At 43.3% G+C, this 58,319-nt stretch overlaps 1 protein-coding gene and 4 non-coding genes across 5 annotated transcripts; all 5 read right to left on the bottom strand.

Annotated features, from left to right (window-relative positions):
• Window positions 1–17,369: 17,369 nt before the first annotated feature.
• TRNAT-CGU (transfer RNA threonine (anticodon CGU)) lies at window positions 17,370–17,442 on the bottom strand. Its single transcript has one exon. It is a non-coding gene; the product is annotated as a tRNA-Thr (tRNA).
• Window positions 17,443–18,030: 588 nt separating this feature from the next.
• Window positions 18,031–18,103, bottom strand: TRNAT-CGU (transfer RNA threonine (anticodon CGU)). The gene has a single exon. It is a non-coding gene; the product is annotated as a tRNA-Thr (tRNA).
• Window positions 18,104–18,693: 590 nt separating this feature from the next.
• TRNAT-CGU (transfer RNA threonine (anticodon CGU)) lies at window positions 18,694–18,766 on the bottom strand. Its single transcript has one exon. It is a non-coding gene; the product is annotated as a tRNA-Thr (tRNA).
• A 595-nt stretch (window positions 18,767–19,361) lies between these two features.
• Window positions 19,362–19,434, bottom strand: TRNAT-CGU (transfer RNA threonine (anticodon CGU)). The gene has a single exon. It is a non-coding gene; the product is annotated as a tRNA-Thr (tRNA).
• Window positions 19,435–25,224: 5,790 nt separating this feature from the next.
• On the bottom strand, window positions 25,225–51,932 carry SLC7A8 (solute carrier family 7 member 8). Its single transcript, XM_072150721.1, has 12 exons — window positions 51,628–51,932; window positions 50,133–50,335; window positions 40,445–40,649; window positions 40,193–40,344; window positions 32,963–33,088; window positions 31,807–31,960; window positions 28,899–29,022; window positions 28,656–28,759; window positions 28,204–28,300; window positions 27,963–28,112; window positions 26,549–26,726; window positions 25,225–26,426 (listed from the first exon to the last, which is right to left on the bottom strand). The coding sequence occupies exons 2-12, from the start codon at window positions 50,275–50,277 to the stop codon at window positions 26,275–26,277; spliced, it is 1,587 nt and encodes a 528-aa protein (XP_072006822.1). The 5' UTR covers window positions 50,278–50,335; window positions 51,628–51,932; the 3' UTR covers window positions 25,225–26,274.
• Window positions 51,933–58,319: the final 6,387 nt, after the last annotated feature.

Here is a 58,319-nt window from a genome sequence, read left to right as displayed (position 1 = left end):
TGATAAGAGTCCATTGTGACACTTCCTCAGGACAAAGATAAAGTTGAACAAAATTGTGGAGCAGGAAGCCGTCATCACCCTGCTACATCATTTCGCCTCTGCTGCTGCTGTGTGTGGTGCCAAGACCAGGTGTGATTATACAATAGTGTCATCACCCCTTCCAGCTTCAGAGCTGCAGACAGCAGTGATTCAGCAACCGTGTTGGCTAAAGAGAGAGGGCCATATATGAGAGATTGCTACAGTAAGGGGACACTATAGATTAAAGACTGTAGTAAAGCACAAATTATAAGTACATAAAAAGGATGTTTTAAATGGAAAAACAACAGAAAAGTGGCATTGTAAGAAGGAGAACATGTGGGGGGTAGAACAGGGAGACATTATGGATGGGGATTACTGATAGGGGGAGAATTATAAGAAGGGCTGCAGAAAAGGGGACATTGGAAGTGGGGGGATCCTGCATAATAGATACAGATACCATTGACTGGAAGAGCGATGCTGCATTTGTCCTTTCTATGAAACAAGTGGTGCAATTACACCATCTTGCTGCCTGTGTCCTTCTACAGAAGCCATGGCAAAAGAGCCAGACCCAAGAAGCAGCTGTCAGTGTGTGGGATCGCTGGCAGGTAAGTCACTTGGCACAATATGCAAAATATACACAATATAAAATTCTTACTCCTAGAGGAATTGGGGAGATACATGAGGACTTGTATGGCAGTTTTTTGTTTAACAAGCCTTAAAGTAATTGAAATGCCTTGTGAACCACCAGGCATTACGATTATTATCCCATTTATGCCAGCACCAAACTAAGAAGGCACGGAAAGGCATGAAGGGGGGGCTAAATCCACCATCGCCGGTTAATAGTGCACATCTACACTAGGCGGCCAGATACATCAGGGAGAATGTGAGCTATTCAAAAAGCACTGGCATATAATAAATGTTCCCCTTGATACATGTTTGACTGCAGGAAGAGGTAGAGCATGTGGAAAGGGGAGGATTATCTTTAGAGCTCCTCTAGGCCCCACATTTGTTCCTGGACCATGGGGAGATGCTACAACATTAGTCCAAATTCTTCTTTCAACTGTTTTTTTTGTCCTCAAGAGACTGATATAATTGAAAGTTGTGGTGGAACAGGTAGCAATAAATTATTACTTAAATTGCTGTGTTGGCACTAAATAAGTGTGTTTCAGTTGTGGTTTTACTAGTGTATTACTAGTGTATTACTACCTGCCTAAATGTGCACAAAAAATGTGCTGAAAAACACAAACTCGGCTTATACTCGAGTCAAACAAAAATCTACACAAAAAAAAAGAAAAAAAATCAAAACTCACCTCTCCAGCGGCCCCCTTCGGGTCTTCTGTGTGATCCGGCAGTCAGTGGCAGGGCCATGCGATGTCACAGGCACCGACATCAGCCGCCGCCACTGCAATAGTATTCTGTATGCCGGCAGCCGGCACACACTGTGATGTCAGCGGCTGCGGCTGATGTCAGCGCTGTGCAGACCTGCCGCTGAAAAAAAAAGAATAAATCAAAACTCACCTCTCTGGCGGCCCCCTCGGGTCTTCTGTGTGATCCGGCAGTCAGCGGTAGGTCTGTGAGATGTCACAGGCACTGACATCAGCCGCCGTCGCTGTAATAGTATTGTGTGTGCCGGCAGCACTGTGATGTGACTGCCAGATCACGCAGAAGACCCGAGGGGGCCACCGGAAAGGTGAGTTTTGATTATTTTTTTTTTTTACATCAACAGGGGCTGGCAGGCTACAGAGCGGGGCACAGGGGCCGCCAGGCTATAGACTGGGACACAGGGGCTGGCAGGCTATATACCGGGGCATAGGGGCTGGCAGGCTATTGACCGGGGCACAGGGGCTGGCAGGATATATACTGGGGCACAGGGGCTGGCAGGCTATTGACTGGGGCACAGGGGCTGGCTGGCTACTGACCAGGGCACAGGGGCTGGCAGGCTATTGACCGGGGCACAGGGGCTGGCTGGCTATTGACCGGGGCACAGGGGCTGGCAGGCTGTATACTGAGGCACAGGGGCTGGCAAGCTATATACTGGGGCACAGGGGCTGGCAAGTTATATACTGCGGCACAGGGGCTGGCAGGCTACATACTGGGGCACAGAGGCTGGTTGGCTATGTACTGGGGCAGGGGCTGACAGGGTATATATTGGGGGGCAGGGGCTGGCTGGCTATATACTGGGGACTGCTGGCTATATACTGGGGGGCTGCTGGCTATATACTTCTGGGGACTTGCTGGCTATATACTTGGGGGAAGGGGCTGTGACCAATGCATTTCCAACCTTCGGCTTATACGCGAGTCAATAGGTTTTACCAGGTTTTTGTGGTAAAATTAAGGGTAACTGCTTCTGTTATCCTCTTCATAATACTACTATTTATACCATATTTATATGGGAACAGCCCAGTACTTCCTCTCCTATTCTATCCTATATATGGTTTATAGTATATACTATACTACACTTAGCTTGCATTTATGGGCAGTGCATACTTTACCAATGCTACTCTTATACTATTTATATATGAATAGAGTATTCTACAATAATACAGAGCATTATACACGGACCATTGTGAAAATATATGGTATCATGTATGTTCTGTTACCTGAAAACTATTAGAACATGAAGATTAGTCAATAAACAAAAATTCTATACATAGAAGCACTTTCCAAGTGTCCTGTAAAATATCTTGTGATTGACACAGTCCATCTTCCATGAAGAGGAACTAATATAGTTTCTTATGTCTGCATAATTGTTTTCCAACTCATTTCACTTCTCTGTTCTTTAACCTTTAAATACTGAGAATGGTGTAATAGGCATATCATTATTTTACTGATGAGGTCTAAATTTAAAAAAAAGCCACAGAAGCCCTGAGAAGCCCTGAAATGATCGCAAATGCCAATGCAACACTCCTGCCAACGTATATGCAAGGGGGTAGTTGCGAATAAGGCCCTCTACCTGTCAGGATGCATCTGGCTAGCTTGATCAACTCACCCAAGGGATTGTTAATGATCTATTCCTCTACAGAGGCCATTTTGGACCAAGAGAACCAAACAGCGGCCATTTTGGAGATCAAGCCACCATTTTAGTATTAGCCGGGGGTCATGCGGACCACTGTCCAGCTAATATCATGATTCAGCCATTTTTGTGTAACCTGCCTGTAAAGGTTTCTCCTTGACATGTGTTATAGATGATTGTCCTTCAGCATGTTCTTTTCCTTATCATGTTTTGATTAGCAAGAATCTTCTGGAGTCATTCTCAGTAAATTCTGTAGCTGGGATAATATAAAATGTCTGTGAACCTTTTCAGAGAATGTTCTGATAAAATTCATTATGGCCAATAGCATTGCAGTAGTCTATCTTCTGTTCACGCCCCTTTGATGCTCATTTTTCTGTCTTTGATATATGCAGCTGAGGCTAATAAACTGGGGAAGATTTCTACATATACTAAGAGACTGATGTGTCTTGGTTTTTATTCTCATCCAGGTACCGGACAGCCATGAAAGGGTTAATTTGAAAGTCACCTTTACAACTGAAGTGAGGACTGTTTTGAGTCCTAGTTAAAATCTAAAAATCAGGATAATGCAGGGAGATATCAGGTAATCTGAGGCTGTAGCCTCTGTCTGGAAAGGCAATAGTTAACTGGGTGTAAGATATTATCCACTGTGTAGCTGTATTGTAAATTGAAGTGTGATTGGAGAGGTGCTACCACCTGACCAGGGAGAGTATAAATCCACTGTGCAGTGGGAGCAAATGGTCCAGACCTCATGCTCCTTCTCAGGAGTCTGTACTCTTTACCACAAAGCCTCTTAGCACATGGACAGAGTGAAGAGAGAGTCAGTCTTTAGTACACCTTCAGTGCTGACACTGAAGTCAGGAGACTCTAATCCACAGCTGCAGCTTCCACATTTTTGACCCAGCTCCATCTCACTGATCCCAGCTTGCATCTACTACCAGGCTGGTGCACTATTCCTGAAGACCACTCTCCAGTACCAGAATCTGCTGTTCGACCATTTAGGCCCGTTGTCTGCTATCTGTTGTTCAATAAACAACCGTGAGTTGATTTGCACAATGTTGCCTCTGTCTGTTCCCTGGATACGGCTGTGTACCACCACAGGCTTGCCCATCCATTACCCAGGGATCTACCTTACAGACACTCTGGGTCCTGGCTACCTGGGCCACAGGATAGGGCCTAACTTGCTGATCACTGAATCACTAAGTGCAGTGCTCGGCAATTTCCGTCAGCTCCATAAAGATTAATAGAGCAGAACGGTCATGCACGGCCGTCTGCTCCATTAATCTGGCATAGTGACGAGGGGTTGGTCGGACACCTCGATCTCGCAATCTGTGGGGGGTGTGGAAGATTTGGCCCGGTAGAGACCGTGGTAGCGGGGTGCTGTGATGCAGTTCAAGACAGTGACACCAAGGTACAGTCCAAACAGGTCTCGCCTGCGTTTATTGCAGCAAAAATAAACCAGCCTTTACATTCAGGTATTTGAATAAACAAAAAAAACCTACCCGTCAGGGTGCTAACTATACAAATAGTCCACTAACTCACAATATACAAAGATCACGTGGCTGCTCCAGGCACAGAGGTCAGGGCTGTGTCCTCTCAGCCTCCTTCCACAGAGAGACAACACACTCAACTCTGCTGAGTGATTTTATGCAGGCTCATTAGTCTGCACCCATCACCTGTGTCCAAGGTGCTGGACAAACCCACCTCAGCACTAAGGCCTTGCATAGAAGCAAAACCTAGGGGAAACATACCGCCCATCCACAGTTAACCCCTTCAGTGTCTCACATACCCTCCCCCTCTGTTTGACCCTGTGGGGACGAACACTTTTGGCCATCAGACAGTGGGTACGGGATAGGGCATCGGCATTCCCATGCAGCTTTCCTGCTCGATGTTCCACCGTGAATTTAAAATTCTGGAGCATTAGGAACCACCTTGTGACCCTGGCGTTCCTCTCTTTGGCCTGACTCATCCAGGTTAGGGGAGAGTGATCAGTCACTAGTGTAAACTGCCGCCCTACCAAATAATACCTCAGGGATTCCAGAGCCCACTTTATCGCCAAGCACTCCCTCTCAACTATACTATAGTTCTTTTCAGGAGGTGTGAGCTTGCGGCTCAGGAATGTTACAGGATGTTCCTCACCCTCCACCACTTGGGACAGGACAGCCCCCAAGCCCACGTCAGAAGCGTCAGTCTGCACAATAAAGGTCTTGGTGAAGTTAGGGGTGATCAGTACCGGTCCCTCGCACAAAACCGTCTTAAGTCGCTGAAACGCCCCCTCAGCCTCTTTACTCCACTTTACCATCACCGCCCTGCTACCTTTGGTCAGGTCAGTCAGGGGTGCCGCTATTGTCGCAAAATCGGGGATAAATCGGCGATAATAGCCCACTATGCCCAGAAAAGCCCTCACTTGCTTCTTGCTCAAAGGTCGTGGCCACTGCTGGATCGCCTCTACTTTATTTACTTGGGGTTTGATGACCCCTCGCCCAATACGGTACCCCAGGTAACGGGCCTCTTCCAGACCCAGTGCACATTTTTGGGGGTTCGCTGTCAGCCCTGCCGCCCTCAGGGAGTCTACCACTGCTTGTACTTTGGCTAGATGACTCTCCCAGTCGTTACTATAGACTATGATGTCATCCAAGTAGGCCGAGGCATAACTCCGGTGAGGTTTTAGCACGAGATCCATTAACCTCTGGAATGTGGCGGGAGCCCCATGTAGCCCAAAGGGGAGTACCACGTACTGAAAAAGCCCATCAGGGGTAACAAAAGCGGTCTTCTCTTTAGCCCTGTCAGTCAGGGGTACCTGCCAATACCCTTTCGTCAGGTCAAGGGTGGAGAAGAACCTAGCCTGTCCAAGTCGTTCTATCAACTCGTCAACCCTGGGCATGGGATAGGAATCAAATTTGGACACCTCGTTCAACTTCCTAAAATCATTGCAGAACCGTAGGGAACCATCAGGTTTGGGAATCAACACAATAGGACTCGACCAGTCACTTTTAGATTCCTCGATAACCCCCAGGTCTAACATCTGCCTGACTTCTTCGGATATGGCAAGCCGGCGCGCTTCAGGGACCCGGTAGGGTTTTTGGTGTACCCGGATGTGGGGTTCAGTTATGATGTCATGCTTGATGACTGAAGTACGTCCCGGTAACTTAGAGAACACATCCATATTTCGGAGCACAAACTCCTTCGCTTCCTGAATCTGGGCCCTGGAGAGGGACTCCGAGATCCGTACTTCAGGCACCTTGGCATCGGGCTCACCTACCTCCGGTGTCCCCTTCTTGGGGACAGACGCCTTCTCTACTCCCATGGCCATCAGGGACTCTCTTTCCCTCCATGGCTTTAGGAGGTTCACGTGGTATATCTGTTCGGGTTTCCTCCTCCCCGGCTGAGATACCCTGTAGGTTACCTTCCCCACTCTCTCCATGACCTCATATGGTCCTTGCCATTTTGCCAAGAACTTGCTCTCCACGGTGGGCACCAGAACTAGCACTCTGTCGCCTGGGTTAAAGGTCCTGAGTCTGGCTGACCTGTTGTAGACCCTAGACTGGGCCTCCTGTGCCCTTGTCATGTGCTCCTTTACAAGGGGCATTACCGCCGCTATGCGGTCCTGCATAAGGGAGACGTGTTCTATCACACTACGGTGGGGGGTCCTCTCCTGTTCCCAGGTCTCCTTGGCTATATCCAAAAGCCCACGTGGGGAACGGCCATATAACAGCTCAAAGGGTGAGAAACCCGTGGAGGACTGGGGCACTTCACGTATGGCAAACATCAAATAGGGCAACAAACAATCCCAGTCCTTCCCATCCTTGCTGACCACCCTCTTAAGCATCCCCTTCAAGGTCTTATTAAACCTCTCGACCAGGCCATCTGTCTGAGGATGATACACAGAGGTGCGGAGCTGTTTTACCTGTAGTAACTTACACATCTCCTTCATTACCCTAGACATGAATGGGGTACCCTGGTCAGTCAAGATTTCCTTGGGGAGGCCTGTGCGTGAGAACACCTGGAACAGCTCCCTAGCAATATTTTTGGAGGAGGTGTTCCTTAATGGAATCGCCTCGGGATACCGCGTAGCGTAGTCCAGGATAACTAGGATGTATTGGTGCCCCCTGGAGGATTTGACTATGGGGCCAACCAGATCCATTGCAATCCGTTCAAAGGGCACTTCTATGATTGGTAGCGGGACCAAAGGACTCCTGAAGTGGGAGAGCGGGGCAGTAAGTTGACACTCAGGGCAGGAGCTACAATACCGGTTTACCTCCTCCCACACCCCGGGCCAGAAAAATCGCTGCAGGATCCTCTCTCGGATCTTCTCAGCACCTAAGTGCCCTCCCAGCACATGTTTGTGTGCCAACTCTAGCACCAGCCTACGGTGAGATTGGGGTACTACAAGTTGCTCAACCTCCTCACCCCGTATCTGGTCGACCCTGTACAACAGTTCCCCAATAATCACCATTCGGGGGTATATTTTATCAGCCCCTGGTATTTGGAGTACCCCATTTATCACCTTAACATTCTCCCGTGCTTTAACCAAGGTAGGGTCCTGTAGCTGTGCAGCCCCAAAATTTTCACGGGAAATCTCAAGGTCCAGCACGTCGGCCACCTCCTCGTGGCCCTCGACCTCACCAGCTAGGACCTCTAGGGGAGAGAATTCATCACATGGGGTCACCCCTACTGCTGGTGTGTGTACATCGGCCTCAAAGGGTTCAGGGGCCAAGGCCGGACATACCTGATGTCTAATATCTGCAACAGCACCTGAGGTGGGTCTTCGTCTCCAGAGGTCCCAAAACACCGGTAAGTCTCTGCCGATAATAGCCTCATGAAAAAGGGTCCCCACCACCCCCACTTCATGGGTAACAGTACCACAAGGGGTATGTAGGTTGATGACAGCAGTGGGATATTCGCGAGTGTCCCCATGTATACACAACACTCCCACTCTCCGCCCACTATATAGTCCAGGATCAACCAAAGTTCCCCGCACCAGGGTGACCAGACTCCCTGAGTCTAGCAAGGCTTCCACTGTGTGACCACCAATTGTGACCATGCATACTTGGGGTTCTGCATCCGTGACTGACTCAGCTGCCAGAACTGGCCGGGCAAACAGTGACACTCGCCGGGTCTGGTTGCAGTCCATTGGCTCCACTGACAGTGGACAGTTGGCAGCAATATGACCCATTTCATGGCACCGCCAACACTGGATACGGCCATAACCTCTGTCACGAGCCTCACTGGGTTTCTGGGTATCCACGCCCCCCAATGAACCCCCTCCCAACCTGACATGTCTCCCCTTTTCCGCAGTAGCAGTCTTACCAGCTGGTTTGGTGCCCCTGTCACTGGCACTGCTTCGTGTCGGAGAGGTAAGTAGAAGGTCCTCCGTAGCCCGATACCTCTCTACTAGGGACACAAGCTCCTCAGCTTTTGTGGGACCGGCCTGTCCAACCCACCGCTGGAGCCGAGAGGGCAGAGAACGGGTGAATTTGTCGAGGACCACTCTCTATACCATCTGTGCGGGGGTGCAATCCTCTGGTTGTAGCCACTTCCGGACAAGATGGATCAGGTCATGCATTTGGGAGCGTGGGGGTAATTTTTCTGAGTAAGCCCACTGGTGGACCCGGCTGGAGCGAACTTGAACGGTGACCCCAAGACGAGCAAGAATCTCCGCCTTTAGCTGGGGGTACTTACGGGCCTCCGTTTCACTCAGGTCGTAGTAAGCCTTCTGCGACTCGCCGGTCAGGAACGGTGCCAGGACATCTGCCCGCATCCTCCACCATATGTGGAAGATTTGGCCCGGTAGAGACCGTGGTAGCGGGGTGCTGTGATGCAGTTCAAGACAGTGACACCAAGGTACAGTCCAAACAGGTCTCGCCTGCGTTTATTGCAGCAAAAATAAACCAGCCTTTACATTCAGGTATTTGAATAAACAAAAAAAAAACTACCCGTCAGGTGCTAACTATACAAATAGTCCACTAACTCACACTATACAAAGATCACGTGGCTGCTCCAGGCACAGAGGTCAGGGCTGTGTCCTCTCAGCCTCCTTCCACAGAGAGACAACACACTCAACTCTGCTGAGTGATTTTATGCAGGCTCATTAGTCTGCACCCATCACCTGTGTCCAAGGTGCTGGACAAACCCACCTCAGCACTAAGGCCTTGCATAGAAGCAAAACCTAGGGAAAACATACCGCCCATCCACAGTTAACCCCTTCAGTGTCTCACAGGGTTCTCAGCACCGAGACCCCCATGATCAGCAAGTTAGGCCCTATCCCGTGGATAGGGCCTAAGTTTGCTTCGGGGGAAAACCTCTTTAAACTTATCAATCTCAAAATCTTGCCAACTTTAAAGAACTGAATACCGTATGGTAGATGATTACTACTCACTCCCTGTCCCCGCCCATGTTTCACTAATCATAAAGTTTTCAGTTAACTAGAGTCGCCGATGTATTGTTCAGAGATCCAGTGATGCAAATCTTGCGCATCCCCGTAGGGCAGCGCTGGTTGTGACCTTCACCGGCTCTCTGAACACTAGGTAAGTCGGGGCTGGAGCATGACTAAAATACATAATCTACAAAATTAGTCCTAGATTTCTACTAAATTCAGCTGTTCAAAGTTATACTGAAAGAAGTTTGGTGCAATGGGGTACGGGATGGCGAAGTGAGTAGCAATCGTCTACCACCAGGTAATCTGATGGTAGATGTCCTTTAATCATAACTGATGACAATAACCTATTGACTGAATGACACTATATCACTGACACAACAAATGCCAAGGCTGAAGTGAGATTTACAGATTGTTGCCTTTGAGGTACTATCTAATAAATAAAATTAGGTTGTGACCCTCAATTATTTAATATACAGTTCTCTATTATTTGATCTATTGTGCCCCCCACAGTACATTTATCCCACCCATCCCAGCCAATACATGCATAACCTCCCCAGTGAATTTATACAGAATTTCCATTCTCCCTGTACATTTATTTACAGTGTCTGCTCCCCTTTACATTTATACATAGTGCTCACTACCCCTGTACAGTGATACATGGAGCCCGCTCCACCTGTACATTTGCAACACCCCTGTGAATGCATAGGCTAGGTGGTTGTTGCAAATACAAATAACAAAGGATAGGAACAGGCTAAGTAGGGGAGAAAGGGGTAACAGATAGATGACAAATCAGGAGATATATCATCCAGTTCTTATTACATCCAAAATATATTTACCCTTCACTTCCAGGTCCAGACTGATTGCCTTTCCTCTGTGTACCACGAATACCTGTACTTTCAACATTATTCTTGTCAATTTTTTGTATTTTAATGTTGCCATTAATGTTGTCACCTATGGATTCGAATATACACCTCAGGGGTTGCCCTAGGAAGAAACCTCCTTCATCAGCCTCTCCCTCCACTTTTCTTGCACACACCATCTGCTGGAGACCTGCCAGGCTGTACGGCCATCCTCCGGTCCCAATACCAAACACCATAGCCATGGCGTGCCCAAGGCCACATAAGCCAGCCACTCCGGTATTCTGGAGACAAGGCCCCGATGGGCGTCACAAACAGGATTATTAACTTCTGTGCCTTATGCTGGCATTTTGAAGTGTCATTTTATCTAACAGTGCTGCATAACCCTGCTGCCATACGGGTTAAGGCCCTACTATGATTGAACTTTGCAAAACAGACTGTGTTTGAGTGCTGATTTGTACTGTTGAGTGCTGCTCCAGCACCTAGGATAACACCTGCAAAGAAGTATGTCTGCTCTGCTACATCTGCTGCAAGAATGCTGAAACCCACAGTCTGCATGGACCAAGTTCCGGCCATGCGCGAATGGAGCAAATGCTGCCTCACAGCTCTGTGGCGCAAAAGCTAAGGACAGGAAGGACTTAAGACCCGCCCTCTGGCACAAAAGTTTCCCTCTCCACCTCAGTGCAGGAAGCAAACCATTGTCATTAGGTGACAACGCAACAGCCATCGTAGCGGGACCGAGGCATTTACCTCTCAATGAGGAACCGGAGTTCCTTGAGGCTTTTGAAACTCTGACCATCATGTGCACCCCATCTGTAGGCCATCCACTGCCTCCGGCCTGTGACTGAGCGTGGCTCTCCACCTGCACTGAATTCCTCATCTGTGCACCATCCTCCACGGCCATCTACTCCGGTTCCACCTCTGCATAGGACCCCCTCCATTATTGGGCTTCCCCTGGGCTCCTTCCCCTGGGCTCCTTCCATCTTAAAGGAGCCCAACACTCCATCAGCCATCGCTGAAAAGCCTGTGGAGTATGCAGGACCAAATGCCAATCGGCCCAGGCTGGCCAGTGAGCATGCACTGACAAGTACAGAGGTCGACACCACAAACAGCGCCCCCAATAACTGCAGGTCAGCCCGGGAATAACACTCCCCCATCTGTCAACAATGGAAAAGAATCTAAAGCTCCTGCGGTCATCATCAGGTGCTCTTAAGTGCCCAAGCTACTGAAGGTCAGGCAGAGAAGTGCCTGCCTCCCTTCTGAGATGCCTACTGCCGCAGATGACCTCCCCGCTATTCCAGCTACAGCTCCTGCTTCTGGGTGTCCCACATCAGCAGACCCAGAGCCCACCAGTGTTCCGGAGGTCCTGTTGAGTCGACCCTCCCGCGGAGGATCTCCAGGCATGAGAACTTCTGTTTCACAGGTATTATTATTATTATCCTCCAGCAGGATTAGAACGTTGTTACAACATCATCTGTTCCTGCTATAGCACATGGTCCTGATACAGCCACAGCTGTGCCAGATGACATCCCGGCTGCTTCTTTATCTACCTCTGCAGCTCCAGTATCCACCACTGGGTGCCCCTATCCAACTGCAGCTCTGCCAAGGGACCCGGATGATATTCCACAAGACAGAGAATAATTGTGCCCCGGCTGTCTACAGCCACTGAGAAAATCACTTTAAGTTCCCAATGCAACATCCCCCACCAGGAGCAAACTTTTTCTTAGTGGCCTGGAGGCAGCCGGGGCCCAGAATACCAGAGTGGCTGGCTAGTGTTGCCTTGGGCACATGTTTATTCTATGTATACATTAAAGTATATATTTAAATGAATCAGCGGTATCTGTATATACACTTATTCATTTAGTGTTTAAATATACACTCTGTATATCACACTGTATTTTATACATTTTTTATGAGGATTTGCAACAACCCTGCCAATACAATGGCAGGGGAGTAGTTGCGAACAGGTGCCCTCTCCAGGTTAGGAGATGACAGAGGGAGTCGCGAACCCTCCAGGAAGGCACCAGACCCTGGACATTAGGTATTAGCAGCGGTAGATTCTGCCTTATCAGGCAAGGGTTAATTATATGTGAATTGTATTCCAAATGTATTCCCCTATGTAAGCTGGAGTGTGATTGGAGAGCTAGCCACCACCTGACCAGGTTAACAAAACCCCTGGACAGGGAGGGACTAGGCCTCTTGAAGCCAGCTCTCACTAGAGAGCAGATCCTGTCACAGAGAGATACAGTGTATGTGCACCATCAGCACTGACACAGAGCTAAACCCAGGACACAAGCTGCAGCTTCCACAATTGGACACAGCTCCATCCCAGCCTGCATCTTCTACCAGGCTAGTGAACCAATTCCTGAGGATCACTCTCCATGACCACTCCAGTAATCCGGAATCTGTTCCAAAATCGTTTAGGCCATTGCCTGCAGTTGTTCTAATAAAGAACTGAGATTTATTTTGCACAACGTTGCCTCCGTCTGTTCCCTGGATACGGCTGTACCACCAAGGGCTCCCCATCCATTACCCAGGTAGAAGCAGTACATCAGCCTCTCCCTCCATATTTCTTGCACACACCTGCTGGAGACCTGCCAGGCTCTAGGACAGCCCTCTGGTCCCCATACCAAGCACCGTAACATCAGTGTGCCTTGGCTGTAACAGCCCGCCAAAATCCTCACTGGCGGGAAATCCAGGTGACTCATCAAGCTCCGCCCCCTGCGTGTGTAGCGCAAAGTACCGTGGAGGAGGAGCCGGAGTGATCGCGGCCCAGCAATGAAGAGTGTTAATTGGCCATCTTGGATTTCAGTGCAACCCGCACCTGAGCCTGTCGACCGCGTGCACATCATCGGTAGTTCCAACGCACGTGTCCTGCCACCGGAGGAGAGTACCACTGATCATTGCTGAGCACCTTCTGCCTGCCGGACATCGAGAAAGGAGATCATTGTGCACTGCAGCTGTCCCATCATTGTTGGAGTTAAAGGGGGGTAGAGATTGTTTCCAACGCTAGGTATAATTGGCTCACCTCCCAGGAAATAGTGACTGTGCCTTAAAGGGACCACATCCCCATTTCCAGCCATCGCCCATAGCAACGGCCATTGCTTAGCCCCTCAGACTCAGCCCAATCATGTCAGCCCAAGATGAGGACACTGAACAGGAGCAACTCTTGTCATCCAGGTCCTTCTCAGGGTGTCGGAGCTTGCCAACCACTTCCGAGAGCCCATCTGGTTCCACCGCAGCCAGCGCCACCACAGTTATGCCCCTCACTATGCCCTACTATTTCGGGGTTCCTTAGTTACCCCACTATGAAGGAAACTTGCACACTCTGTCCAAATTTAGAGCCAAGATGCTAGCTTCTTCACTCTGTATCCGATCAGAGAAAGTGAGCATCCTAACCGGGCAGTTAAAGGGACCCGCTCTCAGGGAAGTCAAGTCTTGGCCCCGAGCGGAACGCCAGAATGTGTCCCAAATCCTTAATAGGCTGCGCACCACCTTTGAAAAATGTACTGCCTCTGAGCTGAAACAGACAGAAGCCCTAAGAATCCCTCAGAGACTTTGCCCTTTCCCAACTGGAGACATGGAAGGCTATCATTCGCCTCAACCCTAAAGAGACTGAAAATTCCGACCAAACCTGCGGGAACAGTGTATTAATGGGCTTTTAGATAAGTTAAAAATGCTGTCTCTTCAACACGCTCAGGTTTCTTTTCTTGAGTTCAAGGAGATTGCCATTGACATCCTGGGAGAACGCCTGCCTGCTGAACCACAGGAGGAGTCTGCAGCTGTGGATCCGGAAGATGCTGCTCTAGCCTTTCCTCCAGCGCAACTAGCAACACCTCCTCCACTGTCTGCAGAAGTTGCTGTCCTAACAGAGCAAGTCACCACCCTTGCAGACACCATGAGCAAAATGCTCAAGAGACTGGCGCAGTTAGAAGTAGCTGCTCCCTCCAAGAGTAGTTCCTTACAGCCAGCCGCTCCCCGTGACTCCCAGGCCAAACAGCGTCCAACTACAGCAAAATTTCTGAACACCTGGAATCATGAAGAACCAAGACTACGATGCAGCTATGGCCATATATACGGACATGAAGAAAATGAATGTCGTCGGTTAAATGACAAACCCTTGAAGCTACTGGACGACCTCCAAGGAAAGAACTTCTAAGTCTCCAAGATTCCACCTGGATGCCAAGGTTTGTGGGTACACGCCCCATGGTTCATGTGACCATAAATGGAGTAACCCTACCGGCTTTAATTGATACTGCCTCTTAAGTGACCACCATCCGCAGTGCTACCTTTGAGAAATTCCAAAGAGGAGCATCCCTGTCACAGCCTCCAAAGGCTTATCTGAACATTATTGCTACTAATTGAAAAACTGTACCCATCCACGGCTACTGGAAACCAACATTAACCATCGGAGACACAGAGTAAGTGGTAACACAAGTGCCTGAAGACGGCAACTTCTCCCTGGTGTTGGGTACCAATGTCCTCCGCAACTGCTATCCTGAAGTGCTGAAGGCTCTCCAAAACTTCCTACCAACGATGCCCAGTGATTCAAGAGATTATGCGGCACAACAGAAGTTTGCTGGCCCCAAAGGGTAATTTGCAGAGTCTGGATCAAAGATCCTCAACCTGTCCGCCTTCAACCTGGGACTGAGGCGTTAGTATGGTGCCGAACCTGTGTGGGCGTTCAAGGTCAAGATTACCTTGCCGTGGTAGAACCTCTACACGCTGACGAAGACCTACCCATTTTGGCAGCCAGGAGCCTAGTCACAGTATCACGAGGACAAGTACCCATCAGACTGCTAAATGTGGGAGACTCCCCAGTGGCTCTGAGAAGATACCAAGCCGTAGCCACTCTCTTCAGCGTCCACCCCAAAGATCTAGTGGAAATCTCTCTTTCTGCCTCCCAAAAGTGGGAAAAGAGGCGAAACAAAGTGCTGAAGGTGAGCCATGCCGAGCAATCCTGGTGGCTTGAGCTCAATATTGGGGATGACGATATCATTCCTGCTGACCAAGTACTAGGTGTCCTGGACGCCGTCATGAAGCACCATCAGGCCTTCAGCAAACACCAGCTGGACTTCAGGCAGCCTACCCTGATCTTTTGCAAGCTGAAGCTTTTGCAAGAGATGAAGACAGCCAATGTTATCCGGGCGAGCCAAACCCCTTGGCTGCCCCACTGGTCCTTGTGAAGAAGAAGGATGGAACCCTTCTCTTCTGTGTTGACTATATCAACAATATCACCCACAAGGATGTCTATCCGCTGCCTCAAATTGAGGAATCCCTCGTAGCCCTAGGGTCGGCTGCCTGTATCTAACCAGTGGCTACTGGCAGGTGGCCATGGCACCTGAAGATAGGGAGAAGAAGGCCTTCACCACCCCAGTGGGCCTGTTCGAGTTCAAAAACATTCCCTTCGGCCTATGCAATGCCCCGGGCATGTTCCAGGGGTTAATGGAGAGACATTGAAACTTCGAGACCATCCTACTATATCTGGACGATATCATCAACTACTCCAAGACCACCTCCAACATCTGACTGAAGTCTTCCAAATCCTGACCAAGCATGGGTTGACGGTCAAGCCGTCAAAGTGCCATCTGCTACAGCCTAGCGTAAAATACCTGGGACATGTGGTGAGCACTGATGGAATCGAGCCAGACCCGAAAAGGTTGCAGCTGTACATGACCGACCTACCCAGTCTACCATCTGGAACATCCAAAGCTTCCTGGAATCTGCCATTTTCTACCGGCGGTTTATCCTGGGATTACCTAAAGACGGCCAATGGTCCCGAGCGCCAATGGAATGGACAGCAGAACAGGAAGCTGACTGAGCCTCTGGTGTTAGGATATCCAAACTATAATCTGCCCTTTATACTCTACACCGATGCCAGCAAGCAGGGCCTCGGGGCTGTACTATCCCAGCTACAGAATAGAACTGAAAGGGTCATAGCCTATGCCAGCCGTTCCCTCCGAGAACTGGAATAGAACGAGCAGAATTACAGCTCCTTCTAGTTCCTGGCGTTAGACTGGGCTGTTACCGACTAGACTATCAAAGACTATCTGCCTGCTTCCTTCTTCACTGTCTTCACAGACAATAACCCCTTGGCGCATCTGAACACTGCCCGGCTTGAACAGAGGTGGACTCCAGACTAGCCAACTTCAACTTTACCATCAAGTACGGGTCCGGCAAGACCAATGACAATGCTGATGCTCTGTCCCGTCTCCCTTACCAGTGGTAGGGACCGTCCACGGATGCTCAGTGGGAAGATGTTGAGATGCCGGCATTCTATGCCCGTTTTGTGCGTCAAGATGCCCAAAGAGTTTATTCCCTGCCATCAGAAGCAGTGCCTGCTACACAACAAGAAGAGTCTGTGCCACCTGCAGAAAAAGACATCTGGATAAGTCTTCAGACTGATAGAAGAAATAATGGACTATCTGTCTAGTGGGCAAGTGCCTGAAAGAATCCGTCTTTGCTGTCTGTTGCTGACTCTGACCCTTTGTCTGCACTTTAACCACATCACTTCTACTGGGTGAACATGAAGCCTGACACCGAGGGCTGGTGCCGGGAGTGCCCAGCCTGCACCATCGCTCAGGGAGAGCAACACAATCAAAGGGACCCTCTAGATCCCATTGTGAGCCAACATCCTCTGGAGATCCTGGCGCTGGACCATGTGAAGTTGGAGCCCAGCAGGTCCGGTCACACCTACGCCATGACGATAATAGACCACTATACTTGGTTCATGGTCACAGTACCAGTCAGAGACTTGTCCGCCAGGACCACCGCAGTGGCCCTGTAGAAAAGCTTCATCCTCCCCTATGGCTGTCCGAAAAAAAACCTCACAGACCAGGGACAGCATTTAAGTCTCAAGTGTTCCAAGAGCTGTGTACCCTCTATGGCTATAAAAAGTTGATGACCACGGCATACCACCCGCAGGGTAATGGACTCTGCGAAAAAATTAACCAGTTTTTTTCATTCTTTGAAAGTCCAATAACTTTTCGGAGGACAACACTTTAATTCTGCAACAATTGTTGCTCCCCAATATTTTACACAAAGTTACCCAGTATTATTGTTTATGTATAAAGTAATAAGATCAGAATTGGGTGAGATAACACAAAGGCTTCAGCGAGATTCGAACTCACGACCCCTGGTTTACGAGACCAGTGCTCTAACCTCTGAGCTATGAAGCCAGGAATACTGTACACCATGTGTACCGTTACCGCGCCCTAGGAACCACCATTTGTCCAGCAATAAACTATTCGTCTTCTTGTAGCAAAATTATGAATTAATGGATATTAGAAAATACAAGTTAAGCATCTACTAAAACAAAAGAATAGTCTTCCTATTTTAATGAAGTTGACATTGCCCAAAATGATCTTTTAACCACGTAATGCCACAGCACTTTTCCACTTTTTGCCTTTTGTCTTTTTACTTGCTGCATATAAAAAGCAAAACATTTTCCTTTTTTCTGGTTTCAGAGATGTGTGAGAGCTTGTTTTCTGTGAGATTATCTGTACTTCCTACTGTCACCACTTTTATTTTCTCACAAGCCAAAAATAAAAGTCCAAATGCTGTGAAATTGACAAAAGATTTAGCACCATTTGGTTGCAGGTTTTTTTATTGCCAGGTTTTTTCATTCTTTGAAAGATCAATAACTTTTCGGAGGACAACACTTTAATTCTGCAACAATTGTTGCTCCCCAATATTTTACACAAAGTTACCCAGTATTATTGTTTATGTATAAAGTAATAAGATCAGAATTGGGTGAGATAACACAAAGGCTTCAGCGAGATTCGAACTCACGACCCCTGGTTTACGAGACCAGTGCTCTAACCTCTGAGCTATGAAGCCAGGAATACTGTACACCATGTGTACCTTTACCGCGTCCTAGGAACCACCATTTGTCCAGCAATAAATATTAGTCTTCTTGTAGCATAATTGTGAATTAATGGATAATATTAGAAAGAACAAGTTAAGCATCTACTAAAACAAAAGAATAGTCTTCCTATTTTAATGAAGTTGACATTGCCCAAAATGATCTTTTAACCACGTAATTCCACAGCACTTTTCCACTTTTTGCCTTTTTACTTGCTGCATATAAAAAGCAAAACATTTTTCTTTTTTCTGGTTTCAGAGATGTGTGAGAGCTTGTTTTCTGTGAGATTATCTGTACTTCCTACTGTCACCACTTTTATTTTCTCACAAGCCAAAAATAAAAGTCCAAATGCTGTGAAATTGACAAAAGATTTAGCGTTTAGCACCATTTGGTTGCAGGTTTTTTTATTGCCAGTTTTTTTCATTCTTTGAAAGTCCAATAACTTTTCGGAGGACACCACTTTAATTCTGCAACAATTGTTGCTCCCCAATATTTTACACAAGGTTACCCAGTATTATTGTTTATGTATAAAGTAATAAGATCAGAATTGGGGGAGGTAACATAAAGGCTTCAGCGAGATTCGAACTCGCGACCCCTGGTTTACGAGACCAGTGCTCTAACCTCTGAGCTATGAAGCCAGGAATACTGTCCATCATGTGTACCTTTCCCGCGTCCTAGGAACCACCATTTGTCCAGCAATAAACTATTCGTCTTCTTGTAGCAAAATTATGAATTAATGGATATTAGAAAATACAAGTTAAGCATCTACTAAAACAAAAGAATAGTCTTCCTATTTTAATGAAGTTGACATTGCCCAAAATGATCTTTTAGCCACGTAATTCCACAGCACTTTTCCACTTTTTGCCTTTTGTCTTTTTACTTGCTGCATATAAAAAGCAAAACATTTTTCTTTTTTCTGGTTTCAGAGATGTGTGAGAGCTTGTTTTCTGTGAGATTATCTGTACTTCCTACTGTCACCACTTTTATTTTCTCACAAGCCAAAAATAAAAGTCCAAATGCTGTGAAATTGACAAAAGATTTAGCGTTTAGCACCATTTGGTTGCAGGTTTTTTTATTGCCAGTCTTTTTCATTCTTTGAAAGTCCAATAACTTTTCGGAGGACACCACTTTAATTCTGCAACAATTGTTGCTCCCCAATATTTTACACAAGGTTACCCAGTATTATTGTTTATGTATAAAGTAATAAGATCAGAATTTGGGGAGGTAACATAAAGGCTTCAGCGAGATTCGAACTCGCGACCCCTGGTTTACGAGACCAGTGCTCTAACCTCTGAGCTATGAAGCCAGGAATGGTGTCAATCATGTGTGCCTTTCCCGCGTCCTAGGAACCACCATTTGTCCAGCAATAAACTATTCGTCTTCTTGTAGCAAAATTATGAATTAATGGATATTAGAAAATACAAGTTAAGCATCTACTAAAACAAAAGAATAGTCTTCCTATTTTAATGAAGTTGACATTGCCCAAAATGATCTTTTAACCACGTAATTCCACAGCACTTTTCCACTTTTTGCCTTTTGTCTTTTTACTTGCTGCATATAAAAAGCAAAACATTTTTCTTTTTTCTGGTTTCAGAGATGTGTGAGAGCTTGTTTTCTGTGAGATTATCTGTACTTCCTACTGTCACCACTTTTATTTTCTCACAAGCCAAAAATAAAAGTCCAAATGCTGTGAAATTGACAAAAGATTTAGCATTTAGCACCATTTGGTTGCAGTTTTAATTTATGGTTAGTTTTTTGCATAGTCTTATTGACAAAGAAAGACCGATTTGATAACTTAAAAGTGTCTGCATTTTATTGTTTTGCTGCCAGACACCCTGCTTCTAAATTAGTAGACAGTAAGAATCTAACTAGAGCCCCCTAATTTAAGATACCAGTGCCCTAAGCTCTGTGCTATGAAGCAGGCTCATTCTTTGAAAGTCCAATAACTTTTCGGAGGACACCACTTTAATTCTGCAACAATTGTTGCTGCCTAATATTTTACACAAAATTACCCAGTATTATTGTTTATGTATAAAGTAATAAGATCAGAATTGGGTGAGGTAACACAAAGGCTTCAGCGAGATTCAAACTCGCGACCCCTGGTTTACGAGACAAGTGCTCTAACCCAGTGATTTTCAACCTTTTTTGAGCCACGGCACACTTTTTATACTTAGAAAATCCTGGGGCACACCACCAACCAAAATAGCACAAAATGACACTAAAACAGTCATAAAAGGCCTCCCTTTACTAATAAAAAACCCCTAGTGCCCTCCCTTTACTAATAAAAACCTCTAGCGGCCTCCCTTTATTAATCAAAAGCACCTAGCGGACTCCCTTTACTAATTAAGAGCCCCTAGCGGCCTCCCTTTAATAATTAAGAGCCCCTAGCGCCCTCCCTTACTAATTAAGAGCCCCTAGCGGCCTCCCTTTACTAATTAAAAGACCCTAGCGGCCTCCCTTTACTAATCAAGAGCCCCTAGCGGCCTCCCTTTACTAATTAAGAGCCCCTAGCGGCCTCCCTTTACTAATCAAAAGGCCCTAGAGGCCCCCTTTTACTAATTAAAAGGCCCTAGCGGCCCCCCTTTATTAATTAAAATGCCCTAGAGGCCCCCCTTTACTAATTAAAAGGCCCAAGAGGCCCCCCTTTACTAATTAAAAGGCCCTAGAGGCCCCCCCTTTACTAATAAAAAGCCCCAGCCTCCCTTTACTAATAAAAAAAGACCCTAGCTTCCTTCCTTATACAAATAATAACCTTATATACTTACCCTTGATGTCTTCTTCCGCGTAACTTCTCTCCTAATGGCGATCCGCCCATCTTCTGTAGCTCCTGCACCGCACGGCCCATGTCACGTGACTTACGCGACCTGGCGGCACACAGGTTGAAAATCACTGCTCTAACCTCTGAGCAATGAAGCCAAGAACACATGAAAAAGAAGTTTACCTGCCCCACGCCGTAGGAATAACCATTTGTCCAGAAATAAATACTAGTCCCTGACCCCTGCGAAAAGGGCTGACTGGCCGAAGCTTCTACCGGATACACTCCCAAATACCTAATGTTCGGGAGACATGGCCATCTCCCCGCCGATATGGCATTGGACATGGAAGCCGCTGAGTCTTTGCTGTCTGTTGCTGACTCTGACCCTTTGTCTGCACTTTTCCCACATCAAAGGCTGTACCCTAAACATGGACTCTTCTACTAGAGTCTTCTGAGAGACTCTTAGCCATATACAAAAAGGAAAAAGTTGCAATTTTTTCATGTTTTGCAGTATATATGCCTTTTCTTTTCAGGAAGATGGACATTACTCATCCTGCTACCATGAGTAGCCATTCCTTTGTAACGTTAAAGGGGTATTCCCATCTAATCATTTAGCATATGTAAACATTTCTTCAATTGGATGTTATTAAAAAAAAAATGTTCCTGTTGGAACTCAGCTCTTACTAGAGAGCAGATCCTGTCACAGAGAGAGACAGTGTATATGCACCATCAGCACTGACACAGAGCTAAACCAGGACACAAGCTGCAGCTTCCACAATTGGACACAGCTCCATCCCAGCCTGCATCTACTACCAGGCTCGTGAACCAATTCCTGAGGATCACTCTCCGGCCAAAATGGATTGCCGCAATCAGTCTTGTGGTTCAAAAGTTATCAACAGAGATTCTCATATGGTTTCATATAATTGCATCCACCTTCAGCTCTGCGTTGAAAACCACAGACAACACAATGAACGTCACTATGCAATATATCGATTTTCAGCAGACATGTTCCAAACATATAAGGTGGGCCCCCATACCCAATTCAGATTTGTCATTATCACTTAAAGCAGTTTTCACACAAAACAACTTAGGACCTATCCACAGGATCGTTGGGGGTCTGAGTGATGTACCCCCGTCTGACCCCTCGTCACTCCCCGAGATGAGCGAAGCAGCTGGTTGAGCTGTCCCTGGTCTCGGCAATCTCCATCAGCTCCATAGAGATGATTGGGGCAGCCCAGCCACGCACGACGGTCGTACAATGGACTTGTTATCTGTGGGGGTCTCATCACTGATGAGCAAGTTAGGTCCTATCATGGGGGCAAAAAACCTTTAAGACTCTGAAATAAACAGGAATCCTCAGGTTTTTGACTCAGTGTCCCACATTGAAGCACATTGGGATATAGTTGTCATCCAGTAAGTAACTGTACTGCCTCAGGGTGCTGTATTGCATTCTATCTTTTGCTAATATGCCAGCTGTAGTTACAGGCACTATGTAATGGCACAATGTATAAAAAGTAAAATAGTTCTGGCTATACCATTCACATATACCTGTTACTCACCTTTATTGAAGAGCATCAGAAATATTTTAACATTGTTTTGTATCTTGAAAAAATTTCCCATCCTTCCTTCTAAAGTTGCATAGCGCAATGCTGAGAATTAACATTTTTTTTGTCTTCTTTAAAGGAAATCTGTCACTATCATCTTTACAATTAAAATCTCTAATCTTATCTCAATTATACACTATGTGGGCACAATGTAACCTGACCACCTTCCTGGACCATTCACACAGTTATAACTAGGAGTGCCCCTTAAATGACTTGGATGCATTCATATTTGGCTTTCCTTTAGGGACCATACTTTAGATAAGGGAGGAGGAACTAGGAACAACATTCTCGCTGAAGGAGTGGCTCACAGGCTCTGTATTCACCAATAAAATCTATGCCTCGGCTCAATTGCAGGAGACAAATTTCAAAGTTCTCTCCAGATGGTACAGAACCCCAGGCAAGCTCCACAGGATGTTTCCCTCTGTCCCAATGTATGTTGGAGTTGCGGTGGAGCTGAGGAAACCATGCTACGCATTTGGTGGACTTGCTCGGTGGTTCAGGAAGTGTGGAGGGCTGTTTATGATTTATATAATAAATTGTATTCTGCATCTATCTCACCTTTCCATGTTCCCTGACTCAATCTCCTCAATCAAAAAGGCTTTCTTGCGTCACTCTATTCTTGTGGCGACTGCACAGTAGATGTGGAGACCGCAAGTTAATCCTCATGCACATACAGATGATGACACTTTGCATTTATATTAAACAATAAACATACAATAAACCCACTCACATCATTCCATACCTCATCTTTTCTTCCTGGTGGTTTTCTATATAACATATTTTTTGGACTGTAGGACACACTTTTTAGCAAGAAAAAGTCTTGCTAAAAAGCGTCAGCTTTTTATAGTCCAAAGTCAGGAGGATCCAGAACTGCCAGACCCTCCTCACCAATGTGATCTCAGAATCATGTGACTGATCAAATGCTTAATCACTGTAATCTTCTTTTCATGCTGCAGGTCGAGACAGATCCAGGGGTAAGGGAGGAAAAGTTACTGCCCTAGTGACTAGGTTTGTAAAGGTGAATGTAGCAGTGCTGTGTTTGAGTAAATGGGTAGAGGGCAACACGGTGGCTCAGTGGTCAGCACTGCAGTGCCTGGTTTCCAGGTTCAAGGACGAACAGAACGCTGACATGTTGGCATCCTATTTAAGTACACTAAATAAAACTTGGATTTTATTGATCAGTGCCACAACTTAATCTCTATTTACTTTGTTGTATCGGCATACTTCATGGAGCACAACTGTCTGACAAGCTAAGCCCTAGCCCGATATGTGGGTTTACCACGCTGGAGTCCTGGTTTCAAGTACCATCCAGATCAACATCTGCAAAGACTTTGCATGTTCTCTCTGTGGTTGTGTCGGTTTCCTCCCACACTCCAAAACATACTGCCAGATTGATTAGATTGTGAGCTCCATGGGGACAGGGATTGTGTAGTGCTGTGTAATCTGTGTGCGCTATATAAAATTATTATCATGTAAGAGAGCTGTATGTGAGTGAATTGGTCAAAGTAGCAGAGCCATGTGTGAGTGAATGGGTAGATGTAGCAGAGCTGGACTTTTTAATTGGTCTCATTACAAGATTCTAAGGTACCTCTTATACTATTACCAGGTACTGGATTAGTTCGTTAAGATGGCTCTGTATATTTGGTTAGTATACATCCCAATTCACTTTATATGTGCTCATGCACAAGACTGTGGATTCCACAGCATCGTACATGAGCAAACTGCCCATGCTGCAAAAGATAGGGTCGTGGAGTCAATGAGAAACGTGGAGCAGTATTTTTTTCACGTTCCCATAGAATTCTATAGTAGGGCAGAGCTGCCAACATAGCCAAGAATAGGAACCACCCTGAATATTTTTTTTTCCTCAGTGGCACTAGGTTCATGAGCTGTGATATCCTCAGCTGTGTGTATGAGCCCACAGAAAGACATAAGGACATGAGCAAGCCACAAAAACCACGGCTTGCTCACATGAACAAAATATGTTTGTGTGTATGAGGGCTAACAGGCGAGATTTCACATTACAGAGGGAATTCCAAAAAGGACATTTAATACCCTACATGATGGGGCTAGTAGTTAATAGGGTAAAAGCTGGTGACAGGTTCCCTATAAGGGTAATCACAACACAGTGTGGATTACCTGAAGATTTACAGTACAGAATTTCTATGCGCCAAATCCACAGCATTATACAGTAGCAGTGTAATGTATAGGAATGATGGCAATCCCATACACACAATGCAGAAAATAATCTGCTGCGCAAATGCCCTTCCACTGCAGATTTTTCATCAGTGTCATATGATTTATTTCTGCAGATCTAAATCTTTGAAATACAAAGATTGCACTCCACCCACCAGCCGCAGCAGAAACAAGCAAATTCTGCTAATGTGTGCAGGTACCCTAAAGTATTGCTGCTGTTGGACATGGTGGTGTATTAGTCACAATGTTAAGACTCCATGAAAAACTGAATAATATGATTTATGGCAACTCCAGATTCTGCCATAGGTTACCGTCCACATATTTCCCAATCGATACCGGAAATATATCCAAAGAAAATGATATTACCATTACATTGCCGTACTTGTGTAGTAAGGTGTCACACTTAATATTTAATGATTCCTGAGCAGAACAGTTTTTACACGATCAGGACAGGAATGAACATTTGTAGCAATACCCACATGTATCCTTGTGTTTAATAACATTTGCCAATGTGAACGCACATTACTTAATACATATAGGCAAATCACCAAAAGGCACAAGATCCATTTTATTACATTCAGAGACAATAGGTCCTAAATAAAAAAAATATATATAAAACATGTAGAGTATTCTGGAGAATTAAAACACCTGGCAAATAATTACCCAGAGCTCCCGGAGTGTACATAGGACATATGGGTAGAAGGAGACTGGAGTGCTCTCAAGGGGTTATGGGTAACCGCAGCTTTGTATTGACATAAGGACCGCTGTGTCTTAGGACAGTCAGGGAAAGAAGAACCTGAGACTGCACATAGAACGCCGACTTTCAATATAGCACGTTGCATGGGCTATGAAGTCCACATGTGGGATGCAGAAAGTTCAAGTAGTCATTTCTGAGCATGTCTCATGATTGTCAGGTGTAAACCTTTTAGCACTGAATATTGTTTTGGTGATGCTATATGAAATGTTCAGTTCCAAGGAGCAGAGACATGGAAAGAGTGTGCAGGTGGTTGGTTGGTCAACAAGCTTTTGAGGTTCCTCAATATGGCAATGCGTAAAGTCCTTTTCAGGCCATCATGAGGAGCAACCTATCACATTAAGCTATAGAAGCAGCTTCACATGGGATGATGACAGACATAGACACTTGGGAGGTCAGATTTCTTCTCAGGTAATATGCATAGACATGAGGTCACCAGACAGAGCAGTGTTGAATTGCCTTCAGCTGCCCATCAGCAAGCTGGTATAGCAATTTGGGGCACTGTGGCTAGTGGTGATAGAGAACGGTTCCACAGTACAGAAGAGATAGAGCTACATAGAAACAATGCACAAATGCATGTGTAACAAGAACAGACTATTACGTAGCACTAACTTCAGACCGAGTGATTTTTACCCTGGGACACCACTATTACCTGAGGGCAACAGAGACAGGAAATATAATAACCAGCATAGTCTATGTGCACACGGAGGCGCACGCACACATACACAAATACACACATGTTCCATTTATCTCTGCAGGGCTGTACAGTAAGATCCTGACAGCATGGGGTTTTAGGGGCAGTGGGTTTGGAGTGAATCCTCAGTAGAAGAGTAAAGATTCTCAGGCGTGAGCACCATCTCCATCGCCATCTTCAGACCCTGGTTTATATATTGGTGCTCTCTGCTCTTTTGTCTCTTCGCTGACATCTTCATCCTTGTCCATCTGAGGATAAACTACTACACATAGCTTCTGGCCTGCACGTGTCATTGCATCTGGAAAGAGGGAGGAAAAACAAGACCACATTAACTGTGCTTTCATTGTAAATAATAGCTATGGTACAATAGCACTATGAGGCCAAGGATATTTTAATACAGAGGACTGATGTGGCACTTACCAACAAAGTTATTGAAGCACTGCGGCTTGTTTTGCCAATGGACCCCAAGGAAGTACACAGGGACCCCGGTAAGCATGATGGCCAGACCTATTCCACACACAACTGGTTCAGACCACAAGCTGAAGACCAGCAGAAAAGCCCAAAAGAGGAGGTAGATCACTGGAAATATGAGGTTAACCTGCGGTAAAATGAGAGGGTATTACTACAAATCAAACCACTGCTTCTCTTCCCTTTCTTTCTGCTTCTCTAAATGTCTCCACCAATTCTCACGACATTTTTACCATTGCTTCTCATTTTTTAATACAGAACTTTTTCATGATTTCTCAGTCTCAAGCATACATTGGCTGGACTTTGTTACTGCCACCTTCTGCCTGGTTACACTAACACAAAACCTTCAATATGTAAATGATACCGGTTCCTATGAAAAGTATATTACTAAAAAACATATTCAAGTCAAACGCATTAAATATCTTTATTCATATTTCAATTACAGTTCATACTGAAACCCACAGAAAAGGATAAGCAACCCTAAAATAAATCACACCCTAAAATAAAACATCTTAAGATATGATATTGCTTAATACATAAAATTCCCCCTGGTGTTGAAACACGTGTTTGGGTTTTGCTTTCCCCCCCCCCCCCTGGCCTGTATAATATCTTATTACTATCCTGTGGATTTAAAATGTATTTTTATGTATTAGACAATATCATTATCTTATACTGGATAGATATATCTAACTTTTTTGGGATACATTAAGCGTATATGCCAGGAAAGCAGTAGGTACACATGATCAAGGACATATTTTCCTACAAGGTGGTGTATCTGAATATGTGTCTCTATGGCCTCCATTTGGGAGAAACAGGTTCTTCATCAGCACATGAACTGATATTAACAACAGAATGAAAGATCTCCTAGCACCCCACAATTATCCAGGGCGGACCACAATATTGAAGATTGCGTATCACAGTTTTAATGGGAAAATTTAAGACACAGTAGTAGAGGAAAGGATGGGAGTATAAATTAATACAAAAATGTGACACATCACAAAGTGGTCTTAATATCCATGCCAGCTTCAAGACCTCCTATCTCTTACCTGGAGGCCTCAAATAGATAAGCGCCAGCACTCTTTTGTCATGCCTCACAGATTTTTAGTCTGTTTATTACATCTAGTTATAAATAAAATGCCGGTGTATAAAGCATTCTGTTGTTTCGAGGTGTTTCAACACCAGGGGGAATTTTATGTATTGAGGTTGAATATCCTTTTCTGCTGGATTTTCATATGTACTATAACTAATATATGAATACATTTTTTCACTTGACTACCATGCTTTATTTGCACTATGGCTTCCAAGAACGCCAATGAGAAGAATCTCTCTAAAGAACGTTTCTATTTTCTTTATCATTCTCACTAACCTTAATAGGTCGAGCGATGTCTGGCTTCTTCCATCTCAAGACAATCTGTCCAGCCACAGTCACACCATAGAACAGGTAGTTGATGAAGCCAACATAATTAATCAGGGTATACATATCACTAGTTACCAACATGAGTAGAGTGGAGAGGCACTGTTGGGAGGTAAATATGTGATAAATAAATAAAAAAAAAAAAAAGGACACGTTGTGGAAAATGAAAAAGCACAGTGAAAGTCGGCAGTACCGTGAAAAGAAGTGCAGGGATTGGAGTGCATCGTTTGATGTGGATCATAGCCAAGACACTTGGTAGATGACCCTCTCTTGCCCCAGCAAAGAACAACCTGTGAAAAGGAGGAAACTCTATAAGGGGTCTGACCATAATACACTCCAGACTACATATACTCATAATTTTTTGGATACAACCATGGGGGAGATGTTTTAATGTGTTGCTCTTTAAAGCAGTGCAGAGTAGAACTAGACGCTGCACCAGTTAATCACAGTGTCTGATGCCGGATGAGTAATCTGGTGCAGTATAACACTGGTAAATTGTACTTTGCACCTCCAATTAGTTGGTCTAGTTTAGTTGGTCAGAAAATGTGGTGCTTGGCTTTTCAGTTGCAAATTACTATACTTTTCTGGCAAAGACAGATTGATAAATCTCCTCCAATATGTTTGGTAATATATAATAACTCTTACCGGGAAGAGGTGAAAAGAGATCCATTGACTCCTCCGAATGTAGAGAGAGCGACAGATATTGGCATTATCCAGGCCATGACACCTAGCAATTTTTCACCGAATGTCTAAGCAGAAACATTTTTTAAGTTATTGGAAAGATATATGTCATAAGATTAACCTGATAAGACGAAACACATATGTAACACAACACCACATGAACATATTCAGTTTTTGACAAAAGGTAACTGATGTAGCAATACTCACCACAGCCACGGCATTGGAAGCCAGTAGCTCTTGAGGGGACATGGCTGTCACATAGGCAATGTTTGCAAAAACATAAACAAAGGTGACAAGTGGAATAGAGATGAAGATGGCACGTGGGAGATTCCTGGTGAAAGATATAATAATTAGCTAGGTCTTGCCACTAGAGGGAGACCTACACACGTTAATATTTCATGACTGTGACCAGTTTCAAAATGTTCATGTATCTGTGTGTTACAGCAATGCTAAAGATGGTGGTATGAACAGGTTACTCTCACAATAGAGAATGTGGAATAGTGACAGGAAACTACTCCAGCATAGTGACCTGTGTCACACATGTCACATGCTTTCTAAATCACATGTACATGTGGACAGTAGAAAAGATAATGAAATGTGCTTCCACATAATATTGTAACTGAGATGAACCAGATGCATAAAAGCTAAGGAAGAAAGAACCACAGAAAGTACATTTTTCTCATGTAAAAGAAAAACCTTTTTAATTTTGTATTACATTTAATTCAGAAAGACAATATTTTTGTTAACGTCCTGCTAGGGCCAGGGCAACATTCACACGAACGTATGCCCTCGCCATGATGGAGAGGAGGAGTGGTGACCCCTCCACTCTGCATAGCGACATATAGCACAAGGGAACACATGTCCTATCTTTTCCCAGTGTACGGAACGTTATGGTGCCGCACGTGTGGCCATTGCCATCTATGGGGGAATTATGTACCGCTGCAAGCTTGTGGCCATACATACGCCCCTCCCGACGGTAGTGTGTATGGGGCCTAAAAGTTTCCCATCTTGTTTTAGACTACATCTATTTTGCATGACCTGCTCTCACATCACTGCAAAAATGGTGTCAAAGTATCGTTGCTGCAGCTTTTATTTAGCCAAATCACTGGCTGCTGGCAGCATGCAGCCCAGATCCTTGTTTCTGCCGGGAAATAAACTGCAATCTTTTACTATTTTGTCAGTTTGCGTTATAGAAGAGGCATAAGACATTTGGCCAGTAGGTGGCAGCATGACGCATAACCACATATGCAGAAGACTAGAGAAGACTAGTCCACAGCAAGGGAAAGCATGTAGATATGGGGCAATGACTACACTCATTATGGAGGCATATAAGGGGGGGGGGGGTCTGCACTCTCAATTGAGGATATAAAAGCTTATAAGCTGCAGTACTGCATCTGTCTGTTTTTAATATCACCTATTTAATGTAATTTGCAGGACTCACGTTAAGTGACCGAAAGCACATTATGGAAATCTACCATCCATCAAAATCCAGCATAGATAAACAAGTGGCACTTACTCATAGATCCAGCCACCATCACTTTGGTAATCTTCTTATATTTCTTATCCATGACCTCCTTTCTAAAATCAACTTTTAAAATAATCCTAATGAGCCTGAGGGGCTCTGGTGGGTGTTACCAGAGCCCCTCAGTGCTGGATCTTCTCAGACTGTTACAATGAGCAGAGCAGGTCATCTCTCACCAAGCACTTCCTGCTTATGATAGATTACACAGGCAGAGGGAGGAGGGAGAGAGCTGGGGGTTGGGACATGTCCTGCTATTGTAACAACCTGTTAATTTTAGAAAGAAGAAGGCCATAAATATAAGAAGATTACCATAGTCACAGTCCATGGAACTATGAAAAAGTGTCTCTTGTTCATCATGCTTGATTTTGACGTTTAATTTATTTAAAGGACATCTACCACCAGGATGAAGGGTTGTAAACCAAGGACACTGACATACGGGTGTGTGCCCCTTCTGCCCACTCTTCTTGCAGCTTCTTATGCCCTTGTTTTTAAGAAAAAAGGGCTTTAGAAATTATGCAAATGAGCCTTAGGGGCCCCTGGCTCCATTAACACCTATGGATCACAGAGCCCTTCAGGTTTGTGTGCATCATTTTTAAATCCTTTAAAAAAACAGTGCATAAGAAGCAAAAAAAAAAAAGAGCAGATCCTGCCAGAGGGGGCATACACCTGTAAGTAAGTGTGCTTGAGTTAGAATCCTTCATCCTGGTGGTAGATGTCCTCACAACCTGGTGACTTGACCTTTTCTATATTACTATCTACATATGCATATACTGCTGGAACCGTACATTGCTTAAGTGACTAAATACTGTATGTTGGGCACTGTATTTGGAAAGGCCGGTGTTACAACCCAGGACATAAGCCAGCACAGTGTAGTAATAAAAGGTCAGTGTTTCTGGATCACAAATTTTTTGGTAATTTACACTGGGATGCAAGATTGTGGCCCCGGGGGTTAATGAAACATTCCAAACTGTCTCTACATTCATGAAGGTGAAATAGAACTTTGCAGACCAGCTTTTAGCTTGTCTGTTTGTGCGCCAAAAATTGTGTAAAATAAATTGTGTCAAAAAAGTACAGGAAAAGTGTTGCGATTAAGCTGTGCCCAAATTGTGTGCCCCCCTAAAAAAGGTGAGAATTTTGGAAAAGGAGCTATATTGTGGTGTCAACACTTCATAAATATGGCGCAGCAAGGGGAAAAGAAAATTTACCAAAAAACTGGTGAATACCCCCGTTGTTTTAAAATATATATGGAGATTTATTAATTTATTCACCAAGTTTATACAAATCTTTTAATAAGCTCTCAGAATGGCATGGTTAGAAGTTTAGTCACCAATTAAAATCCAGTAGACACATGACCTTTGGCCTCACAAAGAAATATGTACTTTATTTATACATATGTATATATATGTATAAATCTACATATGTGCCTTCAGAATTTATTTTAGCTAGTAAAGTTGTTTACGGAAACCATTTGTCATTCGAAAGAAATACTTATAGGATATGGTTCATACCATTTCAGTAACAAATCTTTCAAATGTTACTATATTAATTTCCACCACTGTAAGGCCAATGGTTGGCACCGCCTGTGACTCTTACTTGTAGGGGTTCACCAGCTCCTCTGTTACATAGTTAAGGAAATTCCAGCCACCGTAAGCAAAGGACCCTTGAAGGAATGCCAGTGCAATGAGACCAATATCTGGTTCCTGGAAGTTCTCAAAAGCATTCTTTGGTTCCAGCCAGAAATATTCTCCTGAAGTAAAACAGGCATCATGGTAAGCATACACACAAACAGAGACAAGAAAATAGTTCCACTACAACATTGGGGGAGATTTAATAATCTGGCTATGACATAATTCGGTTGTAGTTTGCACTAAAAAAGAAAAAAAAAAAACCCTGTCTTCACCACATTTAGAAAGTTTTTTGGCTCTCCTACATCTAGCTCGACAAAGGGGTGTGGCCTGTGAAAAGGGGTTGTGGACCCTCACCAAAAAGGTCAGGGCGCCAGAAACACTCCCGACCTGACAGAAATGTATCCTAATTTTGTGGAGTAAAGTAAGCCAACTAATAGGAGATGCAGAGTACGACTAGACAGTCTTATACTAGGATAGATTTATCACCCATCTCCAGACACTTAAATGAATCTGGTGCAGAATAAGGCTGTCTAGCCGTACTCTTCACTGTCTAATCTTAGAAAATAATGGGGCACATTTATAAAAATTTCCTAAATTACATGGCCACAGGTTTGTCTAAATAATAACCAATATTCCTTTCCTCCCTCCATCTTTACCCTTCATTTTGTGTGCGAATCTACATACTGAACTGACTGCAATGCTCTACGCACTTGGCAGGGCCATCAAGGCATTTTCTTTGTGTCACCATATGGTGCCTTCATACGAAACCATTTTACTAGGATATTCTTCCATAGAAGAAACAGTTCCAAAAAGAATAATGACATATGGCATCAGATGGTGGAGACTTATCAGGAGCATCGCACTGGATATACTAATATATTCTGCCTCGAGAAGAAATACCCAATAACATGCGTCTGGAAATGGGGATGCTATAGCTAATGCGTGGGATGCCCCGGCTCCACTTAACTCCTCCTGGCATGGAGCTGTTGTAAGGAGATGGAAAGTCATAATTCCTGGCTTTGCGCTAGGTAGTGCGACCTTTTCAAGGCTTGCTTTTAATATAATGAGCACAAAATTTTATCACCACATCCATACTATAAATGTATCTCACTGTATCTCACCTTTGCAGATTTGGACAATTCCCATAATTATAATAAGGCCCAATGCAAGCAGCTTCCCTGCTGTGAATATGTCTTGAACCCGTGTGGCCCATCGTACACTGGCACAGTTCACCCAGGTGAGCAGCACTTTAAGAAAAACAGACAAATGGTTGTAAATTACTTCTTGCACATCTGTTAGTTGCTGACAAACGGTTTGCATCTAAGCTAAAAGTAGCCTTTATTTACTTAGATAAGCTTGAAGCGAGGCCAGGCATGCAATGAGTTACTCTGACTTAACTGTGCATTTCACACCTAAATGCAATATTTGTAAATGAGCCATGAGGAATATCTGTAGTGCCTGTCACCTGCAGCCAAAGGAAGCAATGTTACCCTGATGAGGGTGCTGCCATACGTCACGTTCTAGGTCCGTTTTAAGCTCATGCATTTTCAGTCCTTCCACAAACGGTCTAAGAATGCGACGTGTGCAAGCACCCTCAGGCCCTGTATCTCACTTTATTGCAGACAGAGGAGATGCAATAGCTTTCCAGTAACAGAAAAGAAAGTTGTTGATTACAAAAATATATAATTTATGATGTTACTATGTAGATATATTTTTAAAACAAAAAAGCAAGGACTTGTGAAAGCTTCTAGACCCACAGGAGCCAAAATCTTGTGATGGTTATATGGGCAGCACAGTGGCTCAGTGGGTAGCACTACAGCCTTGCAGCACTGGGGTCCTGGCTTCAAGTCCCTCCCAGGTCAACATCTGAAAAGAGTTTGTATGTTCTCTCCGTGTTTGCAGTGGTTTCCTCCTAAGCTCTAGAAAAAAAAACTGGTTGGTTGATTAGATTTTGAGCCCCATGGGGACAGGGACTGATTTGGCAGCTTTGTGCAGCGCTGCGTGATCTGTGTGCGCTATATAAATAAAGAATTATTTTTTTGGCCTGTAAATAATCCAGTACATATAGAGTGCTGCCATTTTTTTTGCTTTATATCTGGAGGGATACTGTCCACATCTTAAACTTTGCTTCTGAGTACCTGTTTTGCATTGTGCCGCTTTTCTTTTTGATTTTTATTTATATACTTATTTATATTAAAGGCTCTTTTCTCAATTAAAATGGCTTACCATATATTTGTTAAGGCAAAAGCAATGTTACCCCCTGGCTTTGTAACTGTACTGCGGCAAAGCACAGAATGAGATTACATACTACTTGGCTGCATAAAGAGAATATACTGCATAGCCTCAGTGGAATTGGATCAGATACATATATTGATCTGAATACATCATTCAGCACGACATATTAAGAGCTTAGCTTGGACACATTATGCAGCGACACATCAAGGTCTGCTTATACAATCCTAAATCTTTCTCATCAGCTGCAAAGAAGTGGTGGCATCTCGCCATCTTACTAATAAGCTATGGCTGCTATCCAGTGCCCGTGTTGAGGCAGGTCAGACACGCCACAAATGACGCATTGGGGAATTCTGAAGATGAACAAGGACATTTGCTAGGTATCAAGTCTCTGTATAATGTAGAAGGGCAAACAGGATAAAAGACCCATATGGAAGCTAAAAACTGTTTCTTTACATGCTTACACCCAACAATGTGTTCCTGTAACAGTGAGATAATGGAGGGTGAAGTATGGCAAAAAGCACAGATAGTGAGAATTATATGAATTGGAAGAACTTGGTTACTATGCGATAACATATATGAAGGGTGTGTATAGAATACTATGTGCCCTGACTGATAAACAGAGGATGGGGGTGGTTACAGCACAACCCTTCCCCCATCTCACTCATATCCTTTGTGAGATACAGGAATAGTCATCCTGTTATTTACTGTCTAAACACACAGGACTTCTTTATGGGAACATTATCCCTTCTACCAACCTACTCCAAGCACACTCACTACACACTGCCTGAAGACCTAATATCCATGCGCTTTGTATTTTAATTCTAGCCTGTGTTTGCTCAAGATTTGTTAAACATATTTATAGTATATAAGTGCACAACCTAAGGTAAGGAATAAGTGAGTATGCAGCACTATAGAGGAAGGACATTCTACATAAGATAGTATGTGCTAGACATCTGCTACCTATTATTTGTGACTAAATTCTAAAGCTAAAAGCACATGACCCAATCAAGTTTAACACAACTATCATCCAAATATTCCAAATAACTCCATAAAATATAAACTTACATCAAAAAGAACATTATTATGTATCTGCAGTGTATGCATATGTCTAATCCTGCAAACCAAAATAATATTTATGCGTAGTGTGTATAAGATACAATAAGAACTAATTTACATGAGTACAGCTCTGGATCAATAATACAATGGCTCTTCAGTCTGATCTGATTGTTAACATTCTAGAGGTCTCATGTGCTCTCAGCCCGTCTTATATGAAAAACTTCCAGCTTTTCTATGTGTTATTCCTTTTTCATATAAATTCATTTTATATCATCACTACCGTTATTTTTTACCTTCCAAGTTATCCAAAGATAACAATCTAGAATACAAAATGTTGACCATTACCTAACAAATGAAGTGAGTGATCAGTTTTGACAGGACTGATCCCCATTTTAATGGTTTTCATTGATCTTGAGGGTTTGTATCTGCACCATGGTTGCTATGACATGGTTCTGACGTCCCAGTGACTCCGTGGTGGTTAAAAAAGGTTGCTGGTTAATGATTCTTTATTTATACAGATTACGCAGCGCTGCACAGAGCTTACCAAATTGGTCCCTGTCCCCATGGGGCTCACAATCTAAACAACCTACTAGTATGTTTGGAGTGTGGGAGGAAACCTGAGGAGCTGGAGGAAACCCATGCAAACACGGTGAGAACCTACATGGTTATTAAACTGATGCCTATTCTCCTGCTTTATACAAATTGCCAAAATAGGAACAGTGACCACATAAATATCCTAAAGAGGGTTTCCACCACAGTATAATTGAAACTAAATTGAACTTTGCAAATTTACATGCATATACATACAAATGTGCAAAATAGGGCACTCCTAATACACTTTTACATTTGTCCATGCATTGAGGATTTTGATTATAACCCAAGGCTATACATGTTCTTATACACCTTTTTAAGAAATACTTCTTCTGGGGACCTGTAATATGCCAGATACATTTTAAGAATTATTTTACAATGGGCAAACATATAAAATGAACATTAACCTAATTAAGACATGATCAGTTAACCGTCTCATAATGGAGCATAATGTTCCCACACGCCCTCATTGTACATGTTGGGAAAAGGGACAAGAGGTTAAAGAATGTACTGGGTAATGTTGTGATGGGCAACCTCTGCTAAAACCATGTTATAGTTTTTTCAGAAGTGATAAAGGAAGCAGTACACTTCTGAACAGTGTTGTCCAATTAAAAAAGATACTGCTTAAACCATAATTTTTTGCTTAGTCCTTTAATTCTACATTTCCCCTCCTGACTTGTTCATTTACACTTAGCCTACCGGACCGAGTCAAGCAAGGGTCCTCAGGAGACACAGCAGGTCCTCCACTTAAAATGTAGTATTTCCAATAATTTCTCACTCAACTTCCAAATCTACTACTCTATGTGTACGCCATATGTACCTTTTTACATGTTGGGAAAAGATGGCCTGTTGTCTGGTATGATCTTATCCCCCTTATTTTCTGCACATGAGGCAGAGGTGACAAGAAAGGTGAAAAGGAATGTCAGTGTTCAGCTGATGGCCACTGCACCTATCATGTACCACCAATTATGTGATCAAGTGAAATGATGATTGCCTAATGTGAATAAACTGGTTAATCATTGAGAATAATCCTTGTTATCAACACACTTATATGACCCATCTACAAAAGCTATTGCAATGGAAATTATTAGGTGATAATGATGGCCTCTTTTGGCAGGATTATAATGATGAAAATGTCCTCTTGCTTTACCGGCCAGGCATGGTGAGATGCCTCCTACGCAGAGATTTAACATCCATCTTACCCTACTCCCCCATTAATATACTACATTTTGTAATGGGAAATAAGCAACTATCAAATGGCCTCCTTAGAGACATCTCAGAATCATAAGAATCTGATACTTTTGTTCTGATCTGTTCTAGACACTGGTCAGAACAGTCTCATGTTCTTACAGAAGAAGCCTGTGTATAAGGTATGAGAGAATAATGTCAAGGACTGCATGATATTCATTACTGTTCATCGCATGTTGTGAAGCGTAGCCTTGTAAACAGCCTTCTGTTCAATAGATGTATTGATGTTATTTAGGAGAGAATACTAATAAGTAACATTACCTCTTGTGTACAATCAAAATAACCTCATAGGGTAACATTTATTACATAATGTTCCCTTCCGAGGATTGTTCTCACAAGTATCGTTTTGTGTCCTCAAGAAGAGATTTGTTTATCCTGCTAGGGTTTAAGAACATGTTGATACACAGAGTTCTGGCTAAGGACCTTCAGCAGGCATAGCTGCAGGCTGGATGTGATATCAATGGCTCGAATGGTGTTAGTTTGTCCCATCATTGCACCAATACTTGGAAATCGCTCATCTACGTATCAGGGCATTCAGCCAGACCAGAAGACTTGTTTTCAAGCTCAAGAAGAAATTGCAAGACAGATGGGAGGGAAGAGAATATTAACCGGAAATAACCTGTGGGTGGGAAGGGGGAGGAGGCAGCAGAAACTAGTACAAAACACACACTAGAAAATAACAAAGCAGATCAGTGAAAAGGGCAAAGGAGGAGACGACTTTGTACTATACACTACATATAAATGAACTGACACAATGGTAACTAATCATATCCCACCAGGCATATGAGCTAGGTGATTTAACATGCACATAAACACAGTATTCTAGCTATATACTTCATTGGAGGTCTTAAACTTCTATTACAAATCACATATAAGATAGGTATGCTTACTGCTTATCAGAAAAGCCATAACGATTTATATAATATTCCATGTGAATTTGTATGAGGACAATGAGGTGGATACAACACTATAAGCTTTGGTGAATGAATGTATTTGAACCCCATTAAATGTGATGTACATAAGGTATATATAGGTATATGTAAGGTAAATAGGTATAAATATAGGCAAATAAGAGGTATCTTGTGCATGATATTGCATAGTATCCAAAACCTCTTTCCTCATGCAGTTATGTCCCTTAAACTACACAAAAATCCCTAAAATCACACAAAGAATCTGAGAATTGCAGAATGTCTTTCATAAAGTGTCAAGGCCCAGATATTCTTGGACTGTTTGATTATGTGCGTCATTATTATTATCAGTGACCCTGAGGTGCAAGGAGAGCTGGAGGACATCAAGAAGCCACATCTGCCAGGAGAAGCAAACACATAAGAACAGCACTCATCCATCGACCTGCTATTACATCGACAAAGTCTGAGCTAGGGTCTGCACAAACACGGGCGACTTTCATGTGAAAGCCATAGACAGTTTTTTTTAACCCCGCACAAGCACATTAATCTCTCTATTACAAACAGTGGATTTGTCCTATCACTTCCCCTCACTCTACCTTCTGCTGACTCAGCCCTGAGTAATCAGCCTGTCTGAATAATGACATTTGAGGCCCAGCTGTGCTTGCATAATCCACACCCCCCTTCTCTATGTTTTGAGCTTCCAGGGAACCAGTTTAAGCAGGATCCTCTCTTCTCGGCAGACAGGCACCATGTCTAGAGCACAGTCCAAAACAACCCAACCCCCATATCATCTGAGACAAGGACTGCGGCCAGAACCAAGGTCCAATAGCTGCTCAGGAACGGCTTTGATAAGGATATTCTCACATGAGATTGTACATGTAGTGATTTCCATTATAGTGGTTTCCTGATTATTTATACTCTGTACCTTCTACTACATCTCAGTGTCATTACTCTCTCCTATTTGGTATATGGTAATACACACACATATATAATAAGTCTATCTATTCACTTCTGTTCTACGAGATAATAAAAAGATGATATATACATGGACATTCACTCCACAATTTCATAATGTATTGATGGTATATATGGTACCATCACATTTCCTTACTGATCTGCTATTAACCCAACATAAAAGTTGGGACCAACAAGCATTCAGCTGAAGAATGGCCAGTTGGATGAGGCTAATATGTGTAACTCATTAGTCTCTACTGATGTCTGTTACATTTTATCAGAAAGTCAAAGTGGATATAGACGTATTTTGTTTCGCTAGAATGCGGGTCAGCAGAGGGATTTTCTATAAATGGGCCTTATGTGACTCAGCCTGAAGATGTCAGACCCTCAACAATAAGCTTGTTATGCCCTATTGTGTAGATAGAGGATAATTTTTGAACTTGGTGCAACTTTTATTTTAAAAGTAAATGTAGCAAAGTTGCATTGGCTAATATTGCTGCTCCTAAGACATTGGATTCCAGGTAGATGGACCCATGTAAACTAAGAAAAGGTAGGTAATTAAAGGACACCTGTCATCAGGTCTGTGTCACTTGTCCTGTCACTACTACCTGTTGGAGCAGCTCACAAGGATCCCATCCCAGCCTTTATCTAGTTATTTCATACATTAATCATTGTAAAATCATCTATTCTTTATTATGTAAATGAGACTGCTCACATGGTCAGAGGCAGTGATGTCACCCCTGTTACCCCTCCCCTCTCCTCCCCCTGCTCATGTCTGTGTGTAATGTATAGTAAAGCATGGCTAGTGTGTGTGTGCATCTGCTGACATCCTCCTAATACACAGACATCAGCTACACATGAATCTGACATGTTCTGCTGTAACATGGCTGCCTGGAGCTGCTGTATCTCTCCTAAACACACACACATGCACACACAGGCTGCAGGGGGCATGGCCACCAGCACCAGGATGCACATCATTATACAGCCTCACATCATTATACAGGCTGTCAGTCATGCACTGGGGGTGTGGCTGTGCCTCCCACTCATGAATAGAGTGGACAGCTTGAATATGCTAATGCTTCATTGGACATTTCACAGGTCATTTGCATACAGCTTTAGGACCTCATTGCTTAGGTTTACAGGCATGTAGAGGCACAATGAAGGGATAGAGGCAATGCTCTCTAATGGCAGTTTATGAAAATATATTTAGTTTAGGGGGGTTATTTTGCATGACGGGTTCTCTTTAAGATATGCCCCATTTCTAACTGCATTGCTAGAAAAAAAAAAAAAAAAAGATGCCGGTGTAATCTACAGGTAAACAAGTTGATATTATCATTATGAAGGGAGTGTAATACTCACATAGACAGACAGCGGCCAGTAGACGAAGTCCAGACTCCGGTGCAAAGCATGTTGGGAAGAGAGGTTGTAGTACATAGTTTGAAAAAGTCAATGCAATGACTGCCTGGTTTGTAGGATAGATCACCAGAACTGCAATCCAGAGCCGGAGGAAGCTGCAAAAAGAAAAGAAATAGCAATTAAAAATCTGGTTCAACAGAGTGAACTAAAAATCAAAGTAATGCCATTAAGTCATTTTTGAAAAACAACTCTTACCCCGCTAGTCCACCAAAGATGTCCTTTACATATGAGTAGTCTCCACCAGACTTGGGTATGGTGACACCAAGTTCTGCATAACATAAGGCACCCACTGCTGTAATGACTCCAGTGACAATCCACACGATAAGGGCCATACCCACTGAGCCGGCATTTTCAAGTACTCCCTTTGGAGATACAAATATCCCAGAGCCGATAATATTTCCTACAAGACAGGAATGCGTTTTACATTATTGTGGTCAACGTGCAAGACAATACCGTTCATAGAAATGGGAGAAATTGAATGCCAAGACATTGGAAGTCTTAGTATGAATAGTCTATATATGTTCTTTATTACCTAAGCTGTGCTGTAATCCTTTGCTAAATTTCTTCTTGCTAGTGGTTTTCAGTTTTTTACTTATAGGATAAGACATGTTTTTGAAGATTTGCACATTTCAGTTTGTCGTTTCATTATTTCAGGTTAATTGCTTTCTTATACCAATTTGTGGCTTGCAGACTTACATCTTCCAAAATTTTACATCAGCAGTACCGTAACTTGTCATGGAAAAGTTCAAGAATAACTGAAAGGATTTCTCACTCCTTCCAAGAGCACAGAATCCTATTACAGGTTCAGCATGTTATAAGATCTAAACCCTGACAGTCTTGTGATAAGAATTAACTGCCTACAGCTTGGGATATCATGGGACTGAATTTACCTACCTCAGGATAATCCTAAATGCTTCAAGACCCTCTACAAAAAATTAAAAAAAAAATTGTACAATATAGTACATATATTTGCCTTTGGAAGAATTAATTACATACATACATACACATATATATTATATATATATACACACACATATATTTAATATTTTCTAATATATTTTTTTATGGATCCTTTGGCTGTGTGACCTAGTTGAGACTGTAACCTCTGTTCTCACTTTATTTATGCAGCTATATGTAAATTAGTATTACAAAGCCCTATCTATTCTTTCCTCCAAGAATGCATGAAGCTCTACTCCTGTCCCCAGAGATAACCAGAGCAAGACACTACAGTAGAAGCAGCCACTACTGACTTCATACCCAGAAAAGAGTTTCAGGACACTAATGTTCCCAACACAAATGTTTAAAACAAGACTCCAGGGGGCCTCTCCTGTTACCAGAATCTTGTACAGAAACATGACCTTTGCATATAATTTGGGAGAGAAAGATAATTCTATTGACCAAAGAAAGAAATAGAATAGAATACTACTCTCCCTGATGCTGGGAAGCTAAACACAGTTTTCTTTGTAAGCATTCACAAAACTGTACTCTACCATACGTAGTAGCATAAATCGGAGGCGAGAAACACATGTTATTCTTGTGAAAAGAGACCATTACCGATCCAATGTTACTTTTACCTACTTAATTTTTTTTTTAATTAACCTTAAATGACAGTTACAGGGTTACATTTTGCATGTCATCACTGAAAGTCAATCCTAGAATTCATGTTTAGCCCATTCCTTTAAGGGGCTTACCCACGGTCTCCGTCATCTCCATAGAGATTATTGGAGCAGAACGGTCATGCGTGTCTACCTGCCTCATTAATCTGACAAGAGCGACGAGGGATCCGACAGACCTCTCGTTCATGTGATCTTTGGGGTTCTCAGCGTTGATCAGCAATTTAGGCACTATCCCGTGGATAGGCCCTAACTTTAGTTTGTGGGAAAACCCCATTTAAAACAAAAAAATGTAATTGTTCAGTTCCTATAATCTAAGCCAGCGGTTCTCAACCTGTGGGTCGGGACCCCAGCAGGGGTCGAACGACCGAAACCGGGGGTCGCCTAAAGCCATAGTAGCCGCAATTTTATTGTGTTTTTACTGCAAATTTCATGGTTTGGGGTCACCACAACATGGGGAGCTCTATTGCGGGGTCACATCATTAGAAAGGTTGAGAACCACTGATCTAAGCAGTGTTTGTTTACAGCGCTCCACTCTACTCTGGTCCCCAGCTTAGTGCAAGGTGCGAATGTTGGATTTCTCTGCCCACCCAGCTTCTTACATTAGATGAAATGTACCTGTCATTAGATGAGATGTACCTGTTTATTCACAGAAAGCCCCCTTGCTCAAAGATAAACGGTCACTGAAATTAACCTACCCAAACTAAATGCTTCCTTAAAAACCATGATTAAAAACATTGCCCTTATCCCTAAATGGTTCCTTTTCATGGCTGCAATGTTAAAAAAAAAAAATCAGTATGTAAATTCAGTGCTATGATATGCTGCTGTATGGAACATTGAGAGAGAGCTCTGTTACATCATTGGGCACTTAAAGTCATGTGGCCAGGGTGATGTTATTTAACTTCCTGTTACATCTGCAACATCTACCCCATGTATTTATCTGATCACATGAAATCACAGCATGCCTCTATGGATTTCTACTCCTCCCCAAGACTAAATGGACTTCTACATCTCCCCATCCTGCATGGAGGCATGCTATGATTTCACATGGTTGGTCATTTACTCTGCAGGAAGAGATGGGTCTGTCAGTCATACGACTGGGAAGGCCAATGGGGATAATCAGTGGCCCACTGGTGACATCGGTTAATCAGCCCCAATGTACTAATAATTCTATTGTCCTAAGCACTTGTAACTAGAACTAAGAGAAGAGGACACCAGCACAGGAGACTACACACAACACAGTGCCAACCCAGTGTCATTTTAAATTCCTAATTTGCTTATGAAGATCTTGCATCTGAACAAAGATTTTGTAGAAAGTATGCATAAGACAACTAAATTGAACCATATACCGTAATTTGCAGCTACGTTCACAGAGACTCACTACTACAAAACAAGTTGGATTTGTAGGAATACATGTTAACAACAGCCATTGGGTGTAACATCCAATAATAAATCTATCATCATGTATAAAAAGATGATAACAGGGGACTAAAGGTACATTGCCCAGTCCTCTCCCCTTTGAGACCGGCTTTGATTACTATAAAATGCAATAACACATCTATGATCAGAGGCAGAAATCAGCACAACTGATAAGAGTTTAATAAAATGTGCTAGTCTGCAACACGAAAGATAGCTCTTACATTAATGAACACAAATCACATCGTCTGATGCAACTGGAATGTTAAGCATTTATCAAACTTTATTAACAGTGTTAGAACAAAGTCCATCAAATCTATAAACACCCAAGTTTGATCTCAAACAAAGATAACAGCTACCATTTCCAAAATGAGCCCCAAAATGGAGTTACAGAGACGGCATTGTTGATAGACCAGCACTGCTCCTATGATTTCTTACTGTTGAAGGGTACAGGGGGGGGGGGGGGGCAGGGCTGGGACTTTCTCAGGAGTTGGACCTCTACCTACTCATATGAGATTGACAAACTACCTTTAGGACAGATCTTTCATCTGGAAAATATGTAATAATTTGTCCACCTAGAATTAGAAAAATGTATTCCAATTGTGGTTGAAATCTTGTAACTTCAATCAGTATTAACTTGCATATTTCCACCCTTTAAAGGCCTCATGCGTAGGACACGGGCCGGGTGTCAACTTGTGTGTCATATTCAAATATCTAAAAGTTTTCTACAATCAGTTCTTGCAGTTTGTAAATTTTGCATGTTTAAGTGCCAAGATATTAGGGTTATCAATTTGATTAACATAGCAAAACCTTTTTTGGGGCATCCTGGGCTTTCCTTTCCTACCATTAGATTTACTGATGGTAGACCACTTATTCTTCTCTTCACTGAAACTGTCCTTCTTATATGCTTGGATTGTTGTATGCCTCGACTGCGACATAAGCCAGCTCTATGTAAATCTTATACATAGGCGTTTCCATATTCCTTGCTCTTGCAAATAGGGCGGAGATAGGCTGGCACAGAGGAGAGTGGAGTTCGGATGAAGCTCCAATTCCCCCTCAAGTTTAGTTGAATATTTTTAAAAGCTTCTTTTTAGAGAAACACAAATATTCAAGGATATAAGAAGGATGATTTCAAAGAGGAGAGAGCTGAGAGCATTGGAGAGGGGGGTGACATCATTTTCACCCCTCTGCAATGCTCTCAGCATGGGAGAGGGAGGTATGAGGTATGTCAAAAAATACAGAACAAGTATAATGAGCTCCATACTGTGCAACACACCCAAGACTAAAAGGGTTAAGAGTTACAACCAGCGACTTTGCCCCTCAGTATTGAAACGTTGTACTTTAAATTTGCTTGATACTGCTTTTTGGTAACCTTTGTTCTGTTCTATCTCAAATATATAATCCTCTTGGAAAACAGAGAAGAATGAGGCAGCTACACCTGCCAGGTGATCATGCACCCTGCAAGCCACTATTATGGACTTTATACCTTGGAGTTACCAAGGAAGTTCACTAGAGTCCAAATGCTGAGGAGAACATTTACAACAAAAAGCAGGACATTGGTCACAGCATTTCTGATGTGATACAATGTAATGTATGCAATAAAGCAGCACTAAATGTACACTAGATCTTATCTGCATTGAATGTACATTTAGGTGCAATCTACCATGTTATCAACCATCCATCGTTAGCTATATGGTTCCTCAAAGTTACTAATGGCAGAAGTCACAGTGAATGATGTTATAACTACAAATATCAGTGTAGAAGAAATTCTTTATAATGCATGGTAAGTGTCTGCTACTTACAATTGTTGTATGCTATTAGTTTTGTATAATACCAGAAAATGTCCATGGAAATCATCCTCTCTAGTACTAGCAGCTAATACAAAAGCAATAAAGCGGAGGGGCAGCTCACACCATAAGACACAATAGTGTACCCCCCAAGGGGGATTGCCAAGGTTTTCTAGAGGACGGAATGAGGAGCCGGATACTGTTACTCATTTAATAATACATCCTTCATTCTCCTCACTGCCAAATGATATAAATATGCTGCTAAGGAGCCTGGAAAAGCTGGGTGACACCTCTTGTCATAATGGCATATGGCACATATAGGTTCCTATATAGTGTTCCTTCACAAATTACACGCTGCTACAACACATTCATAATATTGCCAGAGCTCTGTATCAGCAGACAATACTCGTACGTCTTTGACACCATCAGTGATGTATAGAGAACCTCATCTGCTGGCGTCACTGGTCTCTATAAATAGCCATCACATGACCAACACATCCATTATTCAGAGTAAAAAGAGGAGAGTAGGGCAGAAAAGATACTGCAATCTGTGGGAGATATAGGGGAAGGGGACATGGGAATGCAGAGTAGGGGGAAGGGATGGAGATAATGAAAAATGCTAAAAACTAGCTGCCATGCTCACTGAGGACGAAGGCAAACACAAAGAAGGCGATACCACGAGTGGGAGAGGAAAACAACTGCAGGGGTCCAACAATGTATGGAAACAAAAGATGTAGGTCTTTGTATAAGGCTATACAGCATGTCGACTGTTCAAAAATAATTATGTCTTACGATTTCTATAGCACCAACATGTTACATAGTGCTGTAATAAAACTGTACTCTGCTCTTGAGGAACTGTATAGATATAGAAAACAAAGTAAATCTCTTAGTGTATGTTCACAAGCAGAAGAAATTTCTCAATTGAAGAAATCCATGCAAAAATGGAAATACAATGTGTAAAGTGTAAAGTGTAAATGTATCCATATTCAGATTTAAGGCCTCTGGCACACATGCTTTTCAAGGGCCCCTGGTCCTTTGTATGTAGCACGTGTGTCATAGGCATGTAAAGTACACTCACACACCGATGACAGCAGAAAGACTGGCATTTCTGAGAGCCCATAGATATACATGGGGACTGGGCTAGCGTCAGCACTGGGCATACCTGGGCAAGTGCCAGGACCCAGAGCTTCTGGGGGGGGCCCACATAAGGCTGTACATAAGGAATCCATGGCGGTGAGAGGGGCTGTATCTAATGAATTCATAGGTGGTGAGGGAGCTTATATACAATTACCTAAAAACAACAGCTGAGTACATGGGACTACGGAAGGGATTGCTCAGTAGAGCATTTAGTAACAATCCTGCTGCGTGCGAACATAGCCAGTTTAAAGTACAGGCTGATAGAATTCACAACCATGGAAGCCATGTTTTAGGACTGCCTGTGCCTCCTGCTTCTGACAAAACTGTCATAAATGTCTGTATTTGGATTCTGACTCTGTAGGGAAATCATAATTCTGTGCAGTCCTGTAGCTACTGACCCCCCTCCCCATTCCCTAAGCCAGCTATGTAATCATCACATGATCGCCTGCTTTTGATAAAAGTGTTGTGCGACTGTAATGAAGACTAATGGCATGTTTCTATAAGGTCACTTCTATTTGTGGATTCATATATTTATATAGCGCTTTAGTAATGACACCATACAATGCTTTCTCACAAGTTATTGCAGCAAATCAATGGTTAAATGAGCATAAAGCATAACAAGCTGTCAATATCTGAAGTCTGTTATCTACAATGCATTACATGAAGCTGTTTTCTGCTGCATCACAAATGTTCTGTGACATCCAGCCTGTTTATGGTGACACATTAGTCCTGACACAGTCCCTGCCCCAGGACACTGGGCTGCTATCTTTATAACACTGTATCCGATGCAGACGTGTGTCACAGACCCGGGTCAATGAGAATACACAGCTCTGTCTGATGACATAAAAACATGACTAAAAAAAGGACATCGGGAAGCCAAGAAGAAAACAGCAGGAACACAACGGTAGAGAAAGGTCAGACCAGGGATCATGTTCAGTCAACCATTTTGTGAGTAGTAAAAATACATATTCATGAGAGGATCAGCTTCCTGGGAGCCAATAAGATCAGTGCGGTCCGAATTCAGTCTGTACACTAAGATACGTGGCTTTTTTTAAATTGTTGCAAGATAATAGATACAAGATGTTTTATAGGGTAATAAAACACCATATTATCACACATATATAAATTATGTCACCATATTCTGGGTCATCTTTCACTGCTCTATGACCCCATGTAAAAATAAAACATGTAATTTTAATGTATGTTATATTTTTCCATAATCTCCTTATATACATATGTACATAAAGATTACTAATAACGGGTTAAGTATTTTACATCCCCCTTATTGTACAAAGGTTCAATGACATTGATGACGAAATGCCCTTTGTACAGCACTTCAGCGCTCTACTACACTTTGTGCAGCACACGTGGCAGGGTAACTTCTTGCCTGCTCAGTCATTCACTAAGTCAGCAATATTAGCCATTTCCTAAAATGTGGCGTCACGTGATCAGTAACACGCCATTTCCTTCCCCAATCTACTACGTCTGTACCCATTGATAAGGAGGAAAGGAGATTGGGGTAGGGGTGAACATATATATACTCAGCAGAAATGAAATTACCGTTAATCCTAGTAGTCTGGGTATATATGCAGATGTATTTAGTAATCTAAATTTCAATAGCACCCTATTTCCATAATGATTATAGATAAAGGACCAGTCACAGTATCAGAATAGGAGATAACAGACTATTGTATGCACATTTTATCAATGCTAGGGCTCAAGGACCTTGGGATAGTGACTAGTAGGAAACAATGGCTTACACACATCTCTGTTTCCACTCATGCCTTTTATCTCTAGATTTGCTGGAGAGTTAAAATAAACTAATCTTTTTTGGCCCCAAGAGTAAACAGTAAAGATAGCTAAAACTATGACACTTCATCCCTCAATCAGATGAGCAGCTAAACTATGTCCTTCTTAAGGTGACCATACACAATACATTGAGGTAAGCTGCCCACGAACCAAGTAGAATTCAGATGTTTTTGATCAGAGAAACTTTTATGATTTTGGTCCGATTTCAGTCCTATCCATCTTTGTAGTCCTAGTTTCATCCAAATTGTGTACGACTTTCACAGGTCTGATCTATTACCTGTTTTTTTCAGCATACGAACATATGTGATGGATAACTGACCACACTAGGATGAAAATGTTTCATGCATCACCCGATTCAGAACATTTGACAAAAGTCTATCCAATGTATCTGAGTTTTTATTCGATCTAGACTCGGACAGCACTCAATGCAATGGCCCTAGAACAGTGATGGCAAACCTTTTAGAGACCGAGTGCCCAAACTACAACCAAAATCCACTTATTTACCGTGAAGTGCCAACGTCGCATTTTAAGCAGTAACTTACAGCTACCTGTTCTTCCACTTCTTAAAATTGTATTGGCCGCCTGAGGCCACCAATACAGTTGAAAGAAGATGGGCAAATTCAAATTATCATTATATCTTCTCACCAGGGTATCTCTGTACAGGACAAATGGTGGGTCCAGCAGGAAGACCTCCAAAGATAATGCACTTCTTTCAACACCTTCTCACTTTTCAAGCAGTTCCAGACAATAAAGTGTCTGTAAAATACCGCTGACAGCAGCATGTCTTAAGTTGCCTGGGACTGCAGGAAGATTTGATGGATTTGATCCTGTTTGGTTAACTCTGTTCTGGGGCCGATGGCCTGAGTGCCCACAGAAAGGGCTCCGAGTGCCACCTCTGGCACCCGTGCCATAGGTTCGCCACCACTGCCCTAGAACAGTGGTGGCGAACCTATGGCACGGGTGTCAGAGGTGGCACTCAGAGCCCTTTCTGTGGGCACTCAGGCCATTGCACCAATTTCACCAAACAGGACAAAATCCACCAAATCTTCCTGCAGTCCCAAGCAACTTATGGAATGCTGCGGGAATTCATTGGCTGTTTGAAACTGCGGGAAAAGTGAGAAGGTGTTGACAGAACTGCATTGTCTTTGGATGTCATCCTGCTGGACCCACCATTCTTCCTGGAGAGAAGCTACAATGATGGTCTGAACTTATTTGCCCACCTTCAACTATTGGTGGCCTTAGGAGAGCCAATACAATTTAATGATGTTGAAGAACAGGTAGCAATAAATTAGTGCTTGAAATGCCATGTTGGCACTTCATGGTAAATAAGTGGATTTTGGTTGTAGTTTGGGCACTCGGTCTCTGAAAAATTCGCCATCATTGCCCTAGAAGTTGCTGACCACGGCTGTCTCCCCTACTCAAATCAACTAAGAAGAAAGCTATAAATGCCTTACCACTGTAATCTCCAAGTTGTTTCCAAAGACCCATGGATGTGAACCCATGGATTGTTTCTGAGATTACAAGAGAGCCAACAACTCAAACTCTAAAAATCTTCTGGGACCTTTTTGAGATTTTACACGCAGCTCACTTAATTGTTTAACAGGAGCAAGTAAATTTGGCCATCAAGAGGGTTACTGTTGCTCTAGCTAACTGGATTTGTGAAAGCCTCATTTAGCTGAATAAGACATAAGGACCAAATCTGCCACATGTGAATAGGCCCTAAAGAGTATGACCTCTCCTAGACTTTTTATAAGCTATAAAAGCATTATCCTGCATGAGTAATTGCACCCAAGTAACTCCTTCCTGTGCCCCTACCCTGAGCACAATTCCAACAGAAGAATACAAATGAAAGGAATATTTCAAATTTTGAGTAATCAATAATAAAGTTTTACTGATTATCATACTTTGGCATTTCCACATGTTGTTTAGAGACTTAAGCAATATTGGTAAAGCTGCAGGAGCTGGGTTACCGATTAATGTCTTGACCAAATGGGATGAACGGAGGACCACATGCATGGCCCTATGAGCACTTATACTTATGGAAACATATGGCACATGTGAGAGCAAAAGTAATAACAATCTATACAATCCCAAAATATATATAAAAAAAACAAGACTCACCTACTATAATGCCACAGGCACTTACTAGTCCAATCTCCTTCTTCAGAGCTACCCCACCTCCTCCACTTGAACCTGAGCCAGAATCCTGTGCCTGTTCTTCAGGGATCTTCTCAGCACTAGTTCGTAGTCTGGCACCTTCTGCCATCTTTTTTGGCAAATTGACAAGGATATATCAGAATTGGACAGTTCTTTACCTATAAGACCTGCACATTAGAAAAAAATGGCCCATTAGACAGCAATATAGGATATCCAATAGGCTTACTGTTCAATACTTCTAGATATGAAATACATAGCTATGGGACCCCAATAAAGTTATGAGGGGACACAATTAATAGCTTTGTTCCATATGGCAATGTATGGAATCTGCCATATTGTAGTCAATTGTATTGGGGTCCTGTGGATGACAACTTACAGCCAACATGTAGGATGCAGGGCAGCAAGGAATTGCATGGGTTGTATTATGGCCAAATCTACACAAGACAAAACAGCAATTCTGTGATACTGGGTTCACATCTACATTGGGTGTTCAGTTTGTTCTGTTTCATCATAGGAATGGAAAAGGCTGGCTGCGAGGAACAAATCCATAACATGACAAACACAAAAAGTGTGCAATAGACCCCATTGATTAAAAAAGGGTTCATCAAGTTTCTGTCATGTTATTTTATAAGACAACAGCCTAGCTCAGCCTATGGCCCTAGCCTAGCTCAGCCTATGGCCCTAGCCTAGCTCAGCCTATGGCCCTAGCCTAGCTCAGCCTATGGCCCTAGCCTAGCTCAGCCTATGGCCCTAGCCTAGCTCAGCCTATGGCCCTAGCCTAGCTCAGCCTATGGCCCTAGCCTAGCTCAGACTATGGCCCTAGCCTAGCTCAGACTATGGCCCTAGAACATTGGTGGTGAACCTATGGCATTGAGCATTTTTAGGGAATCTGTAACATTAGATTGTAATGGAACCTTCAACATAGATTGAACCTGTTGGGGTCCTGCTTGTTTAGTGCCATGGTCTGTGACTAACTACAGATAAAAGTCTATTGTTTTACAACACATTATTAACCCGATGGTGATAAAGTCAACAGGTACAAACATGGCATATGTAGCATACTGTACAATAGCTGATAATGTAGCATGAGGATGCTCCCAACTCCATCCATAGCTGCACATACAGATAATATAACAGTCTTCAACACATTCATACATGTTACACGCCATTGTGTAGAACATCACTTATAAATCATGTATAATTCTGCGTCCCATCAGGCACCAGATGCCACTGTCACCTCTACAGATACAGCCTGCTCGGTTTTTACAAGGCATCGTAGTGAAGGCATCGTAGTGAACAAATGATGGATTAAAATCTCCAAAATATAAAACGTATCCACTGTCTCCGCCATCCATATAGTGGCAGATCCCTTTACATCTAGTGACCACTGAATGTATAAGTAGCCCCCTATATGGCGCAGGCATCCTCCAGGAGCCCCGTGTTGCCCCCTGCTCCTCACCAGCTCTTGGTCGCCTCCCTCAGGGTGTCCTCGGCATATCGCCGCTTGATCAGGTGTGTGTGGAAAGTGGGTCAGAGCAGTGTCATCCTATCTGCCGCCGGAGCTCCGTCACCATGTATGTGGGGTGATGAGGGTGGCTTTGTGTGCGGAGTCCTCCTCCTCCCTTTCTCCTTCCACCTGCAGCTTGTGCTGTCCTCAGCGCCCTGCCAGCTTTATATAGTCCCCGGCCGGCTCCACCTCCTGGCTCGGCATACAGCTCAATCCTGCCGGATAAACACCCAGATGTTGGGAGACATCCATGCCCTGCTTCCCTGTACAGACACTTGTGCTATCTCCCTTTACACTGATCTTGAATGTTCCGGTTTTACATCCCTCGGGACAGAATCGTCACGGAACCAGTCGGCAGCTGATCCCAACCTTCCAGACAGCAGCCACAGTGGCTTGTTTAGCTTCAATCATTGAGAAATGCAACAATTCCTATGATAGATCCACATGGGACATAGGGGCAGTGGCTTAGTTACTGGTAGAGTGCATTGTACCCTATAGCAACATAAAGGGTGAGATTGTATCCAAACTCATCCACACACTGACACTAAAACCATGGTGACACAAGATATACAACTGACAAGATAAAAATAATTAGACACGACACAAGTAATGTTTTTGTAATAAATTCAACGTTTATTAAAAGGTAACCATAAAATATTTTATTCAGTAAATAAATCCCTAAATAATTAAAAACAATTCATTACTTTAATAAACTAAACAAAGTCTCCCCAGCAATGGCTGGGAGACATAACTCCCACTAATAAACACCGTGACGATAGAAGCATACAATAATATATAGGGCAAGCAGGGTGGGGCACTTCAGACAGTCTCTTCTTGAAGACTGGCCAAGATCACCGGCGACTGCTTCTTTTAAAGGTGAGTCTCCAAAACTAGTGACCAATTACAATAACGCCTACTAAAACTAGTACAGCAACAGCCATTTCATTGCTCCAACCCATAACCAATCAAAGCTGATCTTACCTCAGGCCCTCAGAACCTGAATAACAGTATCCAGGCACAAAACACAACTGCCAAGAGAAGGAAATATAGACTTCCCAATTAATCATTTATGTACCAACAGTATAAAAAGGCACAAAATGAAACACAGGTAACCCAGGAATAAAAAGAGGGATAGGGGGGCTATGTCACCATGCATCCCCTCCACAATTGTTCCAGGGGGCCCTAAACAATAGCACAATATGCCCTCCTAAGTTCGTTTCTGTGCTGAAAGCTACATCAGGTCCAGAAACATTTAATGGGGCACATATATCACAATGCTGGTATTAAGTGCACCAGCGTATGATGGTGCCCCCGTCACTTGCCCCCGATCTCCTGATGCGCCTGGTCAGTAGGTAACGTCTATACCAGGTCTGAACAGGCACAGGCTATAAGCAATGCACAGGCCAGGAACACCCTACGTTTGCCCACTGCATGACCTCCCTGCCCCATGAAATAAATTATGGAATAGGCCTCCTTTCTTCTAAATTCAACTTTTATAATTATGCTAATGAGTCTGAAGGGCTCTAAGGGTTATCAGAGCCACTCTGTGTTTTGGCTTCACAGGCTATTACGCAGTGCACGAGCACTTCCCCATCTCACTAGTGATAGAAATTCAAGTTCATCTTAGCGAGCTGGCTCATTAGGCTCCGCTCACTAAGGAGAGACGGCTCATTACCCATTAAATATATAATAGGGAGCTGCAGGCCAATCACCCCACACCACTTCACTTTTAACCTAATTGTATCGGAAAGGAGGCAAGGTGAGCCAGTAAGGGGCGGGGTTGAGTGAGCCATCGGCTTACTGATGGGAGCCGCCTCGTTTGCGTAGGACACATCACTACATCCCACTGTGTGCTGAAACTTCAACATTGAGATTAAATCGTGCAGAAGAAGGTGGGATGTAGTAAGAAAACAGGGGAGAGGGTGAGACAGTGAAAAAGCCTGTGAAGAAACAGGGATCTAGCAACATTTCCCCACAAAGCCCATCTTGCTAATAAGCATAATTTTAAAAGTTGATTTTAGAAGAATGGAGGCCGTGCATATCAACGAGAATTTCCTCTTTAATAATAATTATAATAATCATAATTCCTTTATTTATATAGCGCACACAGATTATGCAGCGCTACACAGAGCTTGCCAAATTGATCTCTTTCATATGAAAATAGGATTATGTTTCTAGGTGCCAGGGATCTGGAGGTATTTAAATTTAAAGTGACAATTTCGGGTGTGATTTTTATATATATATATATATATATATATATATATATATATATATATATATATATATATAAAATACTCCAGACTGTACTTTAACCTGTTCGCGACCGCCCGCCGTGTATTCACGGCGGCGGTCGCATTCCGATGCATGGAGAGGACTCGCGGGCCGAGCCCTCTCCATAGCCGGTAAGTCTCTGCTGCATATTGCAGCAAAGGCTTACCGGTAACACCCGCGATCGGTGCCGGCACTGATCGCGGGTGTTTTCTTGCTGATCGCCGCCGGCAAAGCTGCCGGCGGCTTCAAACAGATGGCGGTGCATGGGCGCCGCCATCTTTCCGATGATCGTCGCTCCCCGTGTCGGCATCGGGGAGCGGCGATCCGTCACCATGGTAGCTTCGGGTCTTCGGGTCTACTTCGGGTTAACCCATTCATTACAATGTGCTGTCAGCACATTGTAATGTATGAGGAGTAAAATCCCCATATACTGCCATACTGTAGTATGGCAGTATATGGTAGGATCGATCAGACAACCTAGGGTTAAAGTACCCTTGGGAGTCTGAAAAATAGTAAAAATAAAAATAAAAAAAAAAATTATAATAAAAAAACCTAAAAATTCAAATCACCCCCCTTTCCCTAAAACTGATATAAATATAAATAAACAGTAAAAATCATAAACACATTAGGTATCGCCGCGTCCGAAAATGCCCGATCTATCAAAATATGATAACGTTTTTTCACTGCGTTTAACCCCGTTACGGAAAATCGCGTCCAAATTCAAAACTGGCACTTTTTTGCCATTTAAAAAAAAATAAAAAATTCTATAAAAAGTGATCAAAAGGTCGTACAGTCCTAAAAATAATATAACTGAAAACATCATCAAAAGTCGCAAAAGATGACACCACCCTCAACTCCATACAACAAAGTATGAAAAAGTTATAAGCACATGAAGACGGCAAAATTAAAAAAAAAATTTGTACATGAGGTTTTAATTTTTGTAAATGTATGAAAACATTATAAAACCTATACAAATTTGGTATCCCTGTAATCGTATTGACCCAAAGAATAAATTGCGTCATTTGTGGCGTGAAGTGAAAGCCGTAATATCGAAGCCCACAAGAATACGACACAAATGCGTTTTTTCACCATTTTCACTGCATTTGGAATTTTTTTCCCGCTTCCCAGTACATGGCATGGAATATTGAATGCAATCACTATGAAGTGCAATTTGTTATGCAAAAAATAAGCTGTCACATAGCTTTTTACGTGTAAAAATAAAAAAGTTATAGATTTTTGAAGGTGGGGAGTGAAAAATGGAAATGAAAAAACGGGAAAGGGCCCGGTCCTTAACCGGTTAATAGCACTTGTGTTTTTCACAAAGTTGCACGATGACGGTACAAGCTGTCAACTGTTAATCAAGACATATGCAATTGCTTTCAAAAATATATATAGGTTTTAAGTGTGACTTTATTTTTTAATCTGCATTACATTTACAATCATCAAATTTTGCACAGCTGCTCCCTGTGACTCAGGGAATGTCATAGACTACGTTATCGTCGAAAATTTCACCTTGCTGTTTCCAAAATACACTTATTAAAGGGGTTGTCCGAGTTGTGAAAAAAAAACTAAGGGTGGCCGGGAGGGCGCTGCTTAAAAAAATAAAGTCCTACTTACCTTCTGGTGCCCTCCGGTATCCAGCGCTGCTGTGGCTCCGGTCCTGGCGCCATGTAAAAAAACATAGCAGCGCTAGATTCAGCTTCCGGCCGGCCGCGGCTGTGCACGCCTACCCCTCACTATTCACAGCATTGTGAATGCGGGCCGGAAGGTTGTCGGGTCCGGCCGGAAGCTGAGTCCTGCTGAGGGCACCAGAAGGTAAGTAGGACTTTATTTTTTTAAGCAGCGCCACCCTTAGTTTTTTTTCAGAACTCGGACAACCCCTTTAACCACCATCTACATCTGTCCGCTGGCTGCTGTGGCAGTAAGCAACTAATCACAGTTCAGCTTCTAGCAACCAATGACAGCTCAGCTTCTAGCAAACAATGCTCCAGAGTAGCACTGCCCTCTTGCTCTGACTCCTCTGCTGTGCTCCATTATGTGCCTGTGGTAAGGAACCGTTCCTGCCCAGTCCTCCTTTCTCCTGAGGCTTCTGAAGCTGAGCTCTCTTGACCCCTAGCCCCCTCCCCCCTGAACTCTAGGTAATATCTATGAGGAGGGTTCTGCCTATATATACTATATGTGGTGGGGTCCTATCTGTATATACTATCTATGAGGAGGGTGTCTGTCTGAATGGACTATCTATGGTGGAGATCCTGCCTGTTTATATTATCTGTGAGGGGGTCTTCCTGTATATACTATCTATGGGGGGTCTTGCCTGTATGTACTATATGTGGTAGGGTCCTGCCATTATATACTATCTATGGGGAGGGGGTCTGCCTGTATATACTAGCTATATTTTAATTAGGGAAGTCTGGAATATATAATAAATTGTTGGTGCTGTACATACTTAAATTTATATAGCGGACTATGTATAAGATGTTTTATTTGTGTTGTCAGTTGTGTTGTTGGGGGTATACATTATCCGGGTGACATTATACTGTAATTGACTGTGGTAGACTTGGGTGCACATTGTGGAGATGTGCTGCATGGAACTGAAGACAACTGGCGGTGAATTCAGCAGTGATAAACCATAGCAGGGAGAAATTGTAATGAATTGTAATGATAGAGCAGATCTTATCCTGTAAGGTACTAGATGCCACTGATGTCTGTGTCACTGATTTTGGTGACTTAAGTCTAGGAGCGAGTTAAGGGGTCCGCTTTGGATGGGAGGGGCATTTCCATCTTCGCTTCAGGAAGCAAAAAGGCCAGAATAAGCCTGTATGTGAGGTAATATGAGATAATATGTTCTCAATTACAATGTTTATATCATCTGTGATACTCCAGTCACATCCAGAGCTAGAATTATCTCTCTACCGTTAGATCATCTCAAATGACTGCATCTCTGGCTGTGACTGGAGTATCAATCTGGCTGAGGTGATATATGAGGTAATATGAGAGGTGATATCAGGTAATATGCAATGGTGGATCTTTATATAGGCAGTATGGGGCCCTGTATGAAGATCTGCCATCAGTCTTCAAAAAAAAATCTATACTCATCGTGCATCTTCTTCTCCCCTGCGGCTTCTTCTTCTCCTTTTCTGATCTGGGCGCAAACACTATGATGCACCGGTGTTGTGGCTGCGTGACATCGCAGGCCCTTACACTATGATGTCACACGGCCTGCGACACTGCTGCATCATGTTATATGCGCCGGGCTGGAAAAGGAGAAGAAGGAGCCGCGGGGCCGGGGAGAAGAAGCTGCAGGTGAGTAAAGGGGTGCCCTGCTGTGGACATTTCATTAAAGGGGGGCATCTGCTCTGGACATTTCATTAAACGGAGCATCTGCTCTGGACATTTCTGTAAAGGGGGCGTCTGCTCTGGGCATTTCATTAACGAGGTGCAGCTGCTACTGAACATGTTATTAGAGTAGCTGCCATGTCCTTAGTGCTTATACTCCAGTCATTAAGCTTTTTCAGTTTTTTTTCTTGTGGTAAAAAGAGGAGCCCCAGGTTATAGGACAGTATTTAGAAGTATGAGAAGGCTGGGCAGCCAGGGGCAGCATCCACATCTCCTACACTGTCTGGGAGATCTGGTCTGATCTGTAGTCGGGGTGGATGGTTTCATGCAGTTGGGAAATGTGATTGGCTTTCCTAGGTAGTTGGGTTATAAGAGCACGTTTGAAGTTCATCATTAAACTACTTTTAAGAAGATCCACCATCAGTCTTAAAAAAAAAAAATCTATACTCACCTTACATCTTCTTCTCCCCTGCTGCTTCATCTTCTTCTTCTTCCGGTCTGGGTGCACACACTTTGATGCGCCGGTGTTGTGGCTGCGTGACATTGCACTATTTCACTATGATGTCACACGGCCGAAACACTGCCGCATCATGTTGTGTGCGCCCGAGCTGGAAGAGGAAAACACGGAGCCGCTAAACCAAGGAGAAGAAGCCGAAGGTGAGAATCGATTTTTCTTTTTTAAAGAGGGCCCTGCTATGGACATTTCATTAATGGGGGCATTTATCTAAAAGGGGACATCTGGGGTGGACATTTCATTAAAGGGGGCATCTGGGTTGGACTTTAGTAACTATAATCTTGGTTTACAGTCTACTTAGGCATGCATTTTTATGATGTTACTTACTAACTCTTTACCACTATTTTGATTGATTGATGTACTCTTTTTGGATACACACACTTTTAATTCTTTGTTCCTGATTTCTAGCTACCATTGTCAAATTTATGTCTTTATTGTTTTGCTCCATTAATAAAGTATATTTTCTATATTTGACATACTCTGGTATATCCTCTTTTCTTGTGTTCAAGTTTTTGGGATAATT

This window comes from Engystomops pustulosus, chromosome 1 (genome assembly GCF_040894005.1).
Source record: "Engystomops pustulosus chromosome 1, aEngPut4.maternal, whole genome shotgun sequence".
Classification (NCBI taxonomy): Eukaryota; Metazoa; Chordata; class Amphibia; order Anura; family Leptodactylidae; genus Engystomops; species Engystomops pustulosus.
Note: the sequence above shows the minus strand (reverse complement) of the source record. Positions and strands in the feature narration are given on the sequence as shown.

What these genes read in the sequence shown, in the direction of transcription:
- SLC7A8 (XM_072150721.1), bottom strand. Translation starts at nt 50,277, where the DNA reads ATGGCAGAAGGTGCCAGACTACGAACTAGTGCTGAGAAGATCCCTGAA. An exon ending in GAGCTGGTGAACCCCTACAA is followed by an intron (nt 29,023 to 31,806) that starts GTAAGAGTCACA and finishes ATCTTTCACCAG; the next exon opens with GAATCTCCCACGTGCCATCT. An exon ending in TCTCTTTTCACCTCTTCCCG is followed by an intron (nt 28,301 to 28,655) that starts GTAAGAGTTATT and finishes TCCTTTTCACAG; the next exon opens with GTTGTTCTTTGCTGGGGCAA.